The following is a 72,089-nucleotide window of genomic DNA, read 5'->3' as shown; positions in this document are numbered from 1 at the left end:
GCAAAATTGGCTGGAATCGATAACGGACGCCATGTCACATTTGGAGAGCCCCTGATGTGCCTAAACAGTGGAAAACCCCAATAAGTGACCCCATCTTGGAAACTAAACCCCTCAAGTAATTTATCTAGATGTGTGGTGAGCACCTTGAACCCCCAGGGGCTTCACAGAAGTTTATAATGTTCAGCTGTGAAAATGAAAAAACACATTTTTACCACAAAGCTGCTATATTAGCCCCAAATTTTCAATTTTTACAGGGGAAGCAAGAAAAAAATGGACCCCAAAATTTGTTGTGCAATTTCTCCTGAGTACACAAATATGTGTACATATGTGGTGGAAAGTTACTGTCTGGGAGCATGGCAGAGCTCAGAAGAGAAGGAGCACCATTTGACTTTTGGAATGAAAAGAACGACAAAAGATAGGAATGGGTTAACACCATGGGGACCTCATGCAATCAGGTCCCAATGATGTCACCTGTCATTCCTGTCACTGTACACCAGAATCGCAGCGCTTTCAGGACCCCCAGGTCCTGAGCGCTGCGAGACCGCCGGCTGTTCATGAACGTTCGCACTGCACAGAGCCCAGCAAGAGTGGACGTTTATGTACAGTGAGCGGTCGGGAACCAGTTAAAACAACTGAGAAAAAGCTCAGTCCTCATAATAGCATTTATTTCCATATACACAAAGGCACTGGGAGCACCACACCTTCAATTTCAAATGAAAAAGTGAACAAAATATCAATATTTAAAATAAAAATGAAGAAAAAAGAATAATAGTCTTAAAAAAAAATGTCTGCATATTCATTTATAAACTCAAATATTTACAGTATAAACTGAAATTTGTTTACAGACTTGGCTTTTCTGTTGATCACGGAATTAATATTTAGTTGTATAACCCTTACTTCTAATAACTGCTTTACATCTGTGTGGCATGGAGTCAACTAACATCTGACACCTGCGAACAGATATTCCAGCCCAAGCTGACTGGACTACATTCCACAGTTCTTTTGTATTCTTAGGTTTTGTATCAAAAACAGCATTATTGATGTCACTCCACAAATTCTCAATTGGATTGAGGTCTGGGGATTGCGCTGGCCACTTCATAACAGCAATGTTTTTGGTCTGGAACCAGGATTTTGCCCGCTTGCTGGTTTCTTTATGGTCATTGTCCTGCTGAAATACCCATTTCAAGGGCATTTCTTCTTCAGCATAAGGCAACATGATCTCTTCCAGTATTTTGATATATTCAAACTGGGCCATGGTACTGGGTATGTGATAAATGGGCCCAACACCATAATATGAGAAACATCCCCAAACCAGTATGCTTACTCCTCCATGTTTTACAGTCTTCACAGTGTACTGTGGCTTGAATCCAGGGTTTATGGGCTGTGTCACAAACTGTCTGCAGGTTTTAGACCCAATAAGAGCAATCTTGCTCTCATCTGTCCATAGAATGTTGCGCCACTTCTGTTTAGGCCAGTTAATGTGTTCTTTCGCAAACTGCAACCTTTTCAACACATGTGTATTTTTCAGCAATGGTACTTTACGAGGGTTTCTTGCAAATAGTTTGGCTTCACGCAGGCGTCTTCTGATGGTTGCAGTACTCACAGGTAGCTGAAGATCATCTTTAATCTCCCTGGAGCTGATCATTGGATGCTTCTTTGCCATTCTTGTTATTGTATGATCTATGCGGGTGGTAGTATTTCTTTTTCTACCACGTGTTTCAGGTGTTGTTTGCCATTTTAAAGCATTGGAAATCATTTTAGCTGAGCAGCAAATCATTTTCTGCACTTCTTTATATGTTTTCCCCTCTCCAATCAACTTCTTTATCAAAATTCTTTCTTCTTCGGTACAATGTCTGGAACGACCCATCTTACTCACTGACGAAAGGCTAAAACCAGCAGGTACGTTTGCTGCCCTCCTTCTTTAAATATTCCATTCAATGATGAACTGCCAAATATTGAACAGCCATAAAATACCGATAGACAACCTGTAAATACATAAATTAAAAAAAATCAATGAGCATTAAATCCAAGCTGTAGGTGCTGAAGCTGCGTTAAGGCTATGTGCCCACGATGCAAAAATGCTCAGGATTTTTTCCTGAGTGTTTCTGCATCTCCCTGGCAGAAAAAAACACATGGGGATTGTACATGCGTTTTCCTGCCAGGGACATGCGGAAGTGAAGCGTTCCGCATGCGGGTTGACAAGCGCTTTCAAAGCGATTTTAGCATCACTTGGAAAGTGCTAGTCAACTTGGTCACACTATATAAATCCATGCAAACAGCATGGATTTATATAGTGTGACCCCAAAGAATGGTTAAAAAAATAAATAAATAAATCTATACTTACCTTCCGATGGCCCCCACAGTCTTGCTTCGCTCCGTCCTGGCTTGCCGGCAGCTCACGGTACACTACACTGAAGGACCTGCGGTCACGACTAGGACGTCAGCGCAGGTCCATCAGTCCACCGCGATCTGCCGGCAAGTGAAGACAAGCGCACCGGGGGGCCTTCAGAAGGTAAATATAATATTTATTTTTTTATTCTTTTTTTCACAGGTTCTATGGTACCCGGGTCCGGAGGAGAGTCTCCTCTCCTCCACACCCGGGTACCATCCGCACATTGAAACGCTTGGATTCCGCAAGTCAATGGCGGCAATTACGCTGCGTGTCCGCAAAATTAATGGACATGCTGCGTATTTTTCCGCAATGATAATCCGCAGCGGAAATTTCCACAGCATGTGCACAGCACATGCGACTTATCATTGGGGAATATGGCAGGCCTTCTACCATGCGTTTTTAAGCGTTTCTGCAGCATTTTTGCCGCTGCGGGAACGCTTAAAAAAAAACGCATCGTGGGCACACAGCCTAAAGGGCTTTTTCAAAATTTAAAATGGCCTCTGTCAGTAGGACCAATCCTGCTAAGCTGTCTATATGGTCATGCAGGTCATAGATCATTGAATAAAATGATGCAGTGATATCTGCGATCCGCTGTTTTATTCAAAAGAAATCCAATGAGCTGTTAAGATCTTTGGGCCGGACACTGATCTGCGTGAGAATTTGCCTCCAAAGCTTGATTTAAACAATAGGGGGCGTTACCAGTGTGAGACACGTAGATCAGGAGAGTGGGTTGTCAGCAATTACACGTCTCACTGGTAATGCCCTCTTTCATTTAAAATAAGCTCTGGAGAGAGATTCTCTAGGAGCTCTGAATCCCGCCCATAGACCTCAACAGCTTATTTATGTTAAGAAAAATGTGGATTTCTCTGGAATGACATCAGATCACAGATATCAACTTATCATTTTGTTCAACTTTCATGCTCATGTAGACTGCTTAAGAGGGTTGATCCTACTGACAGATTCATTGGGGGTCTAAAACTGGCTCTTCAGTGATGTTAGCAACTAGATGCAAACAGAGCCAAACATTCACTTTGTGGTGGTCATTGTTGGGTACTGCAGCTCAGCACCTATTTACATAAATTCATTTTACAATATTAACAATACTTTTTAACTTTCATATGAATTTAATTTTATGAAAGATTGATGGAACATAAATTATAACACCCCTATTTATAAAAAAGAAAGATAGTGATAATCAAGCTGTTCTAGTGCAGATAGTAAATCAGTCACCTCTCCAGTCCCTTACACTAGGCATATTCAAGCTGCTCTAAGGTCCTTTCCACAAATGTTATTCAGACATTTTTTTACCTACTAATTATTGATCATGTATGAAGGAGTCAGCCTTGAAAATGGAGTGTAGAAAAATAGAGGAATCAAAAGTTTGACTGACTGTTTCCCCAGCCCTTGCCACACCCCCCCCTCAACATTTTAATAGAGAACCTATACTAAATGATGTTATCAAAATTTTAAGCCTGGAAACCCCTTTAAAATTGAAAACTTGGAGTAATTTACATTTTTATCAAGGTAATGCTTTTAATTCTCACAACTTTCTATTGACACATGCCACTGACATTTTCCACCACATTTTTATATGTCATAAAATTGTATAATTTAATATTTATTGTACAGGTTGTAGGTATTGGATTTTTAGAAATGTATTGATTTTTTTTTTCCCTTTGTTGGAAAGAATTCCTCATGTCTTTGGTAGGAAAAAAATTAACAAATTAGGATAACAAGTTGGATGTGATGGACCTGTGTATTTTTTTTTTTACCTTCTCACGAATTAAAAAAAGATGAACCAGAGCTCAGTATTATTAAGAACTCAAAACGGAACGTCAAAAGTGTATTTGCATTATACATTAAGCATAGCATGCAGTTTTGCATGTGCATGATATTTTTGTCTATAAAGCTGCCCCACGTGGTTTCTCCTTTGCAGAAACCTTAGTCCACCTTCAGGGGAGCTAGGGCATGCTCAATTGATTACCTGCTCTGCCACACTCTTACATGCTGTATAGTGATCTGACAGTGACAAGGTCAATACTATGTATTAATATGATAAGAAATGGAGCATCTGCTCAAGCAGATCTAACAAGTAGAGATGAGAGCGCTGATGATTTAGATAGATCAGGAGAGAGATAGATATGTGGTAGATATAGTTTGGACATTAGTGGTCTACTGGTGGGATATTGCGGAGGGATTATTTTTTTTCCGTCAGGTCATAATGACAGATGAGGCGTTGGCAGATGTTGACAGCAGTGCACTCCTGGCAGATTTTGCCACTCCTGTGGGCAGCAACATCCTATGTGACCAGGAAGTGAAGAAAAGACCATAGCAGGAAAATGGGAAAAAATTCAAAGTGCAATGAAATTGCAAAGAAGTGCAATTCCACAATTTTTTTTTTTTTTTACCATATCCACTGAATGGCTGAAACTGGCCTGCTGTTATGGTTCCCCAAGTCATTACGATTCCGTAGATACCAAACATGTACAGGTTCTTTTTTATTTAAGTGGTAGAAAGAAAAAATCCAAAGTTTGCAAAAAAGAATAAAAATGGAGCCATTTTCCGAGTCCCGTAGCGTCTCCATTTATCGGGATCTGTGGTTGGGTGAGGGCTTATTTTTTGAGAGCCAAGCTGACATTTTTATTGATACCGTTTTGGGTTAGATCCGATGTTTTGATAGCCCGTTATTGCAATGTTGCAGCGACCAAAAAAACGTAATTATGGCGTTGATTTTTTTTTATAGTTACGCCGTTTATCGATGGGATTAATTCTTTTTTTTATATTGATAAACTGGGCGATTCTGAATGCAGCGAGATACAAATACGTGTATATTTGATTTTTTTTATTGTTTTATTTTGAATGGGGCGAAAGGGGATGATTTGAACGTTTAGATTTTTAAAAAACTTTTTTTTGTAAACTTTACACTGCTTTCAATAGTCTCCAAGGGACACTTGGATCATCCGATCGCCTGCGCTACACACTGCAGGACTTCAGCCCTGCAGTGTGTAGCAAAAGTGCTCACTTGCTATGAGCGCCGACCGCTGGGCAGCGCTCATAACATCCCGGCAATGACAACCGCAGGGGTCTCCTGCAGACTCTGGGTTGTCATGCCAAACCATCGGCGACCCGCAGTCATGTGACACGGGTGCTGACATGCAGGGTTAGTGGCGCGCTTCCGGTAAGCGCGAGTTAAATGCCGCTGTCAGAGATTGACAGCGGCATTTAACTACTATCGGCTGTTAGGGGCATATGACAGCTGATCAGAAAACATGCAGGCTCAGCACTGAAGCCCGAATGGAGTGCAGAGATATGACCTTGGAAATACTCATACGTTCAAGGTGATAAAGGGCTTAATTAAAGGGAATCTGTCACCACTTTGGAGTTATCAGACCTCTACTATGGCCATACAGGGTATAGAAAAGTGATTCCTGTATGGCCTATAGTAGAGGCTTGATTGCAGAGAAAAGCGCTTTAATCAAGCAATCCCCGACTATGTGCTTATTATTCCCCCAAATCCCTGCCTATATGCTTAAGTGACGTGCACTGTGCTCCCTGACCTCCGGGGCATGTGCAAAGCGCCGCTTTGCTTTCTCCTGGCCCGTCTCTCTGTGCACTGCGCCGCAGGGTCTATTGCGCAGGTGCCGGTGAGTCACTGTCACTTCCCGGCACCTGCGCAATAGAACCCTGCAGCGCAGTGCACAGGCAGATGGGGCAAGGATGAAGCAAAGCGAGCTCTATGTGAACGGCGCTTTGAGCATGCCCAGGAAGCCAGGGAGCACAGTCCCCGTCACAGGGCCTGTCACAGGGCCCTGTGACATGCAGGGGAGGGGAATATGATAATTAAGCATATAGGCGGGGATTTAGGGGGGGGAATAATAAACAGATGAGCGGGGATTGTTTGGCGTCCCCAGGACGCCAAGCCTGTACAGAATAGAATTGATTAAAGAGCTTTTCTCTGCAATCAAACCTCTACTATGGGCCATACAGGTAACTATAGATTTACTTTTCTATACCCTGTATGCCCATTGTGGAGGTCTGATAACTCCAAAGTAGTAACAGATTCACTTTAAAATAAAGGTAAGCATTACATCGTAGTATTTTTCCCCTATTTTTGGAATAACCTCTTTAAAAATTATCAAAATGGATAAGCATAAAATCCTAAAGCAATTTCAAAGTATAAATGAGAAAACAAATAAAAAACATTTAAAATAGCTACAGATACAAGGTAACAGCAACCATATAAAACCAATATGCCATTTATACAATTTTCCAGGCATTAAAATTTCATCACATCCAGAACATAAATACATTACCGTTTTTAGGCATTGTCTATAAATGCATATCTACCAATATACTTTCATTATAATGTATATATAGGAATTGCACAAGTCATTTGTGTAATATAGTATAAAAAAAGAAAGCACAAATAATACTAGATGTGACTATAACCTCATCTCTGTTCACACATTATATGCAAAAAAGATTCATTTGTAAAAGCCCCAAAAGGCATGTAACAATTACCGTAATACATAATTTACCTGCTAATTAACATACTACACAAAGCTGCAACAGAACAGTTGTCACCACAGCCAGTTGTGCACATACATAAGACAACTGGGATAAAACAGGGCACTCGTCTGGAATGCAATATTATCTACCCATACAAAAGAGGTGCAAGAGATGCATATATTGTAGAATAAAGATACAAGTATGATCACAAAAATCAGCAAGATACATGGAAACAAACGTAATATACAGAAGCTAAAACGTATATAATATGATGATGCTCAGCATGCCTTCATTTTCTCTGAACCGTGAAGTTATGAAGCCGTGAAGTCATGTTAAATATCCAAGTAACTTTTTAGAAGTTACTCTCAAAACATTTCATAATTTTTTTACATTATACCACATAATGGCCATAACAAATATAGAGATCAAAGTAATGTTATTTGTCCTTTTATCAGATTTGATGTCAAATTTCGAAAACTAATTACCACACTAAAAAGACAAACGTAGCAAGCAAGCTTTTAGTAACATACAAATCAAACCAACATAAACCCATCATTTCATAGACTGTTTGCAGTGTCTAGTGTCTTTCAATCAATATTTAACTGCCTGTCTGGCTCATTCAGTTCTTGCATCTTAAACCAATCTTTTAAATTAGCAGTAATTTGGTTGAACAATTGCTAAGACATGATCATTGGGTGCTGAAGTTTTGGCTGAGAAGCAGAATCCACAGCACTCTCAAAAATCTATTTTACAAGATGATTTTCTTCAGAATGATTTTCATCAATAACCTATACACATTAAGGTAAGGTGAATCAGATGAGACAATAGGAGACAAAAATAATAACATTTTGACCCATCCAGGGTCTTTATCAAAGGTCGCAGAATATCTGAATCACATAAATGCAGAGTATGGAGGCATAGACTTGTATGATTGAGTACTGGATGTAATCCGTTCAGCTGAGAAGTAATGTGTAGTAACGCAGGCACGTCCTGCACCATTGCAAAGTTTTGGCTGATGCAGCCATTCACATTTTAGTTCATACTGAATATTAGTCAAGTAAACTGACCAGCCATACACTGTCAATAACAACATGAAGGACAAATTATCTTCCTAGAAACGTTTCTTCACAAAATGATAATTTGTGGCCTGAAAATTTTTTTTTTTTATTACGTCAGATTTGTTTGCAGATCATGTCAGTCTGTTAGCATTTGGCTAAAACAATCATTCTTTGTTACATTTTTCCAGCTCAATTATTATTTTGGTTGAAAGAGTGTTTTGTTCAACTTCAGCTACATGTGTATTACAATCTTTAAACACTGTGCACACAAGCATATCAATTCTGTCCAGGCCTATTTCATGAGTATATATTTTTTATTAATTCTGTGGAAGCAGGGTTGAAAAGCAATGTCTGACTTTCATTTGTTCATTTTCATAGATTTTTAATTTATTATTATATTTGTCAGATTCAAGTTATTTCTGTGACCATTGTGTTTTTTTCCTTTCATTAAATGAGGGGTACCAACAATGTTGACCATGTGTGTACATGAACATATAAAAATAAGCATTCACTTTAGTGAGATACAGTTGCATCACAACTTATTGTTACCATCAGAAACTTTTGGGCCACAAACATTTCGACAAGTCATCATCACCATTAAAGTAGCCCAAATCAGTTTTCTATATTCTGCTGAAACAGACAAAAGTTGTCACGGACTGATTGGAGGCATTAAACGACTGCTGATCGGCAGTCGATTAAAAGTCTGTTTAAAGCAGACAGCGATAAACAATGCGCAATCTGTAATAGGTTGCTCAGTGCACATAGACTGACATATACAGCGGAATCTAGAAGTTTACATACACTATATAAAAAGACACATATGCATGTTTTTCTCAATATCTGACATGAAATCAGAATAAACCTTTCCCGTTTTAGGTCAATTAGGATTACCATAATTTTTAATATTTGCCAAATGCCAGAATAATAAGGGAGAGAGAACGTTTTAAGGCATTTTTATTACCTACTGCAAAGTCAAAAGTTTACATACACACTAAGATTACTATGCCTTTAAACAATTATGGACTGCCCATATGATGATGTCATGTATTTGGAAGCTTCTGAGTTAATTAGAGACACACATGTGGATGTATTTTAATTAACACCTGAAACACACTGCTTCTTTGTGTAGCATCATGGGAAAGTCTAAAGAAATCAGCCAACATATCAGGAAGAGAATTGTGGACTTGCAAAAGTCTGGCTCATCCTTGGGTACAATTTCAAGATACCTGAAGGTGCCTCGTTCATCTGTACAAACAATTATATGCAAGTACAAACAAGATGGGAATGTCCAGCCATCATACTGCTCAGGAAGGAGACGGATTCTGTGTCCCAGAGATGAACGTGCTTTGGTCCAACATGTGCATATCAACCCAAGGACATAAGCAAAAGACCTTGTGAAGATGATGGCGGAAGGTGGTAACATTGTGCCAATATCCACAGTGAAAGGAGTACTGTATCAACATGGGCTGAAAGGCCACTCTGCCAGGAAGAAGCCATTACTCCAAAAGAAACACAAAAAAGCCAGATTAATGTTTGCAAATGCACAACTTAATTTTTGGAGACATCTCATGTGGTCTGATGAAACTAAAACTGAACTTTTTGGGCATAATGACCATCGTTACATTTGGAGGAAAAAGGGAGAAGCTTGGAAGACTAAAAACACCATCCCAACTGTTAAACACGGGGGTGGCAGCATCATGTTGTGGGGTTGTTTTGCTGCAGGATGGACTGGTGCACTTCACAAAATAGATGTCATCATGAGAAAAGAAAAGTATGTGGCAATACTGAAGCAACATCTGAAGACATCAGCCAGAAAGTTAAAGCTTAGGCGGAAATGGGTCTTCCAAATGAACAATGACTAGAAGCATACTGCCAAAATGGTAACCAAGTGGCTTATGGATAACAAAGTCAATGTTTTGGAGTGGCCATCACAAAGCCCTGATCTCAAGCCTATTGAAAATTTATGGGCAAAGCTGAAAAGGCAGGTGCGAGTAAGGCTACCTACAAACCTGGATCAGTTACACCAGTTTTGTTGGGAAGAATGGGCCCAAATTCCGACCAACTATTGTGAGAAGCTTGTGGAAGGATATCCCAAACATTTGACCCAAGTCATTCAGTTTAAGGGCAATGGTATCAAATACTAATGAAATTTATGTAAACTTTTGACTTTGCAGTAAGTAATAAAAATGCCTTAAAATATTCTCTCTCTCATTATTCTGACATTTGCCAAATATTAAAAATTATGTGAATCCTAATTGACCTAAAACGGGAACGGTTTATTCTGATTTCATGTCAGATATTGAGAAAAACATGCATATGTGTCTTTTTATAGTGTATGTAAACTTCTGGTTTCAACTGTAATTCTCAGCAATATGAGACCTGTTTACACAGGATGTTGCACCGCCAAGAACAGTGATCATTTCACCTGATGAATAAGCGTTTGGACCATTCATCGGGTGATTGGCAGCATGTTTACATTGAAAGATTATTGTGAAACAAGCGTTCACAACAATTTTTCAATGTAAAGGCAGCTTAACTTGCTGTGGCAGCTGCCTATGAAAAGTGGAACACATATCTTCTACCAAAGGTCAAATAGAACACAATTAACAAGAAAGATCCACAATATTTTATTGTTTTATGTTGTGTGCACTGCAATAGGTGAAGTCCGCTGTAAAAATAAAACTCAAATGTGAAACACAGTTGTTGTGAGTTTTCTGCCCACAAATCCAGTGTAGATAAGCCACGGCATATTTGCTACATGGGAGTATACCATCATTTTTCTAATTTCCTATCGGATAATCTTTTAACTTTTCAGAAATGAAAGTCAGCATCTGTCTTCATCTGGTTATGAATGCAGAAAATTGTTCTGGTCACAAGTCCCATGATTCCTTGCCCATTCATGAAATTGGGTGATGTGTAAATGGGAAATTTCCCAAAGTTACACAGATTATTATAAATAATGAGCAGTAAGCTCCAGGGCTACAAATGTACTGAAAAATACACTGGAGGGTCGGCGCATGTGATCCGTACAGCAGAATGCATGTCATGTGCAGTGTGCAAACTCCAGCCGACTGCAAAGTGGAGAAGAGACGTTTAATTGGCAAAAGCATTATATAAATTTACAGAAACCTGCTTAGAGAATTTTCAGTGACAACAAAGCAATTTTTGTTGCCTGTCAAAATAGAATAGACTTGCAATATAGATCTTAAGGTGCATGGTTTCATGATATCATTAATCTATTAGGTACAAAGTTCCAATTCCCTGTATACCCCTATTGAAAAAGTCATAGGCAAAATGTAATTGTGGTCATTTTATACTTTAACTCTGTCAAATTTTACAGGAAATGTTGTTTACATTTTAATCTTTTCAATCCAGTTTTCAATGCACATAATCAAGGTGTATAGAGCCTTAGCAGTATGACATTCGTACATCCTGTGCAAGTCCATTTTTGAGCTACGATTTGGTTTGTTTGAAAATTTTTGCTCATCTGTACTAAGCAAATATATTAAAACAACTCTGATTTTAATGTGTGGATAAAACGGACACTAATACAGAAATATGCCAAACATAAGAAGCAGAATATACTGAAAATAGTTAACACTAAAAATGCAGAAACTTTTTTAGGTTTGATTTGAAATAAAATATACATAAAGAAATTTAACTTTTAAGGATTTTAACCGCTTACCGACATATGACGTACCGGTAGCTCCCTAATCCTGAGCCCCCATCTTTCCCTGCACATGACGGCTGATTTAATCAGCTGCGGGTAGAGTGGAGCTCCGTCCGCCTCTGTTAACCTGTTAAATCCCGCTGTCAATCTCTGACAGCGGCATTTAAAGGGGTTGTCCGGTCAAAAGTGATAAGTCTGCAGTCACTCTGTGTGACTGCAGATTTATAACTCCCCCCCACACACTGTGCGCTGCAGGGATTCGCCGGTATGAGACCCAGGACCGGAGGCTATGTATACGTTATACATACCCCCGGCCATTCAGCGCCATCTCGCTGAATACACTTGTATGGAGCAAGGCCACGTCCCGTCTAGTGACGTGGACGGCCAGTGGGCGAGTCCGACTAGAAGGCATAGCCTCGCTCAATACAAGTGTATGGAGAGTGATGCCACATCCACTGGCTGGGGGTATGTATAACACATAAATACCCTCCGATACCGGGTCTCATACCGGCGAATCCCCGCAGCATACAGTGCCTGCACTGGGGGGATTCATAAGTCTGCAGTCACAAAGAGTGCCTGCAGACTTATCACTTTTGACCGGACAACCCCTTTAACACGCGCTGGCAGAGCAACACGTCATACCATGCTCCCATTGACGAGCCCACGACGTGATCGCGTAGCACCGATGGGTTCTCATGACAGCCAAGGTTATGCTGAAGACTCTCGTACTTGTCATTACAATCCTCCTATGAAAGCCAGCCCTGGCTTTTCCTATGAAAGCCAGCTATATACAGTACAAGCGATCAGATCATCACATATTCAAGTAAAAAAAAAGTTTTTTAAAAATATGAAAAAAAAAATTTAAAAACACAAAAAGTTCAAATCACCCCTCTTTTGCCCTATTCAAAATAAGAAAATGCACATATTTAGTACCGCTGCATCGTAAAAGTCCGATTAAAATATTAAGTAAATTAATCCGATCAGTAAACGGCGTAACGAGAAAAAAAAAAGAAAGACATCAGAATTAGGTTTGGCCACTGCAACATTGCAATAAAAGGCTATCAAAACATCGCATCTATCCCAAAATAATATCAGTAAAAATGTCAGCTCAATATAGTGGCCAAGGCAGGTTACTGCACAATCAGAAGATGCCCAGCTTTGCAAGTATTTCCAGGTGACCGCTGCCACCAATAACAGCTGATCAGCTGATAACAGTGTCAGACCCCAACCGATCAGACATTAATGAACCTATCCTAAGGATAGGTCATCAATGCTAAAGTAGTGGACAACCTCTTTAATAGCGTTATTTCTTTTACATGACCCTTTAAATCATTTCAGTGATCTTTTTTTAGCTCAGGAGAAAATGTTAACGAAGACAAGGCATTTGATATCACAGTCATGCTGATTGAATTATAGACTGGTTGCGTTAAAAAAAAGGGCTGGTGCCTTCTTCTGTTAACCATGGTTATCTCCAAGATAAAATGTACAATCATTACTTTGCATCAAAAGGGTTTGCGGTTTCTACTATTGCCCCAATGTCAACCATTCACCTGATCGTCATGAACTTCAAAGAAAGGTTCAATTGGTGTAAAGATGGCTTTTGGGTGCCCAAGAAAGTCCAACAAGTCCCAGGAACATCTCTGAAAGAGGATTCAGCTACAAAATCCTCTGCTCAGGAACAGCAATAGGCAGGTGTAAGTGCATCTGCATGCACAGTGAGGTGAAGGCTTTTGGAAGCTGCCCTGGTGTTCAGAAGGGACAAACATTGTAGGGAAACAGAGCACACCAGACCATAGTGTGATACCTTTATGAAGAGATATTAAAACCAGGTAATCTGCTCACCTGTGAAAGCTAACAGTTGCTGCTTCCTTGCGGCTGGGGGATGAACTCCACAAGGATGATTGAAGGAAAAGACAATTCACGGTTTTGGGCTGTGCTAACCGAAATGATGATCCTTGATCCAATATGCAAGGAAGCAGTTTTTATTTCACAATGCATTTCCACGCAAGACTGACGTCTTTGTCAAGTGTAAAAACCAACTGTACCTGTACTGGTGTCAGGAAGGGCAGCAAAAAAAACCCCAAAAGGACAGAAATTCTGCAGGAAGTAAAGGGATTGGACTGCAGAGAACTGGGGTAATGTTATTTTCTCTGTTGAATCCTCCTTCATATTGAGACAATTGAAAGGATGATTGCAGAAGAAAAGGTGAGAGCTACCATGAGTTCAGTTATGTCATCAGTAAATCAACCTGAGACAATGTATGGGGTTGCTTTAAATCCAAGGAAATGGGTTCACTCATAATTTTCCCTAAGACCATGGCTATGAATGAAGAATGGGACCTAAACATCCTCCAAGAGCAACTTCTCCCAATGATCCAGGAGCAATTTGGTGATGACATTTTTTTTTCTGGCATGCTGGAGACCATGTCACAAGGCAAAGGAGATAACTAATTGGTTCAGTTAACAAAATATTGAAATTTTGGATTCATGGCCAAGAATCTCCCCAGTTCTCAAACCCAATCAACTTTAAATAACCTAATATAGCTAATAGACTAACCTCATATGTGGTATATCTTGCTTAATAATGAGTTAATTTTCACCCTCAGTCCTCTATTGTTTTTAACTTCATATATGCCTTGTCTATATGAATGTAAAAAGAAATTCATACTGCCTGAATCACAGTTAGCATGAACCAGACATAGGCTTTGTTAATGCTATCATATATATTTTACTCAAACACCGCGGAGTTTCAGAAAAACCTACTTTGTCCACGAGCTGGCTTATCAATGTGTCTCAGATGACTAGTCCGATGTCGGTCCCAATAGATTGTCCCCTACCACGCTTGCCAAGACTGACACTATACACACAGACCGCATGAATTAGATGACTGGTTCCCTTAAACATTTTTGTTGGTTATTCAAAATGAACTTAAAAAAAAAAAATAATTAACTCCCATGCAAATTTTCTTTTGTACGCTTTCGTTTTTTCCTAGCTTTCTAACAAGAGCCATATGATGGCTTTTTTTTACGGAATGACCAGCATTTTTTAAATACACTATTTATGTTATTATAATGATGAACTAAAACAGAAGAAAGAAATTCCAAGTAGAGCAAAATAGTAAAAAAAAATGCAAAAAAACAACGCAATTCCACCATTGTCTTTTGTTTTTATGGCATTCATTGTGAGGAAAAATGACCTGACAGCATTATTTAGTATGATTTTCCTTTGCTCCCATTGAGAAGTGAAGTGGAGGTACAAATGCTCAACCTACGGTTGGAATCTGTGGGGCTTTCTGCAGCCAGACTCCCAGTAATCACAAAGTTGGATAAGGGATAACTTCCACTCTTGGTACAAACTTTTTACGTCACATCTTACTTACTGATTTATTGGATCAAAAAAAAGATTTAAAAAAAAAATAAAGTAAAAAATAAATTAAAATTTGATGTCAGCTGATTCCGATGGCAACACATGTCACTTTCAGCGTGATAGGCATACCATCTAATGCATTGTGGAGGTTAGGGGAGGGACTCATTCTTGACTCCTCTGGATAAATTGGATTTCAACATGCTAAAAACTTTGTTCTCAAGCAAGAGAGGCTACTGCCAAAGGTGTCTGGCTGTGGCGTATTCTACTCTTGGGCTGTCGATGGAAAGAGAATATGGATGTTTCAAGAGTTCTCAGCCAAACAAATGTTTAGCCAACAGCTACCTTTATATGCATTAGGCCATCCAATACCATCATGACAGGCAACAAAGGAAACAATCAGAATAAAAACTACTTATAGAAGTGTCTGGCACAGTGGGACTGAAAAACAATTATCGTATGTTGAGGATGTTTACATCATATTTTGCCTCTATTTTGGCTAAAAGATATTGGGTAGTGGTCCTTATTTCCACATTGTGTTCAGAAAATGCTGCAACCTTTAACCACTTAAAAATGTAACCAATTATATTTGCGTTTTCATTTTTTTCGTCTTCCAAGAGCCATAACTTTTTCCATCAACTTAGCTTATGAGGCCTGTTTTTTTTTTTTTGCAGGGTGAGTTTTTATGTTTGAATGTCTGCAAATTGAGATCCTGGTTTGTCATGTGGCAAGGCTTGTTAAAAGGTCGATATCGACTTTTAGGATTGCTACTTCCAATAAGTGACACTAGAGTTCTAGTCTTCCTTTCTGAAGAGCCAATTTTCATATTTAAATTTCCCATAAGAGCAATGCATGGCTTTTAAGCCTTCGAACATTGGCATGCCAGGCTTGGCATATCACTCTGCATGAGGATAAACCCACTGGAATAATTTTTTCATAAAGCAGAAATTATGTAGTAAAAAGTTGCAATTGACATTTTAACCCCTTCATGACCAGGCCTTTTTCCGTTTTTGCTCCCCTTCTTCCCAGAGCCATAACTTTTCTATTTTTCGGTCAATATGGCCATGTGAGGGCTTCGTTATGGCAGGATTTACCATATCGTGTACTGGAAAATGGGAAAAAATTCCAAGTGCGGTGAAATTGCAATTCCACATGTTTTTTTTTTTTTTTTACCACGTTCACTAAATGCTAACATTGAAATTATGATTCTCCAGGTCATTTATAGTTTGTAGATACCAAACATGTATAGGTTCTTTTTTATTTAAGTGGTTAAAAAAAAATCCAGTTTATTAAAGAAAAAAAATGGCGCCATTTTCCGAGACCCGTAGCGTCTCTTGAGCTGGGTGAGGGCTTATTTTTGCACTCCGAGCTGACTTTATTGATATAATTTTGTGGTACATATGATGTTTTGTTAGCCCGTTATTGCATTTTATTGCAATGTAGCAGCGACCAAAAATCGTAATTCTGGCGGTTTGATTTTTTTTCCCCATTACGCCGTTAACCGATCGGATTAATTCTTTTTTTATGTTGATAGATCGGGCGATTCTGAACGCGGCGATAGCAAATGTGTGTATATGTGATTTTTTTATTTTATTTTGAATGCAGCGAAAAGGGGGTGATTTAAACTTTTCTTTTTTAAAAACATTTTTTTTTACTTTATGCATGCTTCAAGTGTCTTCATGGGAGACTAGAAGCTGCAATTGTCTGATCGCCTCTGCTACACACAGGCGATGATCAGATCGACTGTGTGTAGCAGAAATGCTCACTTGCTATGAGCGACGACCACTGGGCGGCGATCATAGAAATCTGGCAATGACAAATGCAGGGGTCTCTTGCAGACCCTGGGTTGTCATGCCAATCCATCTGACCTGCGATCATGCGATGAGGCTGCCGAAGGGTGGAGCCAGCAACGAGCTTCCTGTAAGTGCGAGTTAAATGCCGCTGTTAAGAGATTAACAGCAGCATTTAACTAGTTATCAGCTGTGGGTGGATCGCGATTCCACCCGCGGCTGTTAGGTGCTGGAGCCCTGGAGCCCGCACCAAAGGGAGGGACCCGACATGTGTCGTAATAGTACGACACATGTCAGACAGGGGTTAACAGAACCTGCAATATTTTTTGTAATTAAAAAAAAAACAAAAACATACCACATGCTGAAAAGAGGAAAAATGACTTAAAAACACCTCCACAAATAAGTTGGACCCAGTGTTAAAAACCGCTGACCAAATTTTTATATTGCCTGTGCAATAATAAAAAAAAATACACTTGTAAATTAAAGAACACCAGAGTGTTTTAGAGAAAAGCATACCTGGCTACAATTGTTCAGCCATTCTCTGATTTAGGCTGTTCATGGTTTGAGCAGAATGAATATGAATCAGCTATGTGTCTTTTCTTAAAGGGAACAAATGTCTGGGTCAGATTTGCAATCTATTTGAATATATTCTATCAATGCATATGAACATAAAACGACCTTCCCCTTTCCATTATCCTCAGAGAGAGGTTACTAAGTGCAACTATCCCTCTAGAGCTGCGCTTCTTAAACTCCAAGCTACTGGTAGTGCATAGCTGGAGAGTAGACATGAGCAAAAAGAATTCGGAGTCCAGTTTGGTCTTTCATTGGTATCCAGCCCTGGGCAATGTTAACTTGTGTCGGCAATCTGGTCATCTCTGCTTCATGACGTTGCGTGAAGGCTAGTCACATTTTGGACCTAATGACCATCATTACAAATGGAGGAAAAGGGGCAAGGTTTGCTAGCCAGTAGAAAGCCATCTTAAGCGAGCAGGGGTTGGCACCATAATGTTGTGGGGAGGGCTTCATAAAAAAATGTAACATTTTGAGGAAGATATATAATGTGGATGTATTGAAGCAACATCTGAAAACATCAGCCAGGATGTTAATGCCTGTATTCAAATGGTTATTTTAAATTGATAGTGATTTCCAAGAATACTTTTAAAGTTGTGGTTCAATGGTTTCACAACAACAAAGAGAAAGTAATGAAGACAGAGTCAATCACAAAGCCCTGACCTCAGCCCCTTATATAAAGGTTTTGGGCAGAACTCAAAGTGTGTGCAAGCAAGGCAATACTCAGTTACAACAGTTCTGTTAAGAGGATGGGCCAAAGCTCTGGCAACTTGTTTTTAAAAATGTATCCCAAATTAGACAATTTAAAAGGTAAATGCTAGAAAATACTAACCAGGTGTAGGCAAACTTTTGAATTACAGGTAACGTGACAGAAGATTTAACTGGTTAAATAAAGGTCTTTAGTATTCTGACATTTCACATACATGAAATGTAGAAGTGATCCTAACAGACCTAAGAGAGGGAATGTGTACTCTGATTAAAGAGACTACCATCAGGTTTTTCCAACCTCATCTGAGAGCAGATTAATATAGAGGCAGTGATCCCGATTTCAGGGCTGTGTCACTTACAGCTAATAAAAGTAAAAAAAATAAATAAATAAAATATAAAAAAATCTGGTTTATCAGCAAGATGACTAGCAAACCTCAGTAATGTAGTCCTCAATATTCATGTGCTCTATTTTCTTGTGCCACCACTAATTGACAGCTTAATATCTACACTGCATGTGCATACAGCTGCCAATGTTGGGAGTTTATAGAGAGCCCATCGTTTAGAGCTAACAGAGCTGTAGCACATAAATGCTTATATAACTACAGCAAGAAGCCACAGCAAGTAAAATCGCTGGACTCAAGGCGCTCTACCTCTGCATTATGCTCTTAGATAGGGCAGCAAAAGCCTGGTGTCAAGATTCCCTTTAAAGCACCACTCCAGCAGTTTGTTTTATTGCAATGTGCAACTCCCCTGCTTGTTATCAGCCAGTCTGATAGCGGTTTCTCTGCAGAGTACAGCCCCCTCTCCTCAGGGGGGAGCAGCGCCTAGTGTATGATGTAATGACCCACATGGGAGGGGGGAGCAGATTCTGTCACATGGAATTACAAGGGTTAAAAAGATCATATAACTGCACTGACCATCTCATCTTTTTAGTGTATGAGTGCAGTATGAAAATGTTTTATCTCCCCGGATTACCCCTTTAACTGATTGAGATACACAATTTAATGCTTTAGTTCTCTCTTGTTAATCTGGGAATTGTGATGTGTACAAGGCCAATCTAAGGTTCACAGGGGAGTGGTGTTACGGACTTTCACCAGACAGATGTTGGGAGTCAGGTTATTCTCAGGTGAAAGAAGTCCCCATCAGGTTTCTAACAGTGGCTGTCTCCCCACTCCACTTTTAAAATGTATGAAGTTGTGAGAGATAAACTAAAGACATATTTAGGCTGAGTTCACACGATGCGTATTTAATGCGTTTCCGCGGCGTTTTTGCAGTTGCGTAAACGCCGCGGAAATGCATTAAAAACGCATGGTAGAAGGGCAGCAATGTTCCCCAATAGAAATCCGCTTGTGCTGTGCACATGATGCGGATTTTTCCGCAGCGTAAACGCTGCGCTCAAAAATCCGCAGCATGTCAATTAATCTTGCGTAAACGCGGCGTTTTCGCCGCCATTGACTTGCATTAGAACGCGCCAATTCCGCAAGACTGCATTTGTACTTGCGTTATTGGCGCGTTCTAATGTGCGGATGGTACCCGGGTGTAGAGAAGAGGAGACTCTCATCCACACCCAAGAATAAAATAAAAAATATATATATACTTACCTTCTGTCGGCCCGCTCTGCGCTCCTGCTTGGTTCCCGACACTTGCAGTGAGTTGTAGGACCTGCGCTGACGTCAGAGTCATGTGACGGGTCACGTGATGCTGACGTCGGCAGGTCTTTCAATTCAAAGTTGCCGGCAGCTGGGAGAACGGAGTGAGCAGGACAGCGCGGGCCATCGGAGGTAAGTATATACACTCTCTCGGGTCACACTATATAAATCCATGCTGTTTGCATGGATTTATATAGTGTGACCTAGTTGTCAAGCGCTTTCCAGGTGATGCTAAAATCGCCTGGAAAGCGCTTGTCAATCCACATGCGGAAACGCATGTGAATCCGCATGTAATCCGCAGGAAAAACGCATGCACAATCTGCATGCGTTTTTTCTGCCAGGGAGATGCAGAAATGATGCAGAAATTTTCTGCTTCATTTCTGCATCGTGTGCACATACCCAGCGGCTGAGTTCACACGATGCGTATTTAATGCGTTTCCGCGGCGTTTTTGCAGTTGCGTAAATGCCGCGGAAACGCATTAAAAACGCATGGTAGAAGGGCAGCAATGTTCCCCAATTGAAATCCGCATGTGCTGTGCCCATGATGCGGATTTTTCCGCAGCATGTCAATTACTCTTGCGTAAACGCGGCGTTTTTGCCGCCATTGACTTGCATTAGAACGCGCCAATTCCGCAAGACTGCATTTGTACTTGCGTTATTGGCGCGTTCTAATGTGCGGATGGTACCCGGGTGTAGAGAAGAGGAGACTCTCATCCACACCCAGGTACCATTAAAAAAGCTGTAAAACAAGAATAAAATAAAAAATAAATGTATACTTACCTTCTGTCGGCCCGCGCAACGCTCCTGCTTGGTTCCCGGCACTTGCAGTGAGTTGAAGGACCTGCGCTGACGTCAGAGTCATGTGATGGGTCACGTGACGCTTACGTCGGCAGGTCTTTCAATTCAAAGTTGCCGGCAGCCGGGAGAACGGAGTGTAAAGCAGGACAGCGCGGGCCATCGGAGGTAAGTATATACACCCTCTCGGGTCACACTATATAAATCCATGCTGTTTACATGGATTTATATAGTGTGACCTAGTTGTCAAGCACTTTCCAGGTGATGCTAAAATCGCCTGGAAAGCGCTCGTCAATCCACATGCGGAAACGCATGTAAATCCGCAGGAAAAACGCATGCACAATCCGCATGCGTTTTTTCTGCCAGGGAGATGCAGAAATGATGCAGAAATTTTCTGCTTCATTTCTGCATCGTGTGCACATACCCTTAAGGTGCTGTCAGCCTGTGCAGTGCATTTGGAACAGAAATCCCTTTAAACTTAGATTAGAACATGGAATCTTAAGTACACTGTGTACTTAACTCTAGAAATTAAAGGGGATCTGTCACCAGTTTTATGCCTTCCATGCTGGCTGAGAGCAGAATAAAAAATAGTTACCAGAGACTGATTCTAGTGCTGGGTCACTTATTAGGCTTTTAATCATTGTTAACTGCAGCAGACCTGCTAGTCTGCTGAAAGGTAATCTGTCAGTAGGATACACCCAGATTTCAGATATTAAGGTATCCTTTTATTACACATTCTCGGACCTGTATGCCCATATAGACTGCTTAGGAGGGTAGAGATACTATTGACAGATTTCCTTTAATTATAAGCTCTAACCTCAGCCACACCACTAAATTACAGCTTTCAATCTACACTGAGCTTAGGTAGGATGCTGCTAATCAATATTGTGTGTGTACACATGGTGGGTATAGTGGGGGAGATTGGCAATATAGCAAGAGCCTAATTACATAACAGGAGCTCATTATTAACTAGCAGAGCTGTTGCTATCAAAATTATTCAACCATAGTTAACATTTACAAAAATTGTTTCCAATAAATCAAAAAAGAACAATTCAGATCTACACAACTAATAACACAAGTGGTTTCTCCAAATTCAACACAAAAAGCCACTCCTAATGACAGCTCATGACAAGCATTAGTACTTTGTAGAGCACCCTTTGGATGACCAGCATCATAGACAAACAGCAGTTCCTGGCAGCACTGGTGAAGAATCTTAGCCTATTACTCACGGGCATTGGCTTGCAGCTCACTTGTGCTCGTTCAAGTTTGAAGACTGACAGTCACTGCAAAATTTTCCAGGACTTCTTAAAATAAGTCTTGGAGCATTTGAGGTATGCTTGGGATCATTGTTCGTGTTGGAAGGCTTATTGAAGCCCAAGCTTCAGCTTGCTGATAGAAAGGATATTTTCTCCTAGGATTTCCTAAAATTGTATTGAATCCATCTTGCAGTATGTTTCTCCAGTGCCCGAGTAAGCATAGCAGCCCCAGAGTATTATCAAGCCACTGGCATATTTCACTACAAAGGTTTTTTTATTAGTGTATGTTGCATTCATCTTCTTCCAAATAGGTTACTTTTTTATCCTATCCCAAAAGCCCCCCTACTGCCATTAAAGGTAGCAGTGACTCGCCTGCGCATAAGAACCATGAAGCCAATGCCCATAGAAGGGCAGAAAAAGGTAAGCATAATCGCACTATTGCAGGGCGCAGGCGCGGGATTCCGGCGCCACAGCTGCATGTCACATGGCACTGTGATGCTTATGGGAGGGGGTTGGTACGCAAATGAACACTGGAGGCAGGACATAGGAAACAGGCAGAGCAAGTCCCAGACTGATCGTGCTGAGCTTTGTAATAAGTCTTTTACTGCACCCCTGAGCATGAATAACATCCAGGCAGCTCAGTACTTCGTGCTGCTGCTGATCATCTCATAAGCTAAAAAAGGAAAGGAGAGCAGAAATCCATCCCTGTGTAGTGTGTATGAGAGAAATCATAGCAGCTATTGTGCTCCCCCAGCTCAGTGTGTAGAGCCTGCAAGAGGGAAAACTGGTGAAACTGCAGTATGTGTCGTAAAATGAGCAGAAAGTGTTAATCCTCACGTATGTACACAGGAACACTTGTTTACTTTCAAGTAACTTAAAGAATAAATTCATGTGTTCTTCAGATACTTACTTTGTCTACTTCTCCAAGATCCATTTTGCGCCATTACCTTAAAATTCCTAAGCCATTGGGTGATCTTGCTTATTAAAACCGGAGCCTTCAGTATGAAAGTCTGGTCTTCTCCATATGCTCCTAAGTCACCTTGAGCAAGTGCGTCAATGCTCAATTCTCAAGTTTGGTCTTCAACAATTCACGGTCATTAATCGTTAATACTCATGAGTGGATATCCAATAAATCGATTCAATAGCAAAGCATAAAAGTTGAGCACAAGAAAGGAATAACGGCAACAAATGAATTCGTCAGGCAAACCCTTAATATGGGCAAGGAATGATAGCAAGCAAGAAACCACTACACCCCAATAAAACATTGCCTGGCAACCTATAACACCAGATTGTTAGAATAAATGTGACGGACTTACAGGATATGAAATTCTTATGTTGGAATGAAACCTCTCGGTTATGGCCGACTAGATAACAGGTCTAGAATAGCTCAGATCTTGAATTAAAGCATCAATTCAACACAGACAATGCAACAAATTCTACAGGAATGTCTATGCACTGAGGACAATGACCCTAAAAACACAAGGCAATTTGCCTAAGATCACTCTTAAAAAATTAAAGATAACCATTTGTCCCTTACATTTTTAGCTGTCACTGGTTTTTAATATTTTGCACCTTTGGTAGTCAGAATAGTTTTCACACTTTTGCAAAAAATAAAATCTAAATTGATAAATAATAAATTGATATTAAACCCCCAATACCTATATATATATATTTTCTGAAAGTAGAATCCTGGCATATTGTCAAAATGCCACTCAGCACTTTATACATGCAGACACCTTTATACAATTTTTGAATGAAAGTGAAATTTTGTTAAAATGCATAAAAATTGATATTAGTGGCTAAAGTATGGCCCAAACAAAATTATTAGTTTTGCCACAGGTCCTTAAAGTAAATGTTTCACTAAATCAGAACTGGAAACAAAAAAAAAATCTGTTTTAACGCTGGAAAATTCAAATTCAGGCATGTGTCACTTTAGACTAACTTTGCAACGCCTTTGTGTTCTCTTTAAGTTAGTAGTAAATTTAGGTTGATCGTTTTTTGTGTTCTAAGGTCAAAATAACATTTCCAAACTTTTCAATTTGCCTAGCCTTAATTGACATTCCCCTTGTCTACTTTATGGTGTCATCATTTTTTACATTAAACAGCTTGGAGGTTTAGCAGCAATTTTTAAAATTTTCAACGAACGTTTAGAAACCTATTTGTTGAGAACCAAGCTGGTCCCTAGGTGCCTCACGAGGCCCAGATGCTAAAAAAAAAAAAAACCTCACACAAAGTTACACCATTAAAAAATATAAACATATGCCTTATATTATTCAAAATAATATTTAGAAATCTTGTTAATCCTTCAATGGTTTAACATAATGTAACGCAAATTGGAATAAGTAAAATTCTATTTTTTTTTTTATTAAAATATAGTCTTAGTCCAAAGTTTATAATTTTCAAAAACAGGACAAAACACACCTAAGTTTTTACACAATTTCTTCCAAAAATAGAAATATATAGTCATACACTACTGCTCGGGTGCATGGCCTAGCTCATCAGGGAAGGAGCACTATGTGGATATCAAATTTTGATGGAATGATTTCCCATCGCCATACTGCACTTGCAGAGCTTCTGATGTAATTAATAAGTTTTAGCATATGTTGTCTGTTTTATTATTTTTTTTTCAAAGTGGTGGGAAAAAAATGAAGAAATTCGTAGAAAAAAAAAAGTGTGTGTCGCCATGTTCTGAGATTTATTTTACTCACTTATATTTTCATTTTTCGGTCGATGGAGCTGTGCAAGGACTTGTTTTTGGCATCCTGCACTTACGTTTTGATTAATACCATTTTGGGATAGATACATTTTGACTGCTTTGTATTACATCTTTTTGTTACGGCGACAGAACAGCAACTCTGGCAGTTCGATGATTTTTTTTTTCTTTTTACAGTGTCTATCATATGGGTTTATTAATTATAATTTTGATAAATTAGACCTTTTATGTAGTTTTTATTAGTATCATTTTGGACAGTGTGGTTTTTTGCATTTTTTTTAAACAATGAATTAAAAGTAGCGATTATGACATTTTTCTTTTTATGGTGTTCAAAAGACGGAATAAATTGTGTTTGTTACAGTCATAAATTTGTATAGTTCATTCATATTTTAACACTTTTTTTTTTTATAATAAAATTCAATTTATTTTAAAGGTTTTATGCACTGCCATATTGTAAGAGCCGTATTTTTTTCCCTATTAATAGTGTGTGAGGGTTTAATTTTTTACATAATGAATAGTAGTTGATCAAGTGAGCAAATCTCATGCACCATCGGTTGATTCTGTGCTAACTTGGTGTAATCTCCCACAGGAACCAGAAAACAGCAAAAGTTCCAAGCAATCCGTGACACCAAAAATAACTTATGAAAAAAACAACAACTTTTATTCAATCTTTAAAAAAACAGCATAGCAACATTAAAACAAGATAGACAAGGCAACGTTTACGCTATATTTGGTCTGAAATCTAGAAATAATAAAAAGTTATTTTTGGTGCCTCAGATTCCTTGTACTTATGATAAATGGTAATGTTTATTGGGACGATTTTGGGGTTCAAGAGACAATCACTTATTATTCTATATTAATCGAAATGATCATGAAACAGCAATTCTGGCTTTTTATTGAGGGAGGGGGGGTTGGGGGTGGAGGAGCATTCAAGAAGTTGTCCACTACTTTTTATAATGCCCCCAATGTATTTAACCTGTGGAGAGAATATTTTTTGTAATTAACTAGCGTTGTGTTTATTGCCTGTGAGCAGCGCCATCTAAAAAAATAGGCATCACATGACCCACGGCTGGAGCCGGCTCTTGCTTCCACTGATGTCACGTCGAGGCGTGACTCAGTGATGCGCTCCCGCGGTGGATGCTGGGCTGTGGGTGGGGTTTCCCCGTACGTCACAGCCCAGCATCCACCGCACGCTTCCCTCTCCTGCATTCATTGGGAAAGCGCGGTGAATGCTGAGCTGTGACTCGTGGGGTAACCCCACTCACAGCCCATCACTCACGGGGGAGCGCAGCACTGGGTCACGCCAGATGCAGTCGGAACTTGACGTGACATCAGCGGATGTCAGGGTCGGGGGTAAAGTGATGCCTGTGAGCTCGTTTGCATTGTTGGGTCTGGTGTCTCTCATCTTTCTCTTGCTGGCCAATCAAGCACAGTGATACTGTTGTTTTTAAACCAGGTATTGGAACTTTTGGCAGTGGGGACAGGTGGCAGGTCATGCTGGAGAATGAAATTTCCATCTCCAAAAAGCTTGTCGGCAGAGGGAAGCATGAAGTGTTTTAAAATTTCCTGGTAGACGGTTGCGCTGACTTTGGTCTTGATAAAACACAGTGGACCTACACCAACAGATGACGTGGCTCCCAAAACCATCACTGATTATGGAAACTTCACACTAGACCTCAAGCAGCTTGGATTGTGTGCCTCTTCACTCTTCCTTCACACTCTGGGACTTTGTGGAGTGTATCAATGACTGCCTTCTGGACATCTGTCAAGTCAGCAATCTTGCCCATGATTGTGGAGCCTACTGAAACAGACTAAGGGACCTTTTTAAATGCTTAGGAAGCCTTTGCGGGTGTTTTTTGTTAATTATTTTAATTTACTGAGATAATGACGTTTGTGCTTTTATTGGCTGTAAGCCATAATCATCAACATTAACATAAATAAAACACTTGAAACAGATCACTCGGTTTGCAATGACTATATAATATGAGTTTCACTTTTTGTATTGAAGAACTGAAATAAACTTTGATGATATTCTAATTTAGTGAGATGCACCTGTATGTGCATTTGTAGTATCCCAAATACATATAAAAGTTTTAATAATCAGAGTATCTAACTTTTGATTAATATTATTCTCCATTGCAAAGTTATAAACTTTGAGATAAACTTAATTGCTTCCTAAACACCATCTTGCAGCGCTGTTTCATATGGCCAGTTCAAACTCCTTTGAAAATGGAGTGTAGCTTGGCTGAGTGGCAATTGAAAGGAGTGTCCAGAGTAGGTGAAATTCCCTTGCTGAGTAAGGGCTGAAGAGCAGAGTTTGTAACTAAAGTATGGATCGTGGCTGACTGGCAGTCAAAAGAAGCTTGTAAGATTTATAAAAAATAAAAAACTAAAAAGTTTACTCTTTAAAGGGTTGGTCGTCTACTTGGTCAAGTTCTTTTTAAATACCACCCCCACATTAAAATAAAAGCACCTCCCAGATTTTGACACATGAACGCTGCAGTGAATCAACTGTTGCTGACCGACTGGTACCTTTAGTTTCATCTCAAGAAATACTGATGAGCAGCAGCCAATCAGCTACTGCTGCTTGGCTGCAGCGTTCAAGTAACAATGTCACGCAAGCACTAGGAGTCCTGATGCAGACATCACTGGAATGGCAGTGGGGTGTATAAGCTTTTCCTATTTGACTCGGGTACATGGACATTTAAAAAGAGGACAACCAATTCAAGAATGCCAGGCTTTAGCAGTTAGGATTAGAAATTACATTTACTGTATTTGCGGACCATAAAACGCACCCCAAAATTTGGGGAGGAAATTAGGTATAAAATGGTGGTCCATCTTATAGTCAGATTTTACTGTAGCTTACTGTGGGGGGAGGGGTGAAGTAGCTGAGGTTGAGCGGGTCTCAGGAGGCCGGCGGCTTCAGAGATCTCAATCTGCGCAAGTGCCGCATCTGGCAGCCATTTTCCCAGAGAACACCGTAGGGAAATCAATGGTAAAGGGACTCCACCCACCGCTGACATTTTATGAAAGCCCACTCTTGGCATTCTCTTGATGAGCTTCAAGAGGTAGTCACCGGAAATGGTTTTCATTTCACAGGTGTGCCCAGTCAGGTTTAATAAGTGGGATTTCTTGCCTTATAAATGGGGTTGGGACCATCAGTTGTGTTGTGCAGAAGTCTGGTGGATACACAGCTGATAGTCCTACTGAATAGACTGTTAGAATTTGTATTATGGCAAGAAAAAAAGCAGCTAAGTAAAGAAAAGCGAGTGGCCATCATTACTTTAAGAAATGAAGGTCAGTCAGTGCGAAAAATTGGGCAAACTTTGAAAGTGTCCCCAAGTGCAGTTGCAAAAACCATACAAAGAAACTGGCTCACATGAGGACCGCCCCAGGAAAGAAGACCAAGAGTCACCTCTGCTTCTGAGGATAAGTTTATCCGAGTCACCAGCCTGAGAAATCACAGGTTAAAAGCAGCTCAGATTAGAGACGTCAATGCAACACAGAGTTCTAGCAGCAGACACATCTCTTCAACAACTGTTAAGAGGAGACTTTGTGCAGCAGGCCTTCATGGTAAAATAGCTGCTAGGAAACCACTGCTAAGGACAGGCAACAAGCAGAAGAGACTTGTTTGGGCTAAAGAACACAAGGAATGGACATTAGACCAGTAGAAATCTGTGCTTTGGTCTGATGAGTCCAAATTTGAGATCTTTGGTTCCAACCACCGTGTCTTTGTGCGACACAGAAAAGGTGAACGGATGGACTCTACATGCCTTGTTCCCACCGTGAAGCATGGAGGAGGAGGTGTGATGGTGTGGGGGTGCTTTGCTGGTGACACTGTTGGGGATTTATTCAAAATTGAAGGCATACTGGATCAGCATGGCTACCACAGCATCTTGCAGCGGCATGCTATTCCATCTGGTTTGCGTTTAGTTGGACCATCATTTATTTTTCAACAGGACAATGACCCCAAACACACCTCCAGGCTGTGTAAGGGCTATTTGACCAAGAAGGAGAGTGATGGGGTGCTACGCAAGATGACCTGGCCTCCACAGTCACCAGACCTGAACCCAATCGAGATGGTTTGGGGTGAGCTGGACCGCAGAGTGAAGGCAAAAGGGCCAACAAGTGCTAAGCATCTCTGGGAACTTCTTCAAGATTGTTGGAAGACCATTTCCGGTGACTACCTCTTGAAGCTTATAAAGAGAATGCCAAGAGTGTGCAAAGCAGTCATCAAAGCAAAAGGTGGCTACTTTGAAGAACCTAGAATATAAGACATATTTTCAGTTGTTCACACTTTTTTGTTAAGTATATAATTCCACATGTGTTAATTCATAGTTTTGATGCCTTCAGTGTGAATGTACAATTTTCAAAGTCATGAAAATACAGAAAAATCTTTAAATGAGAAAGTGTGTCCAAACTTTTGGTCTATACTGTACATATATATATATACACACACACACACACACACACACACACACACACAGATATATACACATATATAATCATCTCTGCCACTGCCAATTCAAATTGTTGTTACAAGCCTTGCTCCAGTACAAAAAAAAAAAAGTGTCTAATATATAAAAATAATTACAGAAAGGAGAACAAAATTCAAAATATATTTTAGTGGTGATGAAAAAAAAAATTATAAAAAGGAAAAAAGTTAAAAAGGCGATAGGAAAATAAAAAAAATATACCTACCAATATCACCTGATATCAGTAGGAAAACAAAAAATTAAACCCATGTATCACAAAAAAAAGTTCAAAACTGTTAGTATCAAAAGTAATAATAGTAATGTGACTGGTCTGGAACGGGGGTAAATGGCCCAGTCTTGAACTGGTTAAAGGGGCCTTCCAGTATTTAAAAAGTATCATCTATACATAGAACTGCTATGACACCCTATCTTTCACGAGATTGGGGGACTTTAGTTCCCTGTTGGAATGGAGTGGCATTGTGCATATTCAACCACTGATTAGTGTTGAGCGAGTATGTTCTGTCCGAGTAGGCTCAGGCCGAGCTCCAAGCATTTATAGCTGCTCAGTGATATGCTTGAATCCCTCCCGTGTGCATGATTTGCAACTGTTTGGCAGCTTTATTACATGTGAGGAATGTGTAAGAAATAGACATTCATCACATGTAATAAAACTGTCAAACAGTCGCAAATCATGCACACGGGAGTGATTCAAGCATATCACCGAGCAGCTGTAAATACTCCGAGCTCGGCCCGAGTGTACTCGGTGAAAGGGTTAACAGAACATACTCGCTCAACACTACCACTGATCCATTCATTCAACACGCAACAAAGAATTTGCAATATCAAGAAGTCTTGCAGTTAGGCCACGACCCCACGATCAGTATTCAGTCAGTATTTTTTGTCAGGAGTTGGAACAAAACCGGGAGTGGGTGACAAATTCAGAATTGGTGACTTATTTCTATTATACCTTTTCTCTGATTGTTACTCACCTGGTATTGGCTCCCACTCCTGAGAAAAAATACTGACCGAACACTGACCAAATACTGATAGTGGGGCCGTGGCCTCATAGAAATCACAGGATTGACAGACATGTTAATGATAGGTAAATGATGAAAAAATGCAACATGCAGGAATACACACACTTACAGTGGTGGCCAAAAGTAATGGCACCCCTGCAATTCTGTCTGATAATACTCAGTTTCTTCCTGAAAATGATTGCAATCACAAATTCTTTGGTATTATTATCTTCATTTAATTTGCTTGCAAGGAAAAAACACAAGAGAATGAAGCAAAAATCAAATCATTGATCATTTCACACAAAACTCCAAAAATGGGCCAGACAAAAGTATTGGCACTCTCAGCCTAATACTTGGTTGCACAACCTTTAGCCAAAATAACTGCCAACAACCGCTTCCGGTAACCATCAATGAGTTTCTTACAATGCTCTGCTGGAATTGTAGACCATTCTTCTTTGGCAAACTGCTCCAGGTCCCTGATATTTGAAGGGTGCCTTCTCCAAACTGCCATTTTGAGATCTCTCCACAGGTGTTCTATGGGATTCAGGTCTGGACTCATTGCTGGCCACCTTAGAAGTCTCCAGTGCTTTCTCTCAAACCATTTTATAGTGCTTTTGGAAGTGTGTTTTGGGTCATTGTCCTGTTGGAAGACCCATGACCTCTGAGGGAGACCCAGCTTTCTCACACTGGGCCCTACATTATGCTGCAAAATTTGTTGGTAGTCTTCAGACTTCATAATGCCATGCACACGGTCAAGCAGTCCAGTGCCAGAGGCAGCAATGCAACCCCAAAACATCAGGGAACCTCCGCCATGTTTGACTGTAGGGACCGTGTTATTTTCTTTGAATGCCTCTTTTTTTTTCCTGTACACTCTATGTTGATGCTTTTTCCCAAAAAGCTCTACTTTTGTCTCATCTGACCAGAGAATATTCTTCCAAAACGTTTTAGGCTTTCTCAGGTAAGTTTTGGCAAACTCCAGCCTGGCTTTTTTATGTCTCGGGATAAGAAGTGGGGTCTTCCTGGGTATCCTACCATACAGTCCCTTTTCATTCAGACGCCAACGGATAGTACGGGTTGACACTGTTGTACCCTCGGACTGCAGGGCAGCTTGAACTTGTTTGGATGTTAGTCGAGGTTCTTTATCCACCATTCGCACAATCTTGCGTTGAAATCTCTCGTCAATTTTTCTTTTCCGTCCACATCTAGGGAGGTTAGCCACAGTGCCATGGGCTTTAAACTTCTTGATGACACTGCGCACGGAAGACACAGGAACATTCAGGTCTTTGGAGATGGACTTGTAGCCTTGAGATTGCTCATGCTTCCTCACAATTTGGTTTCTCAAGTCCTCAGACAGTTCTTTGGTCTTCTTTCTTTTCTCCATGCTCAACGTGGTACACACAAGGACACAGGACAGAGGTTGAGTCAACTTTAATCCATGTTAACTGGCTGCAAGTGTGATTTAGTTATTGCCAACACCTGTTAGGTGCCACAGGTAAGTTACAGGTGCTGTTAATTACACGAATTAGAGAAGCATCACATGATTTTTCAAACAGTGCCAATACTTTTGTCTACCCCCTTTTTTAGGTTTGGTGTGGAATTGTATCCAATTTGGCTTTAGGACAATTCTTTTTGTGTTTTTTCATTGAAGACAAATTAAATGAAGATAATAATACCAAAGAATTTGTGATTGCAATCATTTTCAGGAAGAAACTGAGTATTATCTGACAGAATTGCAGTGGTGCCAATACTTTTGGCCACCACTGTACATACCTTGGCACGCTATTATTAAGGTTATTAAAGAGGTTGTCCATGTTTTTTTTTTTTTTTTTTACAAAAGTCTGCTGTCACAGTGACTGCAGACTTGCGAACCCCCAGAATATGCAGCGTGTGCTCAGAAGATTCTCCGGTAATGGAGGAAAGACCGGGCAGTCATGTGACCGCAAGTATTTAGATTAGACAAGCGTGGCCTTGCTCAATTCACTTGTACTGAGTGAGGCCGCACAAGTATAGTCAGAATGTGTCCAAAACCACCGGCATCAGAGAAGCCTCAACGCGCGCGGTCATCAAGATCCGCAAGTGGCAACTCCCTTTGTAATTGCTGACCAATGACAACTCAGATGTGCTCAATAGGAGACAAGTCTGGAGATGCTGTAGGCCATGGTAGCACGTTTAGACCACGCAGTCAGCTCACAGTAGCACAAGCAATCTGTAGCCTTTTGTTGTCCTATTGAATAAACAGCCCTTGCTAAATTTTGTATGAATGGTTGTACCAAATCATTTTAACGCCAAGCTGTTAATATACCCAGACTGAAGGCTAGAAGGGAAACAGGCTACTACACATTATGCCACCTCACATAATTCCAGGAGTAGGACCAGTGTTACGTTCTCTTGTGAAGGCCTCTTCATTGACCTCACGCCACCCTTGTTAAAGACTATTATGATACAGAGCAAGACTGCAACGGAAGCCTGATATTCAGCATGGAGTCCTGCTTTTGTCTTGGACGCAAGGATAGCTGGAGAATGGTGTAGTCCAACTGGGTAACAGGATAAATAAACAGACCTTCACGAGGCCACATCATACTTGTCCTACTCTCAGGATGATGGTGTGGGATGGCATAATGTACGAGACAGACCCCCTCTAGTCTTCATTCCAGACACACATACAGCCCAGCATTACATTGGAGAAATTGCCATACCCCTGGTTTCTCGGCTCCTTCAAAGTGTCCCGGGGAAGTTTTGTAAAAAAAAAACTAACAAACAAAAAAAACACCACACCAGGCCACAAGATGCTTGAGCCACTGTGAGCAGCCTGCATGGACTAAACTTATGACCTAACTCACCAATCCTACTCTACATTACTAGTGCAGAGAAAAGAAGAGATCCATAAGTATAAAATAATTTTATTTAATCAATAAATAAAAGATAGGAAACAATATTAAAAATAGATATGGTTAAAAAATAGAGTGCCCAGTATGAGGGACTAGCTCCTGACCAGGAATAAAATTATAATGAAGGCTCATAAGTTATTAAACTATCATAGTACAATAAATCAGCATTTATAAAAAAACACAAACTCCCTAACAACAAGTTTATCAGCATAGTATATATGATTAATGGCTATCTATAGTATAGCAGGTGCAATATAGGATTTTATAATGGGACATAAATTAACCCTATGTTTAGATCCAAATAAATAATGCCCCAACATTAAAGGAAGCCATGGTGGTGGTTAGAAACACTGAACAGAAGGGCTTTTGGTGTTAAAAGTCGTATACCTGGTAAGGATGGTGCCAGGAAAGGAGCCAAAGTAAGAAATAACCAGGACCCAGTACAGGACTCTGTCCCTCTTCACCCTGATGCGCGTTTCGCCCGCTTGCTTCTTCCAGAGGCGTGTCAGGGTGAAGGGAGGACGCCTTTTTAAAAAGCAACATAGTCTATCAGAATGCTCAGAGAAGATGGAAAAAGAAGAAAAAAATAAGAAAATACCCACCGGACCTTATCGGCGCACGACGCATCCGCTCCTCCCCTAGGTGAAAGGAGGCTTCCGGCAGATGCGCTCACTGGCCCCCATGCTGTCAGATTAGAGCGCTCCCGGAAGCCTACGGGGATAGAAAAAGATGCTATGCTGATAAACTTGTTCTTAGGGAGTTTTTTTGATAAATGCTGATTTATTGTACTATGATAGCTTAATAACTTATGAGCCTTAATTATAATTGTATTCCTGGTCAGGAGCTAGTCCTTCATACTGGGCACTCTTTTTTTAACCATATAGAGTACAGACCAAAAGTTTGGACACACCATTTAAAGAAATTTCTGCATTTTCAAGACTATGAAAGTTGTACATTCACACTGAAGGCATCAAAACTATGAATTAACACATGTGGAATTATATACTTAACAAAAAAGTGTGAAACAACTGAAAATATGTCTTATATTCTAGGTTCTTCAAAGTAGCCTCTTTTTGCTTTGATGACTGCTTTGTACACTCTTGGCATTCTCTTGATGAGCTTCAAGAGGTAGTCACCGGAAATGGTCTTCCAACAATCTTGAAGGCGTTCCCAGAGATGCTTAGCTCTTGTTGGCCCTTTTGCCTTCACTCTGCGGTCCAGCTCACCCCAAACCATCTCAATTGGGTTCAGGTCTGGTGACTTTGGCGGCCAGGTCATGTGACGTAGCACCCCATCACTCTCCCTCTTGGTCAAATAGCCCTTACACAGCCTGGAGGTGTGTTTAGGGTCATTGTCCTGTTGAAAAATAAATGATGGTCCAACTAAACACAACCCGGATAGAATAGCATGCCGCTGCAAGATGCTGTGGTAGTCATGCTGGTTCAGCATGCCTTCAATTTTGAATAAATCCCCAACAGTGTCACAAGCAAAGCACCCCCACACCATCACACCTCCTCCTCCATGCTTCACGGTGGGAACCAGGCACGTAGAGTCCATCCGTTCACCTTTTCTGCGTCGCACAAAGACACGGTGGTTGGAACCAAAGATCTCAAATTTGGACTCATTAGACCAAAGCAGATTTCTACTGGTCTAATGTCCATTCCTTGTGTTCTTTAGCCCAAACAAGTCTCTTCTGCTTGTTGCCTGTCCTTAGCAGTGGTTTCCTAGCAGCTATTTTACCATGAAGGCCTGCTGCACAAAGTCTCCTCTTAACAGTTGTTGAAGAGATGTGTCTGCTGCTAGAACTCTGTGTGGCATTGACCTGGTCTCTAATCTGAGCTGCTGTTAACCTGCGATTTCTGAGGCTGGTGACTCGGATAAACTTATCCTCAGAAGCAGAGGTGACTCTTGGTCTTCATTTCCTGGGGTGGTCCTCATGTGAGCCAGTTTCTTTGTAGCGCTTGATGGTTTTTGCAACTGCACTTGGGGACACTTTCAAAGTTTGCCCAATTTTTCGGTCTGACTGACCTTCATTTCTTAAAGTAATGATGGCCACTCGTTTTTCTTTACTTAGAATTTGTATTATGGCAAGAAAAAAGCAGCTAACATTCTATTCAGTAGGACTATCAGCTGTGTATCCACCAGACTTCTGCACAACACAACTGATAGTCCCAACCCCATTTATAAGGCAAGAACTTATTAAACCTGACAAGGCACACCTGTGAAGTGAAAACCATTTCCGGTGACTACCTCTTGAAGCTCATCGAGAGAATGCCAAGAGTGTGCAAAGCAGTCATCAAAGCAAAAGGTGGCTACTTTGAAGAACCTAGAATATAAGACATATTTTCAGTTGTTTCACACTTTTTTGTTAAGTATATAATTCCACGTGTTAATTCATAGTTTTGATGCCTTCAGTGTGAATGTACAATTTTCAGTCATGAAAATACAGAAAAATCTTTAAATGAGGTGTGTCCAAACTTTTGGTCTGTACTGTATATTTTTAATATTGTGTTTCCTATCTTTTATTGATTGATGAAATAACATTATTTTATACTTATGGATCTCTTCGTTTCTCTGAACTTGTAATTTAGCGCAGGACTGGTGAATTAAGAATTTGTTTGAAGTGCCATTTTTTGCATATGGATATCCAGTTTTGATGCTAAACTTAGGACCTGCAGCATCTCTGGTCTTGTCTAACATGGAGCACAAGGGAGTTGCCAGCAGCAGATTGTAATGATTTAAGTGCCTAAGTGTACTCAACATGGCAGAGGATTCTTTAGACACCCATTAATCATTGATAACATGCCAAGGCGTGTAGGTGCGTGTATTTCAGCGTGTGGCACTCATACTCCATAAATCAAGATGTTTGTTGCTTGCATTTTATTATTATTTGCTTATCATTAACATGTCTGTCTATCAATCCTGTGATTTTCATAATTCTACAACTTTTTCTCCTAGCTGTTCAAGGAGCAACATTTCTCCTGGCGGAGAGTGACATGTTAAGATGAGGAGATTTTTAAGCCGCAATGCTCCTCTGGGAAATATGCAAATTGTCTCTTCAGAGAGGAAGAGAATTAGAACTCTAGTGCCACCTATTGGAAGTAGCAATCCTAAAAGTCAATAGTGACCCTTTAACCAGCCGAGTCACATGGTTAAGGATAATCGCCATAACCAAAATCTCAATTTGCAGACACTGTTTTGGGGTACTGCCCCTCGTCAGTGCAAAGCTAGATGTTGAAATTCTGAGACTGCTGGAAATCGCCAAAAGTCCAGCTGGACCCTCAGCGATATAGAAGTTATAGTAAAACAGTAAGACTTTATTAAGATAGTACGAACATAGAAGGTAGTAAGAAGGTAGGTGATTATTTGTTATTACCAAAATAATCCTTTAAAAAGGTCAAAATAACTTTTTCAATTTCCTAAAAGGCTGCGCACCCATGATCAGGAATAGCAGCGTTTTGGACGCCGCTCACCTGCACTGCATCCAAAATAGCTGCATTCTACTTTACAAGCAAAAATAGGCTGCTTCCAAAACGCTGCAATATCCTGACCAGGAGCCTAATACATACATTAAAAAAAAAAAAACGCACATCTGTACATAAAGGTTGAGAACCTGAACATTGCATCCTAAGAAATCAATATTTATGTATCCAGTTTTTATACATGTGAAACAAAAATTCAATTAAATCCATCTGGAAATCATTCCAACACAAAATAAAGCAAAATGACAATTTTATAAAAGGCATATTTTGCAAGTTTTTTCTAAATTTAAAATAAAAGGGAAAACAAAACCCCACACCCATCATACTTTTATTTAAATGTTTCATGCTGATGGTTAAAGAACACCAAACAAATCAAGCATTTTATACTCATCTGCATGTCAAGCAGAACCACACTCCCCTGAGGAGCCCAAGAAAAAAAAAAAAAAAAACCAAAACACTTTATTTCACATTTTATATATTTACAGAATCCACAATATTTCCTTAATATCCAGGATTAAACCAGTACTGAAGTATGAAGCAGATATATTTCATATTTGAGTGTAAGATACTAAAAGTAAAATGACGCATTATTGAGGATTCAAAACAAAACATTTCTAGGTGTCCAATTCCACATATGCAACCTTTTAAATACAGATATATTACACTTTTAGCTCTGAAACAGCAAGAAAAGAAAACAGTTACGCATTTTGATCTTTAAAATGGACAGTTAAAACTAGCACTTTTTGTAACTACTTCTACAAGCCATAAAATGTCACCTTTGAAAAATGAAATAATTGAAATCATGAAGATTACGATGGTTGCTTAACAAATCAAGATGTTACTCCAGAATGAACGACACAGCACATGAGAGGTCTAAACAGTAAACATCCTGAACAGCCATGCTGGGCAACTTAAAGAAATAACATTTATTAAACCAGGTACAATTTTGATCATTATGTGCATTTCTCATTCAGATGTCAACTTTTGGGGAGCAAATCCACTTGATATGTTGTAAAGCATCACGTGAGCGGTATAAAGGAAAATTGATAAGCCTCTCTTCCTTCAATCTGTACAATCTTCTCAATAGAAAACCAAAGCAGGCTCCACCTTGTACTCAAACCTTCACCAAAGAAAATACAAATCTTACAGGAACTTGTCAAGTTGAACATGATCTCTGATCTATGGGCACCATATTATAGAGCAAGAGCAGCTGAACATAGTCATGTATAGTTTTGTAGAAACATTCACCAACTTTATTAAATTTACATCCCTGCTCTGGCTATGCACAGAAATTTAGTGGGAAGCACAATTCAGTGATTGACAGTCTTGCATTTATGACTATGCATACAGATAGCAGTCACCGAGTTGGACTGTCACAATAGATATACTGTATATATATTTAAAAGGAAGTGATCACAAAATAACCTGTTTAAATAAGATTTGTTACATGTATTTTAAAAATTAGCCTTTTTTTCGATACATGCCAAAATTCACAATTGGCAGTGTCACAACTGACACTGCTCCCTCTCTCTTAAAGGGACTCTGTCAGCACAGAATGACTGTTCAAACCAAGTACAGACGCTCGGTGATTCACAGCGAGGCCAATCATTTATATACACCTTCCCATCTGCTTGGTTTCCATCTATCTCCACCCTCCTCTGGCTCTATGATGCCAGGACTGTCAAAGAAAAGAGGGGAGGAGATTGGCCTCTGCTGTGAAGCACCTAGTAGTTGGACTTAGTTTGAACAGTCATTCTGTGTTGACAGAGTCCCTTTAATGTCCTACTCACAGGTTCAATAGATATGTCAATACAAAACATGAGGTCGGGGTCTGACCATTGTGGCTATGTGCTGTTTCCTGAAGCAACCAAACGTTAGTCTAAAAAAAAAAGCTCCAGGAGCCGGTGTAATGCGTAAAAAAACAATATAAAACTCATTGCCGGTTTTTAAATAGAATACATTTAAATCACAAAAACCTGATTTAAACAATGTCATTTTCTGATGATAGCTTAGGGATCTAAAATTCCAAGTTACAATGAATCTTTTCCCACAAACATACACATTAATCTGCTCAGCTCTTCCTGCTCCATAACATGATATCCACAGCTAGAACTGCATGTACATGTCAGGTTCCCTTTAAGAGGTTCATTTTGCAAACCAATGGAATAAAAGTTTTGCCACCGACTCATTCGCTTATGTCTTGCCCATTCAGCATTCAAAAGGCAAGACTGATCACAAATTAGAAAAGCAGATTGTTCTTTTTACAAAGTGCTCTACTCATCAGAACAACATTAACAGGCTCAATATAGTATAAGGGCTCCACTACTTAGCAGTTACAGAACATTAAAAGAAAAAAAAATGCTTATGTATTCACACTGAGAAGCTTGTGGCAAAGTTTGTATTCCGGAATACAGAAAGTCATTTCTACTGTACAGAAACCTGATTTGCAACATTTTAGGCAGCATTTTGGTAACGAGCATTATTGCATGTATAACAAAAAAAACAATTATAAATCAATATTATCCATACATTTCTCAAAATTATAATATTCGCTTTTGTTCCCGCAAAATGTTCGGCAAACAATACATTTGAACGTAAAAGAAAATATTCTTAAATCAGAAATAACACTGGCAGAAAGACAAGTAAAAAAACAACAAAAAAAAAAACAACCAATACAGTTGTCTTACCAGGTTTGAAGTAACCAAAGCTTGTCCTAAACATTGATTTATTCTGCAAATACATTATACATTTTACCTTAGTCATCATTAAACAGACTTGCAAAATGTAGATGCTTTGCCCAGTAAATGTACGTCAGTCACAGTACAAAATATAGTGTGTTCAAACATAAATGTAGCGATGTGTTAACCTAAAACAAGTTTTACTTTTCTTGAGCCCATTGGCCGGTCATTTAAATCAACCACAGCTGCCATTGCCTCATCACGGGATTCAAACGCAACCATAGCTTCTCCGGTAGGCATACCCTTCTCGCTAAACTTTAAGCACACAGAACCGGGTATTAACTGATAACCATAAAAGAAATCTAATATTTCATCTACAGTAACTGTGAAAGGCATATTTTGGATCCTAATTACTGTTGGCCCTGGTTTTCCAGACCCATTTCCAAAACCAGGAGGTCCACTAACTGGCAGATTTGCTGGACCAAAACCAGGAGGGGGATTCATACCACTGGGGCTACCTGGTATATTTGGTGGTGTTGGGTTAAAGTTAGGGGGGGGATTTGCATTAGAAGGTCCGCTTGCAAAGGGTGGAGGACCGGCACCAAATCCTGCGGGGGGCACATTAAAATGACTTGGGCCACTTACAAATTCTGGGGGATCAACTGGAGGGTTTTTCACATTTGATGTTCCAGGTGGTGGTGGTCTTGGATCTACAAATCCAATTCCTATTGCAGGTGGTGGAACAGGGGGAGCAAAGGTACTACTACTTGGTCCACCAAATTTACTAGGCATAAGAAAGTTCTGACCATTGTTGTCATTTATGTTATTGTTCATAAAGGAAAATTCTTCACCACTGGTACGAATTGACTCTGCTATATTACTAAAGTGTTGCATTTTGAAACCCTTCCTTCCTAGCATTGGAGGATTGACCTCAATTTCTTTCCGTTCTTCATTATTCACCACACGTAAAAAAGCATCTCTCCCATTTAACTTTTTGCGATTTAGGCGCTCTGATTTACGAGCATCATCTTCACTCCTATATTGAACAAGTGCCTGTCCCAAACCTTGGCCATTATTATCTGTCAAGACATGTACACTGCTCTCCTCCACATCAACACCTTCCAGATTAAAGAACATAAATACATCTTTTCTACATATGCTGTATGGCAAATTTGAAAGATGACCCCAGAGTCTGGGGCTATGCTTATCCAACTCCAAGTCAAGGGCAGAATCTTTATGGTCACCATAATTAAAACTCTGCATTTTTTTCCGAATTGTTTCTATCTTTTCTATCATTTGACTTTTGGAAACGGGGTGTACTTGAATAAATCGATTGCCCATATACTGCTTATGTCGATTTAGTGCTGTTTTATAATCTGCCTCATTGCTAAATTCGAGAAAACCTTCTCCAGTTGCTTTACCATTGGGAGCATAAACTATATATATGCTGTCTTCAACAATGTCCAGTTTCTTAAAAAAATCTATCACATGTTTGTTTTCTGCCTCATAAGGAAGGCCTTTCAAATAAATGCAGAAACCTCGCTCATGTGGGGACCTAGACCGGGAACGTCGCCGAGCACTAGGCGATTTAGACCTGCCCATTGACGGTGTTATCATACGCAGTGGCCCATGGTGTGCTGGCCCGTGGTGCGCTGGTCCATGGTGCGCTGGTCCATGGTGCGCTGGTCCATGGTGCGCTGGTCCATGGTGCGCTGGTCCATGGTGCGCTGGTCCATGGTGCGCTGGTCCATGGTGCGCGGGCCCATGGAGCGCGGGCCCATGGAGCGCGGGCCCATGGAGCGCGGGCCCATGGAGCGCGGGCCCATGGAGCGCGGGCCCATGGTGCGCTGCACCATGTTTTCCCACATGTCCACCAGACATCACCCACTGTCTTTCACTGGCTGGGGCAACTTCAATAAAACGTTGTCCCAATAGCATCCTATTCCGTTGCAAAGCTTCATATGTATCATGTGGCGTCAGAAGCTTCACCAATACCCCACCAGTGGGGCGACCCATATGATCTTTCAAAATAACCAGCCCATCTATACGCAAACCATGAAGAAATTCCTTTACGTCATTCTCTGACACAGGGATAGACAAACCATGAAGAGCCACATATGGGTCATCATGGTTAAGAGGAGGTGGTGGTGGTTTCATTGCATTTTGAGAGCTCAATGGTATTGGATTTATAGGACCAAGAAACAATGGGTTGATATTACTATTCATTTGGGACCCAGAACCATTCATCCCTGTAGGCAAGGGACCGACAGGCGGTGCACTTAAAGGTGGCATTCCAGTCAAAGGAGGAAGAGAAGACAATGGTGGTACTGGTGGCACTGGCGGTATGGGGGGAACAGGAGGCAAGGAAGACACAGGAGGAGGAACAGGTATAGGAGGTATGGACGGCATTGGTGGTAGGGTCGGTATTGTTGGCATTGGAGGGATTGGCGGTGGTGGCACAGAAGGCAGCTGAGGAGCAACACTGGGCATAGGGGAAGTAAATGTTGGATTGCAGAAGGCTGCACCTAGACTTGGTGGAGCATTTCCAACACTGGCTGTTGAGAAAGTTGTGACATTCTTACTATCAACTACAGAGGGAACTGTAGAGACTGTGCTAGTAGGGGGACTGCTATAATTGGGAACAGTTGTAGGCATGCTAACTCTGCTCATTACAGCGGTAGTGCTCATTGCTGGATTTGGTGGAGGCCCAGGGCGGTTAGAGTTTGCTGGTGGGATATCAACATTTGCAGTCTCAAAGCGTCTGCGACTAAGTTCAATCATGTTCTGCATTTCAGTCTTACTGCTCAACAGCAGTGACACTTTTGACCCTTTGATTGTACCACCTGTGCGCATCATACCAAGTCGTGCATCTTCATCGGTGGCAAAAACGATGAAAGCCTCACCCTGCTCACCCCCTACAATATGCACGCCACCATCAGGAATGGTTAATCCAGAGAAGAAGTGCCGAATGTCCATGGTTCCTGCCACTATAGGCAGACCTTGCAAGCGGATGACCACAGCCATGCTGCGTTGAAAAAAACAATCACCTGCAGATGAAAAAAGCAACGTCTACATCAGATTTAGAATTTGAACAAGGATTCCATCAATTTGTTTCCCCACCCCCTCCCATCTTGTTTTTATCTTCAGCAATGTTTTGCCCAAATTAATACAGATTCAGTTAACAGAGCACAAAATATAAACAAGATAAGGGAACATATGCAAATCCATAATCAATAACATTTTAATTATTAAATGAGTTTATGAAATTAGACAGGCACAAAAGATATTGGATTGGGTGGATTGTCAGCTTCAGTCCAGTTTTAAACACAGGCTTTTCACAATTTTCCTCCTTGTGTTGCAGCCCAGCAGATGTGGCAAAAAAAACAAGAAGTAAATTGGCAATATTTAAAGTGCACCTGTCAGCAGGATTGTGCTTAGTAAACCACATACACTGTCAGGTGGGCCGTTATGCTGAGTAAAATGATACCTTTGATGATGAAATCCGTCCAGTGGTTTTTTTCTAATCGTTCTGCCATAATGATATGCTCTTGCTCTGGGGTGGGACTTTAGGGAGGGGCTGTAACTGGTGCTCTCATTATGTATGCCTATCTCTGGCCTCTGACAGGTCACAGTACTTTCAGTGACCTGCCTATTTTAAATATTGCCTTTGCAATTTCTGTAGCAAAGTGAAAATGTGCATCCCCCAAAGTGGCCGCCGGCACTAGCGCAATAGCATCTTTCGGTTGCCGAGAGATGCCACTGCGTATGTGCGGGCACCATTTTGATTGAGGAAAACAGCTAATCTTTGGTATTGCCGTACACTATCCCCCAGTCTTATACTGCTGACCTTTACTTATTCATACAAAGGATATCCAAAGGAATCCAAATCAGATTAGTAGGGGTGCAATACCGATAGGTCATCAATGTCATAAGAATGGAAAACCACTTTAGCATTGAAACTAGCAATTGGTAACATGAAAGGTGACATGTTTCCTGCAAAATGGGACATGTGTCATAAATTTGGCATAACATATTAGGTACTTTCATATTTCTCTTCATTACCCTTCACTGCCATATAAATACATCAATAAAAAGTAAAAGTGATTATAAAATTTTAATATTTAACCACTTCGCACCAGAGCCTGTTTTTGCCTTCGTGACCGGGCCAATTTTTTCAATTCTGACCACTGTCACTTTATGAGGTAATTACTCTGGAACGCTTCAACGGATCCCCCTGATTCTGAGATTGTTTTTTCGTGACATATTGTACTTCATGATAGTGGTAAAATTTCTTTGATATCACTTGCGTTTATTTGTGAAAAAATCGGAAATTTGGCGAAATTTTGAAAATTTTGCAATTTTCAAACTTTGAATTTTCATGCCCTTAAATCAGAGAGATATGTCACACAAAAGAGTTAATAAATAACATTTCCCACATGTCTACTTTACATCAGCACAATTTTGGAACCAAAATTTTTTTTGTTAGGGAGCTATAAGGGTTAAAAGTTGACCAGCGATTTCTCATTTTCCCAACAAAATTTACTAAAACATTATTTTAGGGACCGCATCAAATTTGAAGTCACTTTGAGGGGTCTTTATGACAGAAAATACCCAAAAGTGACACCATTCTAAAAACTGCACCCCTCAAGGTGCTCAAAACCACATTCAAGAACTTTATTAACCCTTCAGGTGCTTCACAGGAATTTTTGGAATGTGGAAGAAAAAAATTAACATTTAACTTTTTTCACAAAAATGTTACTTTAGACCCATTTTTTTTTTTATTTTCACAGGGGTAACAGGAAAAAATGGACCCCAAAATTTTTTGTGCAATTTCTCTTGAGCGCGCTGATACCCCATATGTGAGGGAAAACCACTGTTTGGGCGCACTGCAGGGTTCGGAAGAGAAGGAGCGCCATTAGACTTTTTGAATGTAAAATTTGTCTGAATAATTAGCAGATGCCATGTTGCGTTTGGAGAGCCCCTGATGTGCCTAAACAGTGGAAACCCACAAAAACGTTTTTCATCCCTTAATTTTGCATTATCATAAGGGTAATAGGATAAATTGCACCATGAAATTTGTTGTGCAATTTCTCCTGAACACGCCGATACCCCATATGTGGAGGCAAACCACTGTTTGGGAGCACGGCAGGGTTTGAAAGGGAAGGAGCGCCATTTGACTTTTTTAATGTAAAATTTGTTTGAATAATTAGCGGGCGCCATGTTGCATTTGGGGAGCCCCTGATGTGCCTAAACAGTGGAAACCCCCCACAAGTGACACCATTTTGGAAACTAGACCCCTTAGGGAACTTATCTAGATGTGTGGTGAGCACCTTGCACCCCCAGCTGCTTCTCAGAAGTTTATAATATTGAGCCGTAAAAATAAAATTTTCACATTTTTCCCACAAAAAATGTTTTTTCATTCCCTAATTATCATAAGGGTAACAGGATAAATTGCACCATGAAATTTGTTGTACAATTTCTCCTGAGTACGCGGATACCCCATATGTGGGGGAAAACCACTGCTTTGGTGTACGGCAGGGTTCGGAAGAGAAAGGAGCGCTATGTTGGCTGGGATAGGCAGCAGACACCATGTCACATTTGAAGAGTCGCTGACATGCCGAAACAGCAGAAACCCCCACAAGTGACCCCATTTTGTAAACTACACCTCTCAAGGAATTCATCTAGGGAAGTAGTGAGTATTTTTTAATTTTTAAATTTGGGCATTGGGCAGTGAAAAAAGCATAATTATATTTTTACCACAAAAAAATGTTTTACCCTCAGATTTTACATTTTCACACAGGGCAATGGGTAAAAATGGTGCCGAAATGTGTCACACAATTTCTTCTAAAAGTGGCAATACCCCATATGTGGCTGTATTGTACCGCTCAGCCATACGGCGAGATCTAGGGGGGACGGAGCGCTATTTGAACAAATTATTGTAGAATAGGCATTTGGATTTGGGAGCACAAAATTTTCTGAATTTCTTTTGGGGGGCAAGGGCCATTTTGCTTTTCCAGAGCCTTTCTGCTACCAGTAACTTGGAAGTCCCTTATATTTTTAACAGATGACGGACCTGAGTGGGGACTAGCTTTTTTTGAGGACTGAGTTGAAGCTTTTATTGGGAACATTTTACGTAACATTTATCCGGCGCTCTAGGCTGAGCACTTACATCGGGGTTTCCATCTAAATTTCCAAGTGATGTAATTCAGATGAAACCCCTGCGGGATCCATTCACTGTAATGAGGCAGCAGAGTTACTCTGGACTCCGTCTGGCCTCTGTTTAGAGGTGTCCTTTTTTTCTGAAGTGCACAAAACTGTGGCCAACTGCACTTTTATGCACGCCTAAAACAAATGACACCGTGGGATCACAGCCCAGACGGCATCCACAGTGGCCTATATCTGCCTCATTACAGGGAATCTTCCGTCATGGGTTCCGGCTGAATCACATATTTCAGAGATTTACACGGAAACTCTGGCGTAAGTGCTCAGCGCAGAGCGCAGGATAAATGTGTGCCGAGCCATACTGCGATCTTTGGGAGACATAATAAACAAATCAGTAGCAGGTGAAGAATTGGTTTTATTTATTTTTTTACGCCGTTCCTAGTGTGATATAACTGATTAGATTACTTTATTCTTCGGGTCGGTGCGATTACAGAGATACCAGATTTATATCGGGTTTTTATGACTGACAGCTGTCACACACTAAGACGCTTTTTTTTTGCAAAATCTAGTTTTTGCATCGCCATATTTTGAGAGCTATAATTTTTCCATATTTCGGCCGACAGTCATGTGACGGCTTGTTTTTTGCGGAATGAGTTGACATTTTTATTGGTACCATTTTTGGGTACGGGACATTTTTTGATCGCTTTCGATTCCGTTTTTTGGGAGGTAAAATTAACAAAAACCAACAATTCAGGAATTGTTTTTTGAGGTTTTTTTTTATGCCGTTCTGCGTGTGGTAAAAGTGATCAGGCAGCGTTATTCTTCGGGTCAGTATGTTTACAGCGATACTACACTTACTGTATATTTTTTTTGTTTTGGCGCTTTTACACAATAAAACAATTTTATAGAAAAAATATTTTTTTTGCATTGCTTTATTCTGAGCGCTATAACTTTTTTATTTTTCGGCTGATGGAGCTGTATGGCGGCTTTTTTTTTGCGTAACAAGATGACGTTTTCAGTGGTACCATTTTTATTTCCATTTTGCTTTTTGATCACATTTTTTTCCACTTTTTGTTTGGCGATATGAGGAAAAAGCATAGTTTTTTGCTCCGTTTTTTATTTATTTTTATTACGGTGTGCACAGAAGGAGTTAATTAGTGTGACAGTTTTATAGCTCGGGTTGTTTCGGACGCGGCAATACCAAATATGTGTACTTTTTTTATTTTTTGCATAAATATACGGATTTATCGGTTTAATATTTTATTTATTTAATTTAATTTATATTGTATTTTTTTTTTAACAGTTTCAAAACATTTTTTTTTACATTTTTACTTAGTCCCTGTATGGGACATTAATTTTTATTTTTCTGATTCCTGATCTCATGTAATGTAATAGACATATATTACATTACATGAGATCTTCACTGACTGTTTCACAGTCAGAGTCTCCTGCCTGGCTTCAGCTGCAGGCTGAGCCAGGCAGGACACCATATATGGCAGAGCTGAAGGCGGTCATGTGACCTCCAGCTGCCATAGCAACGTCAGGTCCTGGAAGGCATCAGGGGTCGTCGGAGAGGTAAGTGGACGACCCCCTCTCCTCCTGCTGTCTTCTATATGCCGCGATCACTATAGATCACGGCATATAGAAGACAGCAAAGGGTTAACATCACTGGGACCTGATCCAATCAGGTCCCGATGGTGTTCCCTGTCAGAGCTATCGCTCTGCACCGCTCCTGCGGGTCCTGAGCGCTGCGGGACCACCCACCGCTTTTAAACGTCCGCGCTGCACAGAGCCCAGGCAGCGCGGATGTTTATCTACAGTGGGCGGCCGGGAAGCGGTTAAAAAGGACCCCGAGAAAAAAGCTGAAAATCACATCCCCTAAACAGAAAGTTACTTCCTCTACAGGATTCTGTATGATTTTCAGCCAGCCGCACGAGGCCGAGCAGGTTGTTACGCTGTTTCCTTAAAGAGGTTTTCCCACGAACAAAAGCTCATTTTAAAAATTGTCTGTGTCTGACCGTGTACAGAACATACCACAGCTCCTGGGCAGGGGAGGAAGCAAAAGACAGGATTCATTTTGTGAGGTAAAATATCGTTTAAAAACAGACAGTGAAATATTTTACCTCACAAAATGAATCCTCTGTGATCCCCTGCTGTAATGTCTGTATCGTATTTTGCTTCCTCCCCTGCCCAGGAGATGTGGTATGTTTCGTACACGGTCAGACACAGACAATTTTTAAAATGAACTTTTGTTTGTGCGAAAACTAACTCCTAGAACTTAATAGAAGTTATGGAGAAAAAGTGTAGCAAGGCAAGCGCAAGGCAGCCTGCTCTCCTGTTTTTAGAGTCCTGACCTCTTCAGATATTGCAGCTTCAACCATGAAAAGCTGAGATGAGAATTATTTTTACACATTTTTAGCCATGAAAATTCTTTAACACCTAAAGGGTTATTCTCAAAATGTATCCTCAGCAGCTCACAGCTCTCCAGTCTCTTCACTTCCTTGTCACTGAGGGAGAGTGGGGGAGGGGGGTGGGCACGCCTCAAGAGACAGTTCTGGTTTAGTTGCTTCATCCTACTGCTGAGCAGATACATTAAGGGAGTCAGTGGCTTATTCTCAAGTCAGCACTTATCAATATATTGGCATATAAAGATAACCGTGCATTTGAACAAGGGCACAGATCAAGTGAGCAGAAAATAAAACTGCTCTGAAAACTGCAAACTTGAGGCTAAGGACTTGTGATTTTGCAGGGCCGATAGCAGCTCTGGATAAAGAGCTGACAATGAGGGGGAGGGGAAAGTGAGCAACAAGCTGAAAATGTAAGAAAAGCTCTCATAGGAGAACTAAAACAAATAGAAGAAGTAAGTCAATTACAAAACTTGCTTATTTTCATACTAACTATACTAATTTCATAACATGAGCATACCTTTTTAATAACTACCAAGGTAGGTGTGAAAAAAATCCTTAAACACGCAAAAGTGCTGTACTAAATATCCAGAAATGAATCACATGACACATGGAGAAGTCCCAAGCTTCAAACAAGACTGAGAAGCTATCAATTTACAATTTACTCTGTATTTAAGTAGGTTTCAATACCCAACTAAAGTGAACACATTTGTTTAACCCCTTAAGGGCCTAAGGCATATTAGTACGCCCCAGGCCATCACCCCCGGTTCAGCGGGGGCTTCAGCGCTGAGCCCACACAGAACCAGACACATGTCAGCTGATTCTTACAGCTGACATGTGCCCGCAACAGCCGAGGGTGGAACTGCGATCCACCCGCGGCTGTTAACCAGCTAAATGCCACTGTCAATCTCTGACAGCTGCATTTAACAGCGCCGCACAAAAAGAGCGGCATTAGCCCATCGATGACCCTGTCACGTGATAGCGTGTCACCGATGCGTGGCCATGACAACCCGTGGTCTGCAACAGACCCCTGTGGTTGTCATGTCTAGTTTGATATGAGCGCCACCAGTGGTCGGCGCTCATAGCAAGTGAGCACTTCTGCTACACAGAGGTGATCTGCTCATCGCCTCTGTGTAACAGAAACGATCAGATAACTGCAGCTTCTAGTCTCCTATGGAAACTATTGAAGCATGCAGAAAGTGGAAAAAAAAGTTTTTAAAAATATAAAAAAATATATATATAAAAAAGTTTTAATCACCCCCCTTTTGCCCCATTCAAAATAAAATAAAAAAAAAAAAACACATACACATATTTGGTATCGCCACGTTCAGAATCGCCCGATCTATCAATATAAAGAATTAATCCGATCGGTAAACGGTGTAATGAGAAACAAAATCTAAAACGCCAGAATTACGTTTTTTTGGTCGTTGCAACATTGAAATAAAATGCAATAACGGGCGATCAAAACATCGCATCTACCCCAAAATGGCATCAATAAAAACGTCAGCAAAAAATAAGCCCTCACCCGGCCCCAGATCCCGAAAAATGGAGAAGCTATGGGTCTTCGAAAATGGCGCCATTTTTTTTTTTTTTTTTTAGCAAACTTTGGATTTTTTTTCACTACTTAAATAAAAAAGAACCTATACATGTTTGGTGTCTACGAACTCGTAATAACCTGGAAAATAATAATCGCAGGTCAGTTTTAGCATTCAGTGAACGTGGTAAAAAAAAACGTGGAATTGCATTTTTTGTTTTGCAATTTCACCGCACTTGGAATTTTTTTCCCCGTTTTCCAGTACACTATATGGTAAAACTAGTGATGGCGTTTAAAAGTACAACTTGTCCGGCAAAAAATAAGCCCTCACATGGCCATATTGACCGAAAAATAAAAAGGCTATGGCTGTGGGAAGAAGGGAGCAAAAAATGAAAACGCAAAAATGGAAAAACCCAAGGTCGTTAAGGGGTTAAATAAAACACAAATCTATCACGCAACTATGTTAGAGCTCTGATTTTGCGGTAAATAAAATTTGTGCGTTGCATGTGATTTGCATTGAAGACCATTGCAAGTGTCAAATGCCACTTACAACATGCAAAAGAAAATCCAACACATTTGGAACCACATGCGACTGTCGAGGGTTGCAATGTGACCCCAGCCAATCACATCTAATGTTGAAATTTGTTGCTAAGATTTCAGTGTTGGGCTGCATGTGGCTGTGTAACCCTAGCCTAAATCAGATCCTATCAGCGTCAATGATGCCATGTATGTTTTACTCAGAATTGATGCAACATTTCAGAATAAAACATTCTTTGAAAAGAAGGCCGAAAACCCAGCATCTCAGATGACTTATCCAAGGAAGGATCTTTCTCCCCCACACGGAATAGTCTCTTCCGATGTATGTGCATATAGAGACACCCATCAGTGTAGTGGTACGGGGCAGGGAGATGCCGCCAAGGATGTTCCTTGGTCTTGTCTTTAGAGACATAGTTCCTGGCCATCTTCTCAAAATATGTTTTCTCCAAAATGCCGACTTTCACAGTAAAACGTACTCGCCAACAATAATTCACCCAGTGTGATGAATGCTTTAGTTTGAGCAGCATAAGTCCCATGATAGGTTCTCTTAAAAAAAAAAAAAACACAAAGCTACTGATAATGAGGATAAAGTGCTCAAATTGCAGAATTTTTAATAGTGAATGGTTAAACTAACAGCTTACCTGCAGAAATTTTGATTTTTTTTCTCTTTATTATTTAGAATCCAATGAATCCTGTTGACAATCAATAAAAAAATTCTTTATGACTGCAAAAAAAAATGAAATTAAAGGCACACATGAAAATCAAACAATAAAACAATCTCATAGAAGGTGCAGTAAGTAAACCAACATACACCCTGCCTTTCTGGCAACACTCTACAGGATAAGGTGCACAGGGCCAACGTAGGAATAAGTAGTTAATGTGAAAAATGGATTATGGCAAACATTGTTATACTTGAAAGAGCAAAATAACAGGTTTTCCAGACATCAGATATATACACATCTAATTTCTATAGGTTTTGCTTTATACTGCAGGGGGACACAAAACACACCTGCAAATTTATGAATCAGTACAGGATTTTAACAATTTAAATTGACCTCAACTAGAAATAAAAAATCCAAAACGATAGGCTAAAAAACATTTGGCAGATTGGATTCATGGCTTTTAGGACCTGTCCAATCCAGCTGTACTGTGCCAGAGCTCACTGGATGTGATGTTCAAGCAATTCCATAAAACATCAGTTGCCTATTTCATATTTACAATAAAGCTGAAGAAATGCTTACAACATCCACTTAGAAGGATAATTACAATTTCCAAATATATGTATGAGCAAAAATGCTTCTGTTCCTTTACAAGGGAAAAAAAAACTAAAAAAAAAAACTTCATGTGTCACCATCTCTCTAACAGTTTTCCGTGTGGCAGATTACATCACCTTTAGAAAACCCATATAACTTCCCATCCTTATTAGCAAACCAATGCCAATCCGTGGCAAATAGCCCACTATGTGCTGCAGAAACCACTAAAGTGAGCTCCTGAATGATAAATCAGCATTTCAGGTAATATTTATGTTGTTCAACAGTATGTTAGTTTTATGACAAATGGCTGCATTTAACATAAAAGAATAGACGACAAGAGTAATGGTATAGTAAGGTTCACACACCGTTCTCCACACAAACTATGTGTGCAAGTTCAGTTTTATCAGACAAACACTAGCCAGAGTGTTTGCCTGAAACATAGTCCATTGCCTGTTCCAAAACAAATGCACTAGATGAAGGTTACATAATTTAAGAGAAACATCTCTATCCCCAAAATGCAACAGCTGCAGTTATAACACAAACTGCAATCTAGATCAAGGAAATAAAAATCAATGCTCACATGAAATGTTTTTGAATCACAGCACAAAAACTTTCTATTTGTACCAAGAACAGAATCATCTGTATTAGTCAGCATCAAATCCTATGACACATTTCCAGACATCCATTTAGAAGCAGTGTTTCACACTATTGCAAGCAATCACAAGCATGGCCCAGTAATTATACCATGCTTGATTTTTGTTTTTAGCAGGGGCACTTAAAAAGGTAGTTTATAAACAGAAGTTGAAAGAAAAAAATGTAGCAGAATGAGGAAAAGCACAAACATTCAAAATTGACATACCTGTACACTCTGAGCAGCAGATTGAATAGAAAAGGAACTTGTCATTCAGTTCACAATTCTGGCATAAATTGCTTTGAAAAGTTGCAAAATTTCAGCGCAACTGTGAGTTGCATAAACACTTTGTGATTTCACCACAGTTTCTTCCAGCTCTGCCAAAATTGATGGAGCTGGGCCAGGACAGGGGCGTAACGCCACAGCTAGTTTATTGCACAACGAACTGTGGCGTTCCACAGATTTCTGGCGTGGTGTACATGGAGGGGCACACACCACTCATCAGGTGCTCCATATTTATGAACAGCCATGTACTTCTTCACGAATCAGGAGTGTCTGACTCCACCATGCCACCTCATCAGGACTAGTGAGAAAATCGCCAGTCTTGATGAATCGGGGCCATAGTCTGAAAAGCCATAAGGGACCATAGAAAGGTGAATCCAATGTGGTTCCTCCTGGATCCTACATGCCCTGCTCCCGGTGACTGAAAGGTCTCTTTCTACATACACACATAAAAGAACTGTCAACTGTAAGGGTATGAGCCCACGATCCGGAGACACTGCGGCCCCAACGCTACAGAGTATCCCCGCAGCTTCCGCCCTCATTATGCAAATGAGCGGCCACAATTTTTTTTCATATGCGGACTTTCCTTGTTGATGTTCGGGTATGTGTCAGGAGCCGCTGCGGGTTTGAAGTTGCGTACTTATGCAGCGTCAAACCCGCAGCGTACAGATGTTACAGCATAGTGGATGGGATTTCTAGAAATCCCATGGCCACTATGTGTCTCTGTGCTCCTGCAGATCACCCGTGGAAACTGACATGCGGCGTGTCTTTCAGGAAAACAGCATGTCAATTTCTCTTGCAGCTCCGCATGTGGACTTCCCCCATAGACTAACATCAATGAGGAAAGTCCGCATGTGAAAAAAAAAAGCAGCTGCTTATTTGCATAATGAGGGCGGGAGCCGTGCGGCTGTTCAGCAGCAGCGGGGTCGCAGCAGTTCCTTATCGTGGGCACATATCCTTAATCTATGGGGAAAGTCCACATGCGGAGCCGCAAGAGAAATTGACATGCTGCGGGTCTGAAAGACGCGCAGTATGTCAGTTTCCGCAGGTGCAGAGACGTATAGTGGACATAGGATTTCTAGAAATCCCATCCACTATGCTGTAATAGCAGGAAGCTGCAGGTTTGACGCTGCATAAACAAGCAGCGGGCTCCTGATCGTGGGCACATACCATAACAGGGCTGGGAGAATCCAACCTTCTTCGGCAGTTTTTTTTTCCTTTCAGAAACACCAAAGCGTTTCAGACTAAAAACACACCTGGTGTAATAGTGCAGCCAAGCTGATTCATGCTATCCTTGGTTTGGGCAGCATACTCAACCGACAGGTTAAAGTTAATGCATACAAACAACTGCTTTTTCAAATAGAAATTACATTGCTGCATAATTTACTGAACTACTCAAAGGGGCAACAAAAATTGCTAGCATAATGGTGTGTTACATCCAACAAAAATAATTTATGTAAAAGCAGACCCAACAATATTAATATACTGAGGTGTTTGTGCTTAGGAAGTTAAAATTGTTGACCAGGCTTGCGGTTCAAGTCTGCAGTCACATAGTGACTTGTGAGTCCTCATAGCTGGCACAGTGTGCGCTGTCAGGATTGTCTGGTGCTGGGAGCGGGAAATCATGTGACCGTGCGATTTGCATACTTCCAGGCACATTACAACTAGATGTCTTCAGACTCGCTCAAATCACTTACTGACCAAGGCCACACACATCTAGTCAGCACGTGACTGCACGTATGCAAATCGCATTCTTGAGGTCACATGCCCGCCTGCTCCCGGCGTATCCTGGCAGTGCGCACTGTGAGGATTCACAAGTCTGCAGTCAAAGTGTCTACAGACTTGAGCCCAAAGCCCGGACAACCCCTTTAAATAAAAACCACAACAAAAAAAAACCTTAAATTTCAGATGCTGTTATTAGGACATGAGCCTAACCAAAACACATTATAAACAAGCTAAATGCAGAGTAATAATAAACCAGGAATATATATAAATTAAGAACCGTTTTGAATCTCAAACATAGAAAGTTACAGTGACTCATTTTCTGAGCGGAATACAACCAACTATTTTAAAAGATAAAATATTGTTATCACCATTGAAAAACATAAATGAGCCAGTTACAACCCGTACAACAGACCCAAATCATCCGCATTTTTACCAGACTGACATTCAGCAGATCAACAATGTTTACTTATTCAGATTCTCAAGATAAAATAAAGTACCAGAGAAATCAATGAAACACTCATAAAATATTAACGTTTATGATAATTTCTTACTGCTGCACTGCTCATTTAATGGAGACAAGAATGTAAGGCAAGTAAACAAATGAATACTTAGTACTGATCTCCGTCCTGCTACTTACTACATAAAATGCAAATGAAAGGTCTCATACACAAAAACGAATGCAGGCAAATATGTCAGGGATGCACCCCATCACCAAGACAGATCAGTCATTATCTAATCTGCTCTGCAATCCAAGAAAAGAAAATCATAAGACATTTTAAACCAGATCTGTCACCAAATTTCACAATACAAACCACGTACATTATTAAACAGATGTCTTAGACATGATGAGAGTCGTGTATTTTAAAAAAAATATCCTTGACAGAATGGTTGAAATATCCCGAAATTAAGATGACCATTTTGCGAGCCCAGCTACAGAATAAAATATCTCACAAGTCCATGAGTGTTCAGCTTTAAGAAAAGTGTATATTTACAAGGGTACAATTGCAGAAGAGATATGTTATCTCTTAAAAGCTCCAGTGTTTCAGGGAAGATAATTTGAAAAGCTGGTCAGGAGCCATAGGGAGATACCCAACTGGTCCAGCGGTGTCTCCCCACGTGAATGACAGATCTCTCCTCATGTACACACATGGCAGAGACCCTGGGGCAGTGTCGCACTAGACAGGTATCTCCTCTGGATGGTTCTTCAAACTGTTTTCTCTGTAACATTGCATTTCAGAAAAAAAAAAGAAAAACACATACCTGGCTGCAATTGTGTAGCATGATTCGACAGGTTCCCTTTAGAATCCCACATGGCAATAAGGATCCCGCCTTACATACTGGACACACTAACGTGCACTTGTGTCTTTAGTGTATATTCACAAGCTGGTGCACATTTGCTATTTTCCAAACAGACCTTAGGTCCGCGTGAGGAAAAAAAAATGCAGCATGTGCTAGTCTGATACGATTAATGAACCAGACTGAGGCTGTGTGCCTACGATGCGTATTTCATGCGTTTTTGGTGCGGAAATTTCCGCAGCGTAAACGCATGATAAACGCATGGCAAGCCTTCTGCCATGGTCCCCTATGCAATTCCGCACTTTCAATGCCCATGCTGCGGATTCTTCCACAGCGTTTATGCTGCGCTCAAAAATCCGCAGCATGTCCATTAATTTTGCGGAAGCGCAGCGTTTTCGCCGCCATTGACTTGCACTAGAACGCGCCAATAACGAAAGACTGCATCTGTACTTGCGTTATTGGCGCGTTCTAATGTGCGGATGGTACCCGGGTGTAGAGGAGAGAAGATTCTCCTCCACACCCAGGTACCATAGAAACTGTAAAAAAAAGAATAAAATAAAAAATAAAGATTATACTTACCTTCTGATGGCCCGCGCTGCGCTCCTTCTCCTTTGCCGGCACATCGCGTTGGCCTGTAGTACCTGCGGTGACGTTACAGTCATGTGACGGTAGGTCCTTCAGTACACAGCATCGTGATATCCCGGCAGCCAGGAACGAGAGCAGCAGCACACGCCGGGCCATCGGAAGGCAAGTATCAGGTTTATTTTTTTATTTTTTACCATTCTTTCGGTCACACTATATAAATCCATGCTGTTTGCATGGATTTATATAGTGTGACCTAGTTGTCAAGCACTTTCCAAGTGATGCTAAAATCACTTGGAAAGCGCTTGTCAATCCGCATGCGGAAACGCATGTGAATCTGCACATTTTTATCACATATGTGGCACTTTGTGCCTTTAAGCTCTTTCATGTATTACTTTTTTGACTTGTGTATTTAATAAAATTATATATTTTTTCTATTCTCATTTGGGGCCATGATTGATTGATATGATTATGCGGGCGTTTCTGTGGTATATTCTTTATGTGAATCTGCATGCATTACGCAAGAAACGCGCATGTACAATCCGCATGCGTTTTTTTCTGCCAGGGAGATGCAGAAATTTTCTGCTTCATTTCTGCATCGTGGGCACATAGCCTTACTGCATGTAAATAGTCAGCAGCTCCTGCACATGTCAGCTGTTTGGCCAAACACATGGAGCCATCATATTCGCAATTTTGAGACATAAGTGGTGCATGAGGTTCAGCGCTCGTTTGAACTTAGCTCAAGTCTCAGGCTATGTGCCCACGATGCAGAAATGAAGCAGAAAATTTCTGCATCTCCCTGGCGGAAAAAATGCATGCAGATTGTGCATGCGTTTTTCCTGCAGAATACATGCGGATCCACATGCGTTTCCGCATGCAGATTGACAAGCGCTTTCCAGGCGATAGCATCACTTGGAAAGTGCTTGACAACTAGGTCACACTGTATAAATCCATGCAAACAGCATGGATTTATACAGTGTGAACCGTAAAAATTAAAACAAATAAAGCTATACTTACCCCCGATGTGTGCAGCAGCGCTCGTTCCTGTCTGGTTCCCGGCTGCCGGCATATCGCGAGACAGAGCGGTGAAGGGCCTGCGGTCACATGACTGTGACATCACCGCAGGTCCTCAAGCGATGCCGGCATTCAGAGAGAAGCCGCCGGACAGGTGAATATAACTTTATTTGTTATTTTATTCTTTTTTTTACAGTTTCTATGGTACCCAGGTCTGGATGAGTCTCCTCTCCTCCAGAACTGGGTACCATCCGCACATAGAAACGCATAGAAGCCGCTTGTAGAAATGTACAGTCGCGGTTTCTATGCGTTTCAATGCAAGTCAATGGCGGGAGTTCCGCTGCGCTACCGCAAAATTAAATGATATGCTGCGGATTTTTGTACGCAGCATAAACGCTGCGGAAAAATCCGCAGCATGTGCATAGAACATTCGGAATCCCCTTGGGGACCATGGGGTGCGGATTACCTAGCGTTTCACAAGCGTTTATGCTGCGGAAATACCGCAGCATAAACGCTTGAAAAACGCTACGTGGGCACGCAGCCTCAGTGTAGTCTTTAGTTGGCAGTACACATCTGTAAATGTATAACTCAATGGTTACAACATATTAAAGCGCTTATGGAAGATATACAGTCAAGTACACTGCAGCCTGCGGGGCTCCTTAAGTTTAAAAGGTATGCTGATCAATACTAACTTGGCCTCTGTCATGTTAATAACGCCTTACATAAACACTTAAGGCTATGTTCCCACTTGTTTCTTTTCAGTCAGAAATCTGAAGCAAAACTGATCTCTGGCAGGAAATCAGGTGCGTCAAATCTGCAGGTTTTGCTGCGTTTTTTCACTGTCCTATTTATCCATGTACATAAAGGTGAAAAAAAGAACCCCATTCTATTTTGCCATCAAAAACAATGAAAAAATTTACCTTCGTGTTTTGGTGCATTTTTTTCACCACCCATTACTTCCTATGGGTGAAAAAACACTGAAAGAAGTGACATGCTCTATTTTCCAAAAACCCAAACAAGCAAAAAAAAAAAAAGAAGTTGTGTGAACAGAGAATTCTGGTTTCTCATAGACTTTGCTGGTACTGCAAAAAGCAGCTGAAAATTTGCATAAAAATCTGCAGCAAAACACAACGTGTGTGAACATAGCCATAGGCTAAGTGACCAAGATGCAGAAATGCTCCGGATTTTTTCCTGAGCGTTTCTGCATCTCCCTGGCAAAAAAAAACGCATGCGGATTGTACATGCGTTTTTCCTGCCAGGGACATGCGGATGTGAAGCGTTCTTCACATGCATTTCCGCATGCGGGTTGTCAAGCGCTTTCCAAACGATTTTAGCATCACTTGGAAAAGTGCTTAACAACTTGGTCACACTATATAAATCCATGCAACCGGCATGGATTTCTATAGTGTTACCAAGTTAATAGTTGAAAAAAAGATTAAAAATGGTAAAAAATAAAAAACCATTATACTCACCTTCATATGGCCCCCGGTCTTTTCTCCGCTGCGTCAGGTCTCTTGTACGGCTCGAGGTGGTGTGAAAGGATCTGCCATGACATCATTTAGTCATGTGACAGGTCACGCGACTAAATTACGTCATGGCAGGTCCTTTTAGACCATCGCGAGCCGTACAAAAGACTGGAAGCAGCGGAGAAAAGACCGGGGGCCATCAGAAGGTAAGTATAATCTATTTTTTTATTTTAATTCTTTTTTTTTTTTTACAGGTACTATGGTACCCGGGTCTAGAGGAGAGTCTCCTCTTCTCCAGACCCGGGTACCATCAGCACATTGAATCGCTTAATATCCGCATGTGCACATGTAGTCATGCGGATATTAAGCGATTCAATGCAAGTCAATGGCGGTGAAAACGCTGCGATTACGCCAAATAATTGGTAGTGCTGCGGATTTTTCCGCAATGATAATCCGCAGCGGAAATTTCCGCAGCATGTGCACAGCACATGCGGATTATTATTGGGGAACATGGCAGACCTTCTACCAAGCGTTTTTTAAGCGTTTCTGCAGCGGAATTGCCGCTGCGGAAACGCTTACAAAACGCACAGTGGGAACACAGACTTAAGGGTTTGTCCAGGATAAGAAATACATGGCTTTTTCTTCCAGAGACAGCACCACACATATCCATGAGTCCTGTGTGGTACTGCAGCTCTGCTAGATTTTCATTTAATTGGGCATGTGCTGCAATCAGGGCTGTGGAGTCGGAGTCGTGGAGTCTGTGTCCATTTTGGTGGAGTCGGAATAAAATGGACCGACTAACTCCTAAAATATATAATAAATTGGGTACAGTAGTTCAATGCAGTTTGTGGGGAATACCATATACCAGTCATGTACAGTGGTGGGCAAATGTCTTCAGAAGAAATAGCCATGCTTTTCTTATTTTCTATAACTCCTTTACATAAAAGTGAGTGAATATATATGCATGTGATGTAGTGTGAGTGTATTCATCTGCACACCTACCACAGCCTTCTCCAGGATCCAGCATCATTATGCTGTTTCTCAGTGATGTAAGAGCTCTGGAGCTCTCCAGATCACACTGCGCGCTCTGCGTGACCCTGGAAGCGGTTTTACAATTTAAATCCACTGAGCGTCAAAACGAAGCTTCATAGGCTCACAGTGTAAGGGGTCTTTCAGACGTCCGTGTTTCCAGTAAGTGTGGTGACCGTATCCACACGTACTGAAGACACTGACACACATAGACCTCTGTGGACATGTCAGTGTGTTTCTAAGGACCATGTGTCTGTTGGAAAAACACGCTGACATGTCCGTTTTTTTACTAGCCGAATGGACCGCAAAGTCCCGCACACAGATGACATCCCTGTGACAAGTACCAGCGTCTGGGAATCAGCGGTACCGTTCACGCTGTTCCCAAGCACCAGGTGCTGAACGCTGCCCTCATCATTGACCCCTGCCGATGCTGCGATCAGCGCTAGCAAGGGACAATGTTGTGAGCAGTAGTCTGCGCCCACTGTGTCCTGGTGTAAAAATAAGAATAAAAAAAACCTTACACTCACCTGTCCCCCACTGTAATCTATGTGACCACTCCAGCCGAGGAGAATGACTGCTGCAGCAAGCGGGCCCCTGACCTGCACTGAGCTCACTGAGTGACAGGACAATGCTCGGTGAGCTCAGCACAGAGCAGGGGATTGCTCGCCGTAGTGAGTCATTCTCCCCGGCATGAGCGGTCAGATGGATTACAGCGGGGACATCTTCAGACAGGTGAGTATAGGCTTTCGTATTTTATCGGGGTCGAACATTTAGTTCACATGTAAAGGGGGTGTCCGTGTTTAAAAAGACTTTGTGACTGCAAACTTGTGAATCCTCCCAGCGTGTGCATGCACTGGGAAATGTGAAGAGTCACCGATGTCAGAGCCAGGAACAACAGTCAAGTGGAAACAGTCTGTTGGTTTCTGGCTGGGAGTGGGCATATCGCATATTTGTGGTCATGCGACTTCTGTCCTCAGTGCTGAGCGGTGACTCCTCAGGGCGCGCAGTCCGTGCATGCGCTGGGCAGGTTCATAAAGGGACTGCAGACATGTCATTTTATACCGAACAACCCATTGAATGTGGGATGGGAGTGCTTCTTTAATGACTTAGTCGCATATGGTGCCTAGCATGCGCTGACGCCGGCATACATAGTGGGGTAACATGATGAATTCAGTAGGTGAGCCCCATCCCACAGCCAAACTGTTGTAACTGAGCAGGATTGGCTTATAGACGCCAAGTCGCAGTTTACGGCAGATTTCTGGTATAAGCACTTTAAGGAACTGTCGCCCAAAGATGTACTTGTCCGTAATCGTATAGCTGGGCTCCAGCAACGGCTGCCTGTGGTTTAGGTCTTTAAGAGTTTTGCTAGTAATCATTTTTACTCCCCATATTTCTTAGAGAGCAGTAAGATATTAGGGGCCTATTACTTCATCAGCTGTTGAAAACTACAACTCCCAGCATCTGGGAATAGTAGTCTCTCTCCCATTATACCAGGAAAAAACTATAATAATGTCACAGTATAGTCCTACTCGGTCAGTACGATTCACAGAAATGGTCATGTAGGAAAATCACAAGTAACAACCGCACGAAATCCACCACAAAATGCAGCAAGATGATGGAGTAAGCCGCCATGTACGAACACAGGGACAAGTGCACAAGCAGGACACCATGGCTGCTCTCTGAGCACAGCCTCCCTGTGTCCTGGAAGACGCCGAGCAGCCACACCAGGGCCGGACATGAGGGAGCACATCATGGACAATACATGGCACCGCGCACCCTGCCGAGGCCTCCTCCCGGCCAAGCGTCCATCCTTCCCTCACACTCCCCCCTCAGCGCGCCCTGACGTCTCTTACCGCTCAAATCTTTTTATGAAAGGAAAATAAATGAGAGAAACCGCAACAGGTAAGGCGAGACGCGTCACTGTCCGCCCTCCCGGTCTCGTCTCTTCGTGTGACGCGGTATATTTTATTATCACGCTTTGTTTCTTTCTTCGGCAATAGCAGCCGCACAAAATGGCGGCTGCATGGAGGTGTGACGTCACGCACGGCTTAGCTTCCATCTCAGCTCGTGGGGGCGGAGCCTGTGTCCCGCCTGCCTGCGGGAGGGAAGGAAGGAGGCAAAAGATGGCGTCCAGCTCGTGTGTGCAGTCAGGGCTTTGCTGCACTCACATTCTTCACAAACCTCTCTGATAACTCTTGGAGATGTACTGTGACTGCAGCATGCTCAACATTTGTGTGTAATAAAACGTCTATTTACTCAGAAACTAGATGAAAAAAAATTGTATATGCAAGGAAATAAAATGTAGTGAATCATCATTTTATGTTCTGAGGTAAAAAAAAAATAAATAAGGCCAGAGTCACACGTATCAAATACAGGCCTGTCACATCCGTACAACACAGACGTGATTTGTGTACAGCTCCCGTGCACTCGCCAATATTATGAATGTGACTTTGCACGCCTTGTCTGTGTAGAAAAATGCACATTTGCTGTAGCACATTGGCCACCAATTGGTCCGTGCAGTCCGTTGTGCACGCGGCCACCTCACAGATCAAGCACACTCGTCTGAACGCGGCCTTGACTACTGTGTGTAATCAAGTCTCCGTATAAATGCACCTGCTCTGTGATAGTCTCAGGGTTCTGTTTCAAGTGCAGAGAGCATCATGAAGACCAAGGAACACACCAGGCAGGTCCGAGATACTGTTTTGGTGAACTTTAAAGCCGGATTTGGAAACAAAAAGATTTCCCAAGTTTTAAACATCTCAAGGAGCACTGTGCGAGCGATCATATTGAAATGGAAGGAGTATCAGACCACTGCAAATCTACCAAGACCTGGCCATCCCTCTAAACTTTCATCTTGAACAAGGAGAAGACTGATCAGTAGTGTTAAGCATTCCGATACTGAAATATCGGGTATCGACCGATATTCGCGGTATCGGAGTTCCGATACTTTTAGAATATCGAATACCGGAATCGGAAGTTCCCATAATGCCTGCGCTCTGCAGTGTCTCTGAAGGATGACAAGCTGGATGGCAGCGCTCAGCTGCGATCCAGCCTGTCATGAGAATGCCATCCCAGCGTGAGAGAATTCTCCTGCGCTCACGGCAAGCGTCAGTGACGTGCATGAGGTGAGCCGAGTTCATTGGACATGACTAGTGTTGAGTGACCCCCGTAGTGTTCGGATTTGGTTCGGTTCGTCGAACACCGGGATGTTCGTGGAACTGTTCGTCGAACACCTTAGAACACTGTCGAACACCGTTCAAACCAATGGCAGGCAAATAAAAACACATAGAAAACACCTTCAAAGGTGTCCAAAAGCTGACAAACTGCTCAGAAGACACTCTCTTTAAAAAAGCCGGCCGGCAATTCAGCATCGGTACCCGACAATTTAGAACAGAAAGAATAGAGCATCACACATAGATTACATAGATAGAAACATGTCAGTCACATATATAAGAAGTACAGTGACAGTGTTGGTTACTGTACTTGTCATTTGGTGTTAAAGGATTTATTTAAAAAAATAAGTGTTTTCATGCACCGTCTCTTTAAAAAAGCCGGCTGGCAATTCAGCATCAGTACCCGACAATTTAGAACAGAAAGAATAAAGCATCACACATAGATTAGATAGATATTATATATGTGACTGACATGTTTCTAAGTACAGTGATAGTGTTGATTACTGTACTTGTCATTTAGTGTTAAAATAAAGGATTTATTAAAAAAAAAAATTAGCGTGGGGTTCTGTTAGAACCTTGCTCTTAGGTTTTTTCCTTTGCTGGTCACATGACCTTGTTGGCCTATTTAATCCTGCTCCGCCCTTCTGGCTTTGCTGGACTTCATTGTATAACTACTTTCTAGCTAGCCTGTGCTCTGTATCTAACTCTGTTAGTTTGCTTGGTCTACGGACCTCTATGTTCTATATATTTTGTTTGTTCGTCTGTCTGCTACTATTTCTGTTAGGAGGTGTCCCATTTTCCTCCCAGTCCTTAGTACTTGTAGGGTTTCCTTCCCCACATCTATAGGTCTCCGTACAGACTAGCTTAGGACTTTAGCAGGTCTGATCGCAGGATCAGGTTCCCTGTTACTTCGTAGGGATTCAGCTGAGTTCTATCGTAGGGACAGATCTCCTCTCTTTCCTTAGCTCTGGTAGCAGAACATAACAGTAAGTCCAGCCTGCAAATTCTCTAAGGAAAGATTTTTCTGTTCCATCATAGTGTCGGTTCAGGATTTGGCTCATCGCCTGCAGGGACTCTCTCTGGAGGTGGCCGAGCTCCGTCAGCACGTGAGTAACTGTCCTGGAGCACATTTCTTGGAGCCTAAGGTATGTTTGCCGGATTTATTTTTTGGTGAACACCGAGAATTTTTTTCATTTAAAAATGCTTGCTTATTGTATTTTCGTTTGAGACCCAAGTCCTCTGGGGATGAATCCCAGCGCATAGGGTTCATAATGTCACTTTTGCGCAAAGAGCCTCAGGAGTGGGCCTTTTCTTTGCAACCTAGTGATACATGCTTCAGATCAGTGGATAGTTTTTTTCTGCTTTGGGACTATTATATGATGATCCTGACCGTGTCGCATCAGCTGAGACTGAGTTGAGACGTTTGAAACAAGGATCAGGTAATGTGGAAAAATATTGTACTCATTTCCGTCGTTGGTCTACTCAAACAGGGTGGAACGATTCTGCTCTGAAAAGTCTATTTCTTGCTGGGCTCAATGAAAGGGTTAAAGACCTGCTAATTGCTTATCCTACACCTGAAGATTTGCAACAGGCTATGCAATTAGCTATACGGGTGGATAGGAGACTGCGTGCAAGGGTTAATGAGAGCAAATCCTCTGCTATGTCAGTTTCTGGTTATGAGAATGTGTGTACTAACAGTGGTGAACCGATGGAGATTGGATCGGTGGCACCTCGCTCTCAAGAAAAAGACCGTAGATTTTCTGAAGGCTTGTGTTTCTATTGCGGAAAATCTGGTCATTTGATTAAAGGCTGTGAGCTTCGTATGAAGAAAGAAAAAAAAATGGTCAGTCATGCCCGTATTGCCTGTTTAAATTCCAAGGGTGTATTTTTAGCTGCTTCCACGATTGCTCAGGAAAAATTAATGGAATTTCGGGTGTTTGTTGATTGTGGGTCTACTCTGAATGTAATTGATGGGGGATTCTTGGAAAGACTCAATTTAAAACCCGAACCTTTATCATCCCCCATTGCTGTGGTTTCTGTGGATGGTTCCCCTTTGAAGAATATTACTCTCAAGGTCTGTGAATTTCCTCTCACTATTAATGGTGTTCACCATGAGAAATTGGATTTGGTAGTTTTGAATAACTTGCCTTCTCCAGTAATATTGGGATTGCCCTGGTTAAAATTTCACAATCCTGTACTGGATTGGTCTACCAGTGAAATTAAATCCTGGAGCCATAAATGTTATGACAAGTGTTGTAACGGGCGTATTGCAGCTTTGGATAGGGGAGAATTGCCTGTTCCTATTCAGGATTTTTGGAGAGTTTTTTCTGAGAAGGAATCACAGGTTTTGCCTCCCCATAGAGACTATGATTGTTCTATTGAATTTGTCCCTGGAGCGACTCTTCCTAAAAGTCGTTTATTTAACCTTACTATTCCTGAGAGGAAGGCTTTGGAGGAATACATACAGACAAGTTTGGCCGCCGGTCACATTAGGCCCTCTAAGTCTCCTGTGGCGGTTGGATTTTTTTTTGTAAAAAAAAAAGGACGGCGGTTTACGTCCTTGTCTGGATTTTCGGGAGATTAACAAAATTACTGTACGCAATCCTTACCCACTGCCATTGATTCCTGATCTGTTTAACCAGTTAATGGGGGCCAAGTGGTTCTCTAAAATTGACCTTAAGGGGGCATACAATCTGTTGCGCATGAAGGAGGGTGACGAATGGAAGACTGCTTTTAACACTCCTGTGGGTCATTTTGAGAATCTGGTTATGCCTTTTGGTCTTACTAATGCTCCTGCATTTTTTCAGAATCTTATTAATGACATCCTTAGACCTGTGATCGGCAAAAATGTGGTTGTGTATTTGGATGACATTTTGATTTATTCGCCGGATCTGGAGTCTCATTGGCGGAGCGTACGTGAGGTATTACAGTTATTAATGGACAATTCGCTTTTTGCTAAGCTGGAGAAATGTGAGTTCGCTGTACAGAGAATTAGTTGTTTGGGTTACATTATCTCCAGCGAAGGTTTTGAGATGGACCCGGTTAAAGTTCAAGCTGTACAGGAATGGCCTAGGCCTATTGGTTTGAAATCGATACAGAGGTTTTTAGGTTTCGCCAATTATTACAGAAAATTCATAAAAAATTTTTCTAGTATTGTCAAACCTCTGACCGATCTCACCAGGAAAGGTGCTGATGCGGTTCAGTGGTCTTCTGAGGCCATTGAAGCTTTTGTGTATCTCAAGGAGAGGTTCACCTCTGCTCCCATCCTTATGCAGCCTGATGTGACTAAGCCGTTTTTGGTTGAGGTTGATGCTTCCTCTGTGGGGGTTGCCGCAGTATTGTCTCAGGATAACGGGGATGGATTACATCCCTGTGCCTTTTTTTCAAAAAAATTTTCAGAGACTGAACTGAATTACGATATTGGTAATCGGGAATTATTGGCTATTAAACTCGCATTTGAACACTGGCGCCACTTCTTGGAAGGTGCGGAATTTCCCGTTCAGGTTCTTACGGATCATAAAAATCTGATATATCTTGATGCTGCCAAGCGCCTGAATGCCCGTCAGGCTAGGTGGGCACTGTTTTTCTCGCGGTTTAATTTCTCCGTTACTTACATCCCTGGTACTAAGAATGTTAAGGCGGATGCCTTGTCTCGCAGTTTTTCTCCCATAGTCGGTGCTGAGAAAGAGGAGAACATTTTACAAGAAGGTGTTGTGATAGCTGCTTTGGACTCCGTTTTGGAAGATGAGATTCTTAAAGCACAGTAGAATGCCCCATCTAACACTCCTCATGGGAGGTTGTTTGTGCCTGGGACCTTTAGGAGAGATTTGTTTGTTGAGTGTCACGAGTCTCGGTTGGCAGGTCATCCCGGAATCTCTGAGACCAAGAGACTGGTGGGTCGCAGTTTTTGGTGGCCTGGATGGCAGAAGGAAGTCATTAAGTGGGTGCATCAATGTACTATATGTGCTAGATCTAAGTCCTCACATACTCCTGCTGCGGGGTTGCTTTGTCCTTTGGAGGTTCCCAGTGCTCCTTGGACACATTTGGCTATGGACTTTATAACTGACCTTCCCCCCTCTGAGGGTTTTACTGTCATCTGGGTGGTCGTGGACCGTTTTAGCAAGATGTGTCACTTGGTTCCCTTCGTCAAACTGCCCTGCGCTAAAACTCTCGCTAAGGCCTTTGTCAAGGAAATTGTCAGACTTCATGGCGTTCCTACTGACATTGTTTCTGATAGGGGTCCTCAGTTCGTGGCTCGTTTTTGGCGTGCCTTTTGTGACAGATTGGGAGTTCATTTGTCGTTCTCGTCTGGATATCATCCTGAATCTAATGGCCAGACAGAAAGGAAAAACCAGGATGTTGAGCAGTTCTTGCGTTGTTTTGTGGCAGACAATCAAGAGGGGTGGTCTAAGTTTCTGCCACTTGCTGAATTTGCTCTGAACAATCATACATCTTCTTCTGCTAGTTGTTCGCCTTTTTTTTGTTGTTCTGGGAGACATCCGTCGTTTGGGTCGTTCTCCAAGTTGGGATCTGCCGTGCCTGAGGAGGAGAATTTTTCCGGTGATTTGGAGAGAGTTTGGATGGATGTGCGTGGTAATCTTCAGGAGGCCAACAGAAAATCTAAAGACTACTTTGATAGGAAACGACAGGAGGTTTTGTTCGCTGTTGGTGACATGGTTTGGTTGTCCTCTAGGAATCTGCGGTTGAGGATTCCTTCTAAGAAATTGGGTCCCAAGTTTGTAGGGCCCTTTAAGGTGCTTCAGGTTGTCAACCAATCTGCTGTTAGGTTGGAGGTTCCTTCCTCCTGGAGAATTAATCCGGTATTTCATGTCTCTCTGTTAAAAAAAGCTGTTGTGTCGGATGGTGACGCCTCTGCCTCTGTTCCTCAGGTGGTGGAGGACGGGGAATATGAAATTTCTCGCATCCTTAACTCTAGACGGTATAGAGGTAGTTTGCAGTATCTTGTGGCCTGGAAAGGTTTCGGACCCGAGGATAACTCTTGGGTGAGGTCAGATGATGTTTCCGCGTCCAGACTTATCAGAGCGTTTCACAGGAGATTTCCTGATAAGCCTGGTCCTAGGGGATCCGGAGGATCCTCTTAGAAGGGGGGGTACTGTTAGAACCTTGCTCTTAGGTTTTTTCCTTTGCTGGTCACATGACCTTGTTGGCCTATTTAATCCTGCTCCGCCCTTCTGGCTTTGCTGGACTTCATTGTATAACTACTTTCTAGCTAGCCTGTGCTCTGTATCTAACTCTGTTAGTTTGCTTGGTCTACGGACCTCTGTTCTATATATTTTGTTTGTTCGTCTGTCTGCTACTATTTCTGTTAGGAGGTGTCCCATTTTCCTCCCAGTCCTTAGTACTTGTAGGGTTTCCTTCCCCACATCTATAGGTCTCCGTACAGACTAGCTTAGGACTTTAGCAGGTCTGATCGCAGGATCAGGTTCCCTGTTACATCGTAGGGATTCAGCTGAGTTCTATCGTAGGGACAGATCTCCTCTCTTTCCTTAGCTCTGGTAGCAGAACATAACAGGTTCCCCGTAATTTTAGTCTCTAGCGGAGGTTAAGCAGACGGCTAGGGAAGATGTTTGAAGCCTGGGAAGGGGGTAATACCCATGGAGCTTCCCAGGCTACTAATATCAGCCCCCAGCTGAATACCTAGCCTTTACTAGCTATTAAAATGGGGGATCCCCCAAAAAAATGACGTGGGGTCCCCCCTATTTTAATAGCAAAGGCTAGGCAGACAACTGGGGGCTGATATTAATAGCCCAGGAAGGGTGCCATGAATATTGGCCCCCTCCCAGGCTAGAAACACCAGCCGTCAGCCGCCCCAGAAATGGCGCATCCTGGCACTTCTGCCGCAGACACTGAGAAGCGCAGGCATGCTTGCGCTCCTCAGTGTCTGGCTGTGACGGCATCCAGATGAGCCGAGATCATGTCCAATGAACTCAGCTCACCTCATGCACGTCACTGACAGCGTGGGAAAATTCTCCTGTGCTTGCGCTTGCCGTGAGCGCAGGAGAATTCTCTCACGCTCACCGCATGCGCAGGAGAATTCTCCCATGTTGTCAGTGACGTGCATGAGGTGAGCTGAGTTCATTCGACATGATCTCGGCTCATCTGGATGCCGTCACAGCCAGACACTGAGGAGCGCAAGCATGCCTGCGCTTCTCAGTGTCTGCGGCATGGCAAGCTGAATGGCAGCTTTCGGCTGCGATCCAGCCTGTCATGTGAATGTAGCAGAGCTGGAGCCGTCCTGGGAACCATGGAAAGGTAAGGATGAGGTTGCTTTATTTTTCTTTTTTACTTTTATTGCAGAAGACATTGGCTTCAGCTGGAATGGGCGTGATGGTAAGTATGGTTTAATTTAGAACTATAAATGTGTTTATTTCAATTAAAGGACTTTATTCTGAGTGTTGTGTTTTTTTTTAACTTTGACTATAGGGTTAGTAATGGGGGTGTCTTATAGACGCCTCTCCATTACTAACCTGGGCTTGATGTCAGCTGGCATTATAAGCTGACATCAACCCCAGCCCTATTACCCCACTGCCACCGCTACAAGGCAGTGGGAAGAGCGAGGCTAAGTGCCAGAATTGGCGCATCCTATGGATGCGCCATTTCTGGGGCGGCTGACGGCTGGTGTTTCTAGCCTGGGAGGGGGCCAATATTCATGGCACCCTTCCTGGGCTATTAATATCAGCCCCCGGCTGTCTGCCTAGCCTTTGCTAGCTATTAAAATAGGGGAGACCCCACATCATTTTTTTGGGGGTCCCCCATTTTAATAGCTAGTAAAGGCTAGGTATTCAGCTGGGGGCTGATATTAGTAGCCTGGGAAGCTCCGTGGGTATTACCCCCTTCCCAGGCTTCAAACATCTGCCCCAGCCGTCTGCTTAACCTCCACTAGAGACTAAAATTACGGGGAACCCCACGCCAATTTTTTTTTAAATAAATCCTTTATTTGAACACTAAATGACAAGTACAGTAATCAACACTATCACTGTACTTCTTATATATGTGACTGACTTGTTTCTATGTATCTAATCTATGTGTGATGCTCTATTCTTTCTGCTCTAAATTGTCGGGTACCGATGCTGAATTGCCGGCCAGCTTTTTTAAAGAGACGGTGCATGAAAACACTATTATTTTTTTTAATAAATCCTTTAACACTAAATGACAAGTACAGTAAACAACACTGTCACTGTACTTCTTATATATGTGACTGACATGTTTCTATCTATCTAATCTATGTGTGATGCTCTATTCTTTCTGTTCTAATTTGTCGGGTACCGGTGTATGCCGCTGCTAAATTGCCGGCTTTTCATGTAATACATTCTACATTATTCTTAGTTGTTTTCCTTCATGTAGAATTAACCTACAAGGAAAGAAAGGGTTTATTTTCATTCCGATATTTGTGTCCCATTGACTTGCTGTTATGCACACGCCCGGGCTAAGCGGCGTGTGCGTGTGATTGGTAGTGATTCCACTGGACCGTGCCGGAGAGTGAATGCCTGGAGGGGCGTGACTAAGTATTCACCCGATCCGACCAGGGTCGCACGACGGCATACGACGCCAGTGCACCAAGGAGGAACCGAGCAGAGGGACCAGGTGCTACTCCAGGACAGACCCCGGACACGGCTGTTGACCCACACAGGGAAATACAGGAACAGGCTGGTAGGCTGGCACACAGACTGGAGGGTATAGGCAGGCACGACTGGTATGCAGGCAGGCGGGTATGCAGGCAGGGGGGTAAAGGCAAGCACAGCTAGAGTGCAGACAGGGAGGCACTAGCAGGTAGGAACACAGGCGGGATAGGACCCAGTACACACCGGGACTCAGGAACAATACAGGCAGAGGGTTACAGGCAAGCACAGCTAGAGTGCAGACAAGGCTGAGCAGGGAGGACAGGGCTCTGTTCACACGGAACAGACAGGAAGGGAAAGACAGAGCCAGATACTCACACAGTACTTGCAGAGACAACAAGCAGGAGTTAGGTACGAGTTCAGACTCTGCAGAAAAAGGAAGGGAACGGACATAGAGGCAAAACAGGTAAAGGACAGGAGAGAGTTCAGACTGGAACTGAGTGTACGGAGGAGACCGACACTGCAGAGGGATACAGGAGCGGGTCTGGGAATACGGCCCCCAGAGAGGCGGAACGAACAGGCAAGGAGCGTGTTCAGACAGGACAGACCAGACACAGGAGCGGGTCTAGGAAATCGGCCACTAGAAGGCGAGAGGAACAGGCTAGGAGCGTGTTCAGACAGGACAGACAAGAGAACACAGAAAGGAGTCAGTTCAGACACGGGAGCTGATACCGCAAAGCAGGAGACATACAGGACTCAGTTCAGACACGGGAGCTGATACCGCAAAGCAGGAGACATACAGGACTCAGTTCAGACACGGGAACTGATACAAAAAGCAGGAGACAAGAGACGGGACCTGGCACCTTCAGAGTGCAAGCACACACTGAAGGAAACACTATGCTCAGGCAGGGATAGAAGGGAGCTGCTGAGCTATATACCAAGTGACAGACAGCAATAGGCTGAGGACGCACAAGGGGTGTGACCCACAGCAGGTACAAAAGGCAGGAAGTGATCGGGCGCCGCCCTTAAGCAGCAGAAACAGACACAAACAGACAGCATGGAGGGAAGCCAGAGAGACATTCTGGACAGGAGATCAAGTGCGCCCTCTTGCACAGTGGGAGATGGACCACCATGCAAGGACGCCGCCAGGTATGTTACAGTACCTCCCCCCTTACGCCCCCTCTTCTTCAGGCCTGCCAGAATCTTCCGCAGGGAATTCGAGGGCCAGTCGTTCACTGGGTTGGAGGGGGACAGAGACTTAAGGGTAATCTCTGCTTCGAGGTACATCTTGTCAAGCTCACAGGAAGAAATAGACGGGTTATCACGTACATAATGAGGAAAAGTCACTGTCTCTTTGTTATCTGGTGGTATCCCGGAGGATTCAGGAAACAACTGGAGGTCCTCCGCCGGGTCAGAAGAGTGCAGAGGCTCAGAGAAAACAACTGCTTCAGAGTACACTAGGTCGGACTCACTGGAGGAAGCAGGCGAGGTATCGGGTACCGAGTATAGGAAAGTCTCTGTCCATTCACCACCAGGTGGCACCCCGAAGGGTTCTGGAGACAGCTGGCGGTCCTCCGCCTGGTCAGAGGGGTGTAGAGACTCACGGGTAACCTCTGCTTCAGAGTACACTAGGTCGGACTCACTGGAGGAAGCAGGCGAGGTATCGGGTACCGAGTATAGGAAAGTCTCTGTCCATTCACCACCAGGTGGCACCCCGAAGGGTTCTGGAGACAGCTGGCGGTCCTCCGCCTGGTCAGAGGGGTGTAGAGACTCAGGAGTAACCTCTGCTTCGGAGTACACTAAGTTGGACTCACTGGACGAAGCGAGCGAGGTATCAGGTACAGAGTATAGGAGAGTCTCTGTCCTTTCGCTACCAGGTAGCACCCCGAAGGGTTCAGGAGACAACTGGAGATCCTCCGCCTGGTCGGAGGGGTGTAGAGACTCGGAGGTAACTACCACTTTGGGGTACCCATTGTCAGGCTCACAGGATGAAGCGGACAAAGTATTGAGTACCGGGTGTAGAGAAGTCTCTCTCCATTTGTCATCGAGTGGTATCCCGGAGGGTTCAGGAGGCAACAGGGGATCCTCCGCCAGGTAGTAGAGGTGCACAGACTCTGAGGTAACCACAGCTTTGGAGCATCCTTGGACATGCACACCGGTTAAAGAGAAAGAAGCATCTGATGCCGGGTGCAGGAAGTTCTCCTGTGTGGAGTCTGGATGGGCAGAAGTCTCTTCGGCCAGGAGAACTGGTGCACTACCCACGCACATTACCCATTGGGGTTTCTCCGGGATACAGGGAGATGAAGCTTCAGTAGGGACTCCAAGGCTGGGGTCAGGAGGTCTCAGGGAGGACAGACCCTGGCGTGACGGCTTGCCTCTAAGTCTAGCACGTCTGGACTGCCTCTTGAG

At 41.9% G+C, this 72,089-nt stretch overlaps 1 protein-coding gene across 2 annotated transcripts; it reads right to left on the bottom strand.

Moving 5' to 3' along the window:
• Positions 1–36,625: 36,625 nt before the first annotated feature.
• Positions 36,626–61,020, bottom strand: RBM12 (RNA binding motif protein 12). 2 transcript variants are annotated; one of them, XM_073683714.1, is made up of 3 exons: positions 60,781–61,020; positions 50,291–50,373; positions 36,626–42,058 (listed from the first exon to the last, which is right to left on the bottom strand). In XM_073683714.1, exon 3 carries the CDS (start codon positions 42,033–42,035, stop codon positions 39,195–39,197), a length of 2,841 nt encoding a protein of 946 aa, XP_073539815.1. In that variant the 5' UTR covers positions 42,036–42,058; positions 50,291–50,373; positions 60,781–61,020; the 3' UTR covers positions 36,626–39,194. The 2 variants fall into 2 exon arrangements, with proteins under 2 accessions (XP_073539815.1, XP_073539816.1); XM_073683715.1 differs by having other exon boundaries at positions 50,291–50,341.
• Between the last annotated feature and the right edge of the window lie 11,069 nt (positions 61,021–72,089).

Source organism: Phyllobates terribilis, unplaced genomic scaffold, assembly GCF_046119375.1.
Source record: "Phyllobates terribilis strain yellow unplaced genomic scaffold, ASM4611937v1 Scaffold_5__5_contigs__length_657084704, whole genome shotgun sequence".
Lineage (NCBI taxonomy): Eukaryota > Metazoa > Chordata > Amphibia > Anura > Dendrobatidae > Phyllobates > Phyllobates terribilis.
This window is presented reverse-complemented; position numbering and strand designations above follow the sequence as displayed.

What these genes read in the sequence shown, in the direction of transcription:
- RBM12 (XM_073683714.1), bottom strand. Translation starts at nt 42,035, where the DNA reads ATGGCTGTGGTCATCCGCTTGCAAGGTCTGCCTATAGTGGCAGGAACC.